The sequence below is a fragment of the Anomalospiza imberbis genome, chromosome 5 (genome assembly GCF_031753505.1).
Source record: "Anomalospiza imberbis isolate Cuckoo-Finch-1a 21T00152 chromosome 5, ASM3175350v1, whole genome shotgun sequence".
NCBI classification, from domain to species: domain Eukaryota; kingdom Metazoa; phylum Chordata; class Aves; order Passeriformes; family Viduidae; genus Anomalospiza; species Anomalospiza imberbis.
The window spans coordinates 53,750,197-53,822,285 of NC_089685.1; the positions used below are offsets into that span (position 1 = coordinate 53,750,197).

Here is a 72,089-nt window from a genome sequence, read left to right on the forward strand (position 1 = left end):
AAGGGTTTGCAACTTTTTAGTCTGAGATTTTATGAAGAGGAGAGAAAGATGGGCAGCAATGCTTAACTCTTTTCTTCTAAATCCTTGGCTGATCAGAGGAGAATTACTTTGACCTGCCTCATCCCTCTGCATGTTCGTTTTGCCTTTTTTTTTTTTTTTTTTTTTTTTTGCAATATAATGAGAATTATCTGCTTCAGAAATATTCAGGCTGCACCAAGGAAAAGCTTTTTTTTTCTTTATGTCTGTTGAAGTCTCTTACCAAAGGCCAAATATGCAGATTGTTGGTGAAATGTGGTTGTCAACATTTTAAACATTTGCAACAAAACCTGCAGTTCCTCTGGCTTATTTAGATTAAATAAAGGTGAGAACAACTAAGGACTTCAAGTTTTAGCCTAGCAAATTTTTTCTGCTGCATCATTTTCTATTTGAACTCAGCAAGAGCAAAATTGCCTATTGATTAGTGGATACCCACTACAGAGGATTCAATAGGTGCTTTTGCATATGCTGAGTCCTAAAGGCAGAAAACTGAGCAAACAAAAAAGAAGTTAACACTGTCTTTCCCTACAGAGCCTTCCCCAGCCTTCCCCAGCTTTCTCCAGAGAAATTGCTTTCTGAATATTGAACAGCTCCGATTTCCATCAGGAAAAAAAAGCACCCAAGATAGGCACATTATAAATTATATGGAATTATTAGCAAAAATTGTGAGATTGTGGGTTGTTTGTCTTGCAACACCTTTTTGTGACCTCAGCTAGTATAAGGCATCTCTGGACTAAGCAATATTTTGGAAAGAAAAAGAGAATTATGGCCTTCAATTACTTTAAACTAAAATAGACAAGACAGGAAAAAAGATGACTAAAAGAACTCTCCTTACCACCCTTTAAAGACAGGGTGCTGAAGTGAAGGGCTAGAGAGCAATTTGGTTAACACCACAGGGAAAAAAATGGAAAATATGAAAAAAACCCAAAATGCTGGTCCTGCACTTAAAAGGAATTTTTTTCACTTCCATTGCAAAGTAAATATCAAGAAATACAGGGAATGCAAGATAAAGCTGTTTCAGACAGTTCCTTAAGAGTCTAAAATAGCATTCATAAATTTAAATAAATATAGTTTATATTGGTTGCATTTAGTGAAAATTTCCACTCTTCAGTTCAGAAATATTCTATATTTGAGAGCTGCATAATAATGTATTTTTCAAAAACTTGCCATGAATCTGTTGATCAACAGTCATTTTGTGAAAAATACACTGAGGATATGAAATTTGAGAAATGAATCCACAAATTTTGTTCAAATCTGTAGTATAGTTTAGTTTTTCCTTCCTTTGACTGTGACATGAAGCATACTTGGATCTTGTGATTTGTGTCCAAAACTATGTCAGCACTTGCTGTTGGAAATACCAACCATGATCCAAACCCTCTGTAGTTTGTTAAACACAAAGCTACTTGTGCTTAAATAACCCCTGACCTAAGCAAGTAGGACATAACTCCAGCAGGACATCCCTTTTCATGGAATTACTCCTTGGGTTTGTGTTCTCCCTTTTTTTCAAACTTTTATTTTTGTTTCAAATGTTTTATCCTGCCAGAAAAGATTTTTTTCCCCATTTTGTTCTCATACAGCAATCAAACTAGACATTTCCAGTGTAGTCACCCGCTTGACTAGGTAAAATACAAACAGGGGATAACAGCCTAGGAAAAATAAAACCGTGGCCACATTCACTATCTCCTTTTATAGGCTTCAGAGGTCCTTCCTTTTTAAATCACAAATGCATTCAGTTTGATGGTGGTGATGGCCTAGGATACCACAGAGATCCTTGGAAACCATGAGCAACAATTAATCTCAGGAAAACAAGGTGAAATGCATACATTATGCAAAATACAAAATGAGAGAGAAAGGGCATGAGGTGAGAGAAATGAGCATGGGGTGGGAAATGAGCTGGGGAAAAAGGAGAAAGGGAAATGAGTGAGAAGTGAGGGAAGCAAACCAAGAGCTTATCCCTGGCAACAAAGAGAAGCAGATGGAGAAGCTGTGTTTTTACTGTCCACATCTCTGTGGGGAGACTACTGAGATGGGTTGGCAAAATGATAACCATATACTAATCAGTTCCAATGAATGAAGAATCTCATTCAATTACACCAATTTCTTTCCACAGCACTGTACTCCTGTAGCTTCAATGTATGGATATCTGTCTCTCTTGTAGAAAATAAAATGTTTATAAAAGAGAGAGCAGGTTGCTGTTAATCCCTTAATGGAGATAGATGCTTTATTTTAATACTTCAGAATTTCTACAGGCCTCATGAGTGTCTTAGAACAAAAAAAAAAAAAAAATTATGTGAAGCATTTCATAACCACTCCCTGTCTACTATTGATAGAAATGAAGGCTTTGGGAGAACTGTCAATGTCTTTAACACAAAATTGCAGTCTTTACACAGGGAAAAGGAAGATAACTATAGCTCAAACCTTCAGACACTAAATTGTTTTACAGCACACCTGAAAGGACATGATAATTTTATTTTATTCTGGTAATTGCATGCAGTGCTTTTCTTTACATTGTTTTATTTTTAGGATCTTTACTAAAACTCCTCCCTTCATGGAGTGGACCCTTTCAAAGGCAGGATTCTTCAGTCTTAAAAATAGTTGAAATCTACCCAGATTTCATTAAAATGATCAACTTCATTTATTTCCTACTCTTTTAAGTAGGCCTTATTCATAGTTCATGGCCTTTCGTTGCTTACATAATGTATCTGCAATGTAGGCAGGAGACTGTAACATCTAGAACACAAGGGATCAATCACCATGGCAGAACCTTGATTGTTCTCAAAACCACAAAAAATGTAATCAGTGCAAGTCTCTACGAGTTTGCTGGGCAAAAGGGATGGAAATGTTTGATGGCACTCATCTTGTAAAGTTGTCTGCCCCAGGCAGCCCATGCAGGAAACCATATATGCACCCAGGTAAGAAACAAAGTAAAGTGGGGAAAGACAACAACTACTGATTGTTACACACTATAAAGGCACAGGGAATTTGTCAATTTGTAGAACATTGCCTGGGAATTACACTTCCTCTACAGGACTGCTAAATTCCAGCCTTAGTGCTTCCTTGTAAGACGTGACAAGAGTGCAGAGAGCAAATATTTCATTTAGTGATAGCAGAAGTCATAAAAACTTCAGGGAGACTGAAACGATAATGGTGACCTGACTCCACAGGGAGGAGACAGGAAAGAAGAACACAGTGTGCACTATGCAGAAGAAATTCTCTCATGAAAAACCCAGAGAGCTGGAAACAGAAGGAGATAAAGTGTATTTCTGAACTCAGAATTGCCTGTGTGTTGGTGCTTTTAGTCAGTCTGCCTTGTTCTCCACACTGACAGACTCAATATTCATTCTCAGAGAACCACTGTAGTGAGTACCCTGGTGACGCTTGCACAGAAAATGTGGACACTTAGTGCACAGCCCATACTGGAACAATAAGATAAGGGGGAAATATAGATGGGTAAGTCATGTTTCCATCTTTATTACTGCTCTGAGGAAAGTTTCTGTGCCTCTTAGATAATGAGGAAGCATCAAATTGGGGAGTGTTTTTCTTTGAGGGAATATTAGCTTCAGTTTGTAGCTAAAATTACATGGGGTATCTAAATAATATCAGGCACTATCTATGCATTGTTCCAGATAACTTCTGTAGAACCCAAAAACCCCTTTTGATGTGTTAACTTCTGATAAGCACAGGTAAATGTGAATCACTCTGCACAGCCTCGACTTACACAAGTTGTAATACAGAGAAATAATTGTTTCTGACTTCCAAATATGGCAAGGGCCATTCCATTTTTCAATTGCCATAAGAACACTGTTGTCCAGGTACCTATGGCCCCTGTAGCTCATCAGGTCTGGTAGCTCTCACATATAATATAGTCAGTTTTCATCTGTGAAAGTCCATTGCAAATGTTAAGAGCGAGTGTTTTTTCCAGTAATCTAGAGAATACATACTATAATATTATTATTAGTAATAATATTACAGCTTCACCCTCATATTCAATATTGAGCATTTAAAAGTAAGCAGAGTTTAGGATTTGGGAAGTTTCTCTATGTTTGCTAAATAAAATCCTGGAAAATTGAAAATCAGAGTTTAAAGTCTCAAGTCCTGTCCTCAGTTTTCTATTTTGCTTTCCTTATGAACCTCTCCTTTAACACAGAAGAATCACTACAGTGAATATTTTAAGGACGTGAAGACAACAATAAGACTCTATCCCAGCACATATCAGTTCATGTTGACATCCAAATTCTTACATAATATTACATTATTTGTTATTTATGTTTGGTTGCCTGTCTCCTTTCCTTAATAATCCAGCACAAGAAGAAATGCAACTTCAGACACAGTGAAGCTCTTCAAGTAATTTGTCTTCAGTGGTGATGTATGAATACTGAGATGCTAATTTACCAATATTTGGTGCACTACAGGACATTTTCCTTGCCTAACCAAGTAGTGTGAACTAACATTTGAATGCTTCTAAGATGTTATAAGGATAGAGATAAGATTTTCTAATGGGGTGAACTGAGAGATCATTAAAGATATGGATGGAAATACAGAGCAAATAAAGAGAAAGGGAAGGGGTAATGAGATAGAAAAGCAATATGGTAAGAACTACCAGGCTGATGAGAGAGTGGAGATTCATGCAGAAGTTATGCTCGGAGGACTACAAGTGGAGATGAACCAAATGAATTTCATGCTAAATTCAGAAGGAAGCAATAGTGTGGAGATACTGTGATATAGCCTAGGAAGGTTTTCCAAAAGATTAGCAGCCACCACGTTGGTGACAGACTGGAAAATACTTCGAAAGAGAGGCTGCTCCATATACTTTAATCTCTTAAAGCACCATTCCACTGAACAGCAGGACACTTCCATCTTTCCCAGACTACTGGTGATGATTTCCATAAACTCCCTAGAGCTTCAGTGTAAAAGCCTATTATTAATATTAATAATAGGGCACCACCTCCACAGACCCAACCCTACCCTTAAGAAGCTCCTGAAAGGTGTTCCTTTCCCTTTTAAACATGGCACCTGGACCTTGTCAGGTATGAAGATCAATTGTTTGGTTCTGGGCTTTTCTCTGTCAAGATTCTAAATTGGTTTTGGTGCTGAGTTAAGTATAAACTGATACAAACAGAAAGTGCTTTGTGGGATTTGCTGTAACTCTTGTCTACTGTGGGAATTAGGAGGACTAGGTAGAAGTAACTGTGATGAAAGATGTATGAGAGAGTATTTTAGTGGGAGCTTCACTTCAGCTATGTTGAAGTGAAAGAACTAGCTGAATATAGTGACTTGATTTATGAGCTATAGCTAAAGTAAGACTCATAGAGAAGAAAAAGAGTTTTTTCAGTCCAGGTAGCAAGGATATGAATGTTGGTACTGACAGCTAAGTGTAAAAAGTTTTAACAAAAATAAGCTCAGTGAATGGCCTTTATGCCTTTCTGGACCTGGACCATTCTCACATAGTGAGTCCTTAAAGTTTTGCTTTAGGTTGTTTGCAATGAATTCATCTGTGCAGAATGATGGAATCTTCTTCAAGTTCCTTCAAACAGAAGCATCTTGAAAGTAATGATTGTATTAATCCCTCAAGTGCTTTCTCTCCCTCTTGCTGTCATTCCATTAAATGAAGAGGCCACATGACATCTCTGTACTTGATGTCTCTGTGGAGCATGTAAATGTTCTGTTAGAGCCAAATCAGTACTTCTCATCTGCAAATTAAGAGCACACTGAAAGTTTCTTAGCTAAGATCCTATTACTCATACTCAAAGCAGCTATTTCTTCAAAATCTGTATTCTTCAGGGGAAAAAAAAAGGGAATGAACTTTTAAATATAGAAATCATTTAGGAGAAGTTTGCTCTGGATTTTTTTAAGCATTGAGACTAAAGGCTCATGGAAAACACTGTGTTCAAGACTCCAGAGAATATTTCTGCTGTTATCAGAGAGATTTGCAATATGGTGACAATAACAGATTTTTATTAAAGACTGCAACTCCATTGCATAGCAAAAGATGATCTCTGACCCCTCTGAATGTATCACCTAAGCAAACAGAGTGAGGCTATACTCCCTTTTAAAAGAGAAGGAACAAACTCGAGGACAGATTTAAGATATAGTTTTTAAAGGGAGCCAACAGAATGTGGATGCCTCGCTCCTAGATGATTTCTGATGACTTGGGTGCAGAACCTGTCCCTCCCATAGCTTGATCTGTGCCTGCAATTGGAGCTTGTCATACCTTTTATGTTGCCCACAATGATCAAAGCGTGCTGCAAAGCATGTGAACACGCTGACAGTCTATTTGGGTCACCATTTGATTTCAACATAACAGAAATCAATGATAAAACACTGGGGTTTATGAGTAGAAAGTGTATGAGAGAAGAACACAAATATCAAGATAGAGTCCCCAACTTCCTTCTTTCAAAGTGGACTGCTGTCTTTGGATGATGGACAGTAGGGGATCTAAAGTGTGCTCTTTGGTTTTAATATTTTTCCTGTGAAATCCCAACCCACCGAAGGTTATATAAGCCTGTGTCTTCTGACCTTAATTAAAAGACACATCAATTTGTCAGCTAATGAAGTTTTTTCACCTTTTTTAGTTCTTAATGTATCAGATAATGTAATGATTTTGACTTGAATGCTAAACTACTTATGTCTTGCTGAAGTATACATACCATGAAGGTCACAGACTGCCCTGGACAACAAAGATGGGAAATTCTTAATGCAGCTGTTCATCATTTCTATTCCTTGTAACACTGTAAGGAATCTTTGGATCTAAACCTACTTTTTGTAATCTGGCTACTCATCTAGAGCATGCTGGTTATCCTAAGGCTGGTATAAATGACACTGAAAAGATATTTACCTAGATGTGGGAGTACCATCTAAGTAAAAATTATTTGGGAGTTTTAAAATGCTAGGTTCCGTATCATCACTGTATATATCCTTTAAAAATGGAAAGCTGATGTTACCTGCTTTTTGTTAATAGTCAGAAACAACTTCTTCTTCAACCAAACTACTTAAAATGTGCTGAAAATATGCATATGACTTGTGTTGCACAGTGGACTTTGGAGACCATATATCTAGTGGTCGGATTTTAGGTTTTTGAGGGGTAATTAAAATCTTCATGTCTTTCTTCTAGTGGCCAAAGCCACTTCACCTTCTCTGTGGAATTTATCATCTTTTGTTGTGTTTTTCTGAGTACTTCATCTACCCATTGACTGAAATAGAGCAGGTTCCAGAACCACAGAGTCATGCTGAAAGAGAGAGAAGATAAGAAGTCTGGGTCCACAGCATTACTATAGAAAGTTGTGAGGATAGAGAGGTTTGGTTCTGTACGAGAACATCTTTTCTTGTGGAAATAATTAAAAGAAAGGAGAGACACTTTTTATAGTTTGAAAAACACTCTGCTGGATGCTTTTAATTCCTCTGTGTTTAGGCTCTTTCTGCTTGCCCCCTAAACTGGAAACTGTATTTTTCCTTCAAGATAGTTATGTTGCAATGCCAGGAATACTAAGAACTAAGATTCTTCTATGTCATTTTTGTTTGGTTTTTTCCCTATTCAAACTCAGGATGAATTTCAACAACTTCCTCCGTCTTCTCAGGTTCCTGGATTTTACATCTGTGGAATTACCTTAACTTCCTGCATCAAGTGCTTTGAGATCTATGCAAGAAAAGCAATGCGTAAGATCTAGTTGTCATGATTGCAAAAATCCAAATACAATTACTTTCAGGGGCTATGAGCTATAACCAAGTAAAAAGAGCTCAAGGGTACTCAAGTTGGGTACTAATCCATCTTGTAAATAGAATAGTCGACAGAGTGAAATACTCTGTGTCCAAGAGAAAAAAAAGCCCAGATCATTGTCCTCTCCAGCACGAGGTCATTATTATTTGTTCTGCAATACAATCACCTTGGACACTCTGGTTTGCTTTCATTGTACAAGACAAGCAATAGAAGAAGAGCTTTGAAGCAAAAGCTGGCAAGTTGTACTGTCCTGTAAGAACCAAGAGGTAATGTCAGAACAGTTACGTGGGACTGGAGTGGGGAAAAGGGACAAGTGAGGATAGTGAGCAAGGGAAAGACCCCAGCCTACCAAATGCCAACAGAAATGGAAAAGTTGCAATAAGCATCTTGAATTGCAAAATTATTTTTGCCAGGATGTTTACTGATATTCTTCCTGTAGAATAATGCAGCCATAATGTTTACAGGGTCTCTGGGTTCAGGTGGGTGAAATAAGTGCCTTCTCTGCCTTTTAATTTTCACTCAACATTAGCAAAATATAGTATGCAAAGATCATGTCTAGCAATGGTGTATTTTGTACACTTTCTTTCTCTTTTAAGACTTTTTAATGGATGCTGGACTGCTGCCTTTGGCCATGGTAAGAATAACCAATACTTTAAAAAGAGATTTTTTTTTACAAGGCTATTGAATTGGCATTGAACACAGGTATATTTCTAGGTGATATATGAAGAAGACGACATTGAAGGTAGAACTGAAGGAGTAGATGACCAGACTTTATTTTTGGGGATGGAGGAGGAAGAGGAATTCCTCTACATCTAGTTCAGAATATGTTTTATAGAAGAATCCATGCTCTTTAATATGGCCCCCTAAAAAAGCCGAGAGAACCTTTCCTGAGGGATAACATAGAAAATATTTTTTAAAAAAATTGAAGACTATTTCCTCAAGAAAGGTTTTACTTCCTCTGTGTTTAAGTACAGTCATTTTCCAGGGTTCACACAATCCCATCCTCTTTGAGCAAAGCCAGTGTGAGCTTTGGGAATGCTTTTGTCTTACAGAGCCTGTAATATTAAGCCATCCTAAGAACTTTGGGACAGCTGGTCAAGCGATCTGAAACAAAAGTTGTGTTCCCTTCTGTCCTGCCAGTTGCAGGGAATGATGGGGCAAGAAACCAGAAAATAATGCAGACGAACATCTGCAGGTTGCAAGCCTGGTATCACAAGGAGATATTTTTGGGTTTTTCATCATGGGATAGTTTATACAACATAAACTCTCATTTCAGTTGGAATACACCATGTTAGAGGAGATAAAATTAGGTCAACAAGGAGTAATCTTTACCAGCTTCACATGTCCTGACCCCCTTCCCAGCTGTGCATGTTTTATGGAGTCCAGGGTTTACAGTGAAGACTGAAAGCTTATGGCAGAATTTCCCTGTGGGATTTCTGAAAAACATCTCTCTAATTTTATCAGTGTGGGGCTGAATAAAGATAAAATTTAGAAACACTTTAAGGGCTGCTCTTTATCCAACCTTACTTGTCAGAAAGTCACCATAGGAAGAAAAAGAAGCCTCCTTAAGGGAATAAATGAGAAAGTAGTTTGGTCTATTAGCAATACCAGAATATGTACAGGCACTTGTGTCCATTGAGATAAGACATTTTAGTAAAGCCTGCTCTAGGAAGTATATTCATAATGAACATATAACAGGCACTTAGAGGCACAGAGTTTCATCTCAGCATGGAAGAGGCCATGAGCTACTGCATAAAAGTGTCTTGGAGGGCATGAATAGTGTAAAACTTGTGAAAGGATTAAACCAGGGAGGTAAGAACCCACTCTTGCCCTGATAGTTCTCTTGTCAATGTCTCCTCTTGCTATACAACTGGATATATGCAGCTGAATTCCCAGTCTTGCTTGGGACCTTCTGATATCACTGTAAGAACACATTAAAATAGGCTCATGCTGAGTCAAATTGTACTGAATAAATAATATACAGGCATGTACAGGCCATGCAGCAGAATTCAGTAGTGTTCAGAGAAAACAGTGAGCACAGATTCAAGCTCAATGTTGCAGTGAGGACGGCGAGTGCGAAAAAACAACACTCAATGAGAAAAGGGGACCTTGCTAAACTTAATTGATGAGACCCATCAGCATGCCAGTTTGAAAGATAAAAGGTTGCTCTATTAGGAGAAGTAGAATCCAGCAGTGAAGAAAAGCAGCTGACTGGAAACAGGTAGGAAGCATAATGCTATTGGCTTCATTTTCTTTTTCAAATGTCCACCCTGCAGAAACTTCTTCTACTGCTTCAGATGAAAAGGGAGAGATAAAAAGTGACAGCAGATTTAATGTTTGATAAATATAAAGATCTACTTAAATACAAGGAATGTTTCTCCTGTTTGGTAGCTCTGTTTAAAGACAAAATTTAGAAACACTTTAAGGGCTGCTCTTTATCCAACCTTACTTGTCAGAAAGTCACCATGGGAAGAAAAATAAGTCTCCTTAAGGGAGTAAATGAGAAAGAAGTTGGGTCCAGTTGGTATACAGTTGAGTTTTTCATCTACCACTTCTATTTATGCCATCACATTTGTCCTGAAGACACAAACGAAGACTCTCTAGGTGCCACTACAGTACTGACTTGAATTCAGCTAATACACTTAGTTCAGTGGCTCATCATTTCTTGTGGATGAACTGGAAGCTACTGCACACGTGGGGCTGAGAGGCACTGATACAAGCAACAAGCACGGCAGATTTGCTGTGCTTTGTTTTCCTTTTTCTCCTCAGCACTGCATCATTGGAAACAGTGGATGTGTACAAACAAGTGAAGCTGGGCAGAAAACAGATGTTTTCTGCACAATCAGTTTACAAAAAATGAGACTGCTCCCATGCATGCTGTTAGCACTCCCCCCTGCTATTTTCTGTGGAGTATAATGAGGGAGACACAATGGAGAAAAGACAAATGTAAACTATTCTGTTTCTGCAAAAGTGCAAAAATTCCACTCCAAGCAAGGAAGTCTTTCTACAAATTCACAAAGTTTCATCACCCAAAGGGGCAGGATGGGTCAAAGGAGCAAAACAGCATGTAAAATATTTTACTCACACCTGCCAAGCAGTTATCACAGCTATAAAGGATCAATATTTTTTTTTTGTTTTTGTGAAGAACAGTTGGTAAACAGAAGATATTGATCAAATATTGAGCAAATATGTACATCCAAACTATTCTCCTCTTTCTCCTCAGGTTGAGTTTCACAACAGATTCTCACTGAGCTCTCCAGCATGACACACATCAGCAGTGCTACAAGCTGTGGTGACATGGTAAGGAACATCTGTTACAAGTCCTGACAAACTCTCCTATTTACTCATAGTTAATTACAGTGTTCATTCCAAAGGAGGTCTTTCTCTTTTACTTTTTTTTTTTAAGATTTTTTTTTTCATGAGATATTACTTATCACCCTCAAGATATACAAACATAAATGGATTCTTAAAAATCTATATTGTCTCATCTCATCATGGGGAGGCTATAAACAACCAAAATACCTTTGACTGGTGTAATTTTCCTGCTGAAGCCTGATGTGTTTCCCCAGTGCAGCTCAGGACTACACAGCAGGCTACAGTCTGCCTTTTCAGGCAAGAAAAAAGTGTTGCCAATGCAAAGTTATTATGCAGATTCCAGGCCCAGACTGGTTTTCTTCTCATGGAAATCAAAATAGTTGACAAGCTCCTGCCACCAAAGACATTTTCATTTACATTCTTCTGGTCATTAGGAAGGTGATAATAGCAATGCTTGCACACATGATTGACATGTTCTTTAGAGGACAGGAGGAGAATTATTTCTCTGCAGGACAGAACTTGGAAAAGTGTGAAGGGCGAGGTCTTAGCAGACTCTTGGTAATTGGATCACTACTAGCGAATTGGCAGATAATTTAAAAGGAAGCAGGACATTTGTATTGGCAAAGAATTGTCCTACTGGAATAGAAAGGGTCGGTGGCATAGACTATCTTAAAAGAGACTAAAATTTTTATACAAATGAGGTAATCTTTCTCTTTCAGAAAATGTGCTAACACCTAGTTCTCAGGAAATGTTTTATCTAGGGCTCCCTTTCTGTACTGCTAGAGACTTTCAGGACAGCCTTCAGTTCTGGAGCCCTCAATTTTAGAAAAGCAAAATGTAGGAGACAAATATTACCTTCTTTAAGGTTTGAAAGAAAGTCAGTGTGTTAATCATTGTGCCAGGCTGACAATTGTTCTGCAACTTTAAAGCCTGAGAAAGAAAAATATCACTTATCTTTGCAGCTGGATATTTCCTTTGGGTGTATTGAAGTGGGAAGAGCATAAGGCTATATTGTTTTTTGTGCAAATTTACTGTCTTTAGAATGTAAATTCATGCTGAAAGTGGATGCCTTTGCTTTTCCTCAAAGACGAAGCAGAGGAAACATGAGCAAAATGAGAATCAAGCTATGCAGATACATGTGACAGCAAAATGCTTTACGATCCTTTCAGAATTTCCATTTACTAAGAATCAGAATTTTTTAAAAATCAGCTTTTGTGTCACAGAAATAATATTTTAAAACCTAGGGTTCAATAATAATCAAACCTAAGACAGTCTTAGGAGTGCATCAATTCTGCAGGGCTTTTGGATTACTCCCACAAGCAGGTCCCTTGCCTTCACAGTGACTTCTCTACAGTCCTTCCTTCCCTAAGATTTGTTAAGCCAACACTGAGTGTAGTTGGTAACAGGGCTTAGGCAGGATTCCTCATTTGCTGCTACTCCACAGCTAAAGGCACCACACAAAGCAACAGGTATCAAACCCCAAACATCACTAAGGACAGACCAAAACCTTGGAACAAGAACAGATCATCAGAAAAACTTGCCATTTCAGTATTGATGAGGCTGAAAAGCAGCACTTTATGCTTGTAAGCAGAGCAAACACAAATTGCTGAATTGCAGCTAGAATGAAGGAGTAATGAGGCTGTGGTTTCATCTGTGGGACAGGGAGCCACGCTCTCCCACGTGCTGGTCACTCACCATGCTCTCATCAGGCCTGTGAGTGGTTTGGGGACCAAAACCAATCTTCATCCTCACAACTGGCTCTGGCTTGTCTCTGGCACCAAATCAAAATGCTCTCATTTCATTGTGGAAAGGGCACTGTGCTTGCCCAAAGAAGGAATGTGTTTTATATATACAGCACCAAAGTTGTGGTTTGACTCTTCGCAATCCAAATGAATCTATTTGAACAGGTTCAAATTAGGACAGTATGAAAGGCTACACTGAAAATATTTTTGTCAGAGATAGCTTTGTCCTTTTAAACAAATCCCTATTTGAAAAACAATATAATTTTTGTTGAGTATTTTCACCAGGAGACGATAAGGACATAATTCTATTTCCAGTTCCTGATAGGGTTGCGTCATAAAGAAATCACAGTGCAGGAAGGAACAAGAAAAGAGGCACAAGAGTTGAGACAAACTTGACTAAAGGGCTGCAGCTTTTCAGCTGGACTAACATCAGTCTTTGCTGCTTGAATGTTCTGTTGCACTTTTAACTTTTGTTTCTATTTGGAGAAGGAAAAAAAAAATCAATGCCAACATGCTGGAATTTTCTTCAGTATTAATAAGTGTACAGGTTCTTGGGACAAAATGAGTAACTTTAAGTGGTTTTGCCTCAGGTTGCCTCCAAATGTACTTTCTCCTCCAGATCTTATTTTCCCAGGCACAGACATCTAAAGACTGTGCAGAGGGCAAAGAATAACATCATGAAGGGAGCACCCCTTTACTTTCTCCATGTACTAGCAGAGAATGCACATAAAAGATTTGTCTCCTTTCCAAAGAGAGCATCATTCTCTTACTCAGCAGAAATGTCACTGGATTTTCTTTCTTTCTCCAGGAGTCCTTTTCCTGAGTCCCAGTTATTTCTACTGGATTTGTGAGGAGTGTCAGAGCCATGCAGTGACCATAAAGGTTAATACAGCAAAGTCTCTGTGGCATCAGCCTCTAAGCACAGACTCATTTCAGAGACCTGTTTACTGTAGAGGTAATGAAAGGTGGACAGATCAGTCAATCCTACCATGTCCACCCTGAGTGAGAACAGGCAAGGCTTGGCTGTGGACAAACAGCACTGATTTTCCCTGTTTCTCAGATGTCCCACAGGAGGAGCAGAGTTTATGCTACAAACTAATCTCACTGTTAAGTTCTGAACCAGATGGAGGGTAGGAGATTGCTGGCTGCCCTGCAGACCTGCATGCCTCTCTTAATCTTTCAGACTCTATTGCTAGCCTTTGTACAATAAAGACTATTTGTTCAGATGACTACATCATCTCTCTACTGGTTAATTGACAAAATCTTAGAAGAATGAGAAATTAATACTTTTGGCAACTAGCTAATATTTGGCTCTGTGTAGAAGGCAGAAACTCCCCAAAAAAATCCCCTTTATACAATTCTTAATGTTCTGAAAAATTCAATACTTAGTCAGCACCTATTAGGGTGTAGATAAATGACCACCCTCTTTTTTTCTCTGAGCCTTGCAATCATATAGAAGTACACAATTTACCTCCATGTATGTTTTTAGAGTGAGTGAATGTGTAGTGAATAAACTAGGAAACAATCACTGCTATTCTTAGTAAGTAATGTAAAGCATTACCAGAGTGTATGCAATCATTCATTAGTGATTCAAATAGCAAGAGTAGAACTGTACTTCATGAGATTTGCAGACAGTGTCACAGTGGGAGGTACCAACATTACTAAAGTTTGGCATATTGTAGAAAATAGTGCTTGGCCTTTATAATAGAAATGAAGTGAAATGCAACATGCAAGGTCACATGCAGAAGGGCTTATACCAAGAGCTTTTGCTGCAAGCTGGGCCTCACCATTGGACCCAAGAGAAGAGAGGAACCTTGGAACTTGGGTTGATGAAAGCCTGACTCTACCCCAGTTTGGGGCAGCACAGAAGAGAGCAAATGCAGCCTGCAAATACTGAAGGTAGAGAGTGTTTGGTGAGCAAGCTTCACAGGGAAAGTGCTGATGACACTGTGTGGAATGAGTTTGGTCACCTGCCCAGAAAGGTTCAGTATGAAATTAGTGGGATAAGCAGAAGAAAAGTTTTATTCTGTCAGAATAATCATGAAAAGCTCAGATTTTAACCTTAGACTGGAAGGTGACAAAGGACATGACTGCTTATTTTAAGTATAGTGTGTCCTAAAAGCAAAAGGAAAAAGGAGGGTCATTTGAACTAAAGAAATAAGCTAGCACAAAACCAGATAAATCACCCACAAGTACATCCAGGTTCCTTTTAAAGGGTTATTAAGTACAAGAGGGATGAGCTTCAGGAACAATATTCCTGCATGAGCAGGGAAAGCAAATACTTTATTCTTTCATAAGTAAAGAGAATAACTCTGGCTCCAGCTGCCTGGCCAGAAGGGACAGGAATTCTAGACCCACTCCAAAATGGATGACGGAGGTTTCACTTGGGCTCCACACCCTTTCACAGCAAGCACTAAGCACTGTCTGTGGCAGCTATGCTACCTCTGGATTCACAGTCCTACTTAGCTGATCAGTGACTGCAGGGTTTCTTCCAATATAGTCTAAAACCAAATAAATGTGTGCATATGACTGAATTCCTCTCCTTTGCAGGAACACATGATATAAAGTTTATACTAATTGCCTTGATGTCAGCTGTGGAAGAAGCTGCTTTACTTGGTATAGCATAACATTAGAGTGTGTGCCTAGTAAAACATCATAATCACAGGTACAAATTAATGAGCAAATTTCAACTACTGGTGCTAATTGACAGCAGTAGAATATTATGTCCTGTCAGTGTCTTTGCCTCAATACCACAAGGAGCCCAATACCACAAGCATTTTCTGCACTGCTTAATTCTGGTCTGACTCTCCATCTGGTCACTGCTGCAACCTGAACAAGCAATGCAAAGATGAATATTCAGCTGTGCTTACCTTTACACTTTCTGATGCCCATGATTCTAGTTCAGAATAACTGGTGGCATTTTTGCCTGGAAAAATCTCTTAATCAGAAGAGCTTTAGTTAATGATTGTTGTGAATGAAGTGCAATAACATCAAAGGGCAAATCATGCCTGACAAATTTGGTGGCTTTCTATGAGAGGGTTACAACACTGATGGATAAGGGAAGAGCAATTGACAGACTTATCTGGACCTAGAGTACATAAATCTTGTGTACCCTAAGTGTCTTTCTATTCACAATCTGTTTTTTGGGGTAATGTAAAAAACAAAAATTACTTTTCTTAGTAAGAATTAAAGGAAGTTGTTCAATAGCAAATAATTGCAAGTTGACTCAGCTTGAGAACAAGGTTTTTATGGTAGCTTGACCCCAAAATAGTACCCTTTCTTTAGCAAGGGGATATAGTCATGCATGAAGCATTTCCGTTTGAAGCAAAATAACAAGAAAATGTACATCTAAAAAGTGTCCTTCAAAAACATTTATTTCTGATCATGAATAACATCTCTGTACTATTTAAATCACTATCAGGATTTCTGATTTGCTTATATTGCACAATTACTGTTTGAAAACTTTTGGGCTTGGATGACATCCAAGTTGTTTATTCACAGCATGGCACTCATTTAGGCAAAGAATTGGACAAAAAGTAGCACTATCTAGTGTATTCCTATTGGACTGTCAGATCCTCTTTTTAAAAATTATCTGGAAATTATATTCTAATCCTTTAAATACTGTGCTTTGTAATGTAAAACTGTGAATTCAGATGGTGTTTCACAATGTCTTCAATGACAAACAGTCATTGACATTCACACAGACTTGCTTTACAGATAAATTCAAGGAGAGAAAATAAGAGAAGAATAATCCCATAAGGTTTTCCTTCCAAAGTCAGTCCTAAACACATCATCATAAGAAGAAATGGGAAAATGTACTGCATTGTATATACTTTGTGACAGCTACTCTTCAAGGAATGCAGCTCTGTAAAAATCTCAACCCCCTGAGCCATTTACCAGTACTATACAGACCTCCTCATACCTATTAAAAGAATTTTGTCTTCTTACATTTAACTTCACAACTTCTATATGGCTTACTGCTTCCCAAAGATCAGGATCATCTATTTGGATGTTTTCTTTAATTTCTTTGCATGTTAAATTCTTGTTCCAGTCTTTGATTCTGAATAGTTGTTGCTTAGTTATTCCAGAGAGATATTTTGCTTTCTTCCAAACTTATTTTAAATATAACTTCACTCTCCAAGGAAGTCAGTGTCATAATATTGCATTTTATTTCTGTATGAATACAGCAACAATTAAGCGTACACCAAAATTGTTACTTAAAATGTGATTATAGCAAGCAGAAGCATTGTAGAAACCAGTATTGTCCTACTCAATATATTGTCTCCCTCTGCAGTTCTTTGAATTTCATTTGGGGCTTTTTTTTTTAGTGATAACTGTAATGATGATTTTACTTCTGTTATCATTGCAGAGCCAACACAGCCATGGAAGGCTGAGCTGGATTCACTTTTGCTTCACACATCATTAATAAACCCGACAGCTCAGATCTGATTGCAAGACTTCTATTTCTGATGATGGAAAAAGAATGCAGTTCAATTTTCCACTGTGGTTTGGATTTTCAACACCAGCATTTAGAAACATTAGGATTAGATATATAAGATCAGCAATGTTGACGTAGAAGACTTTGAGAAAAGAAACAGTTGTGGAGAACAACAGTTTTCAGTTTCTTTTCTCCTTCTTAATCAATTAAGAAAGTTTTTTAAGAAACCTTTGTACAGGTTGGATCACTATTTTTTAGGTAAGAATTGACAGAAGTGATTGGACGTGTCAAAGGCAGGAAGATATAGAGACTACAGCTGACAAAATATGTAATTTCTGGTTTGTGTGGAATCCATGGGAAGCATAGAGTGGAATTACAAGCCACTCTCTTAGATCTTGGATACATTACATTACATACATGGTCTCTTAGATCCATTACTAGTGCTCTTTCATTTTTAGGTATGTGAAAGGGTACTGTGAACCAGGTAAAAAGGCTCACGTTGTATCCTGCTTTAGCTGAGGGACAGGAGGAACATGGCAGGGAAAAATGAAGGGCAAACTACTGCAGAAAGTGAAAGAATTTACAAAATGTAGATTTGTGATCACAGTGGAGGATAGAAAGGGATGAGGAATCAGCACATCAGTAACCCTCTTCATTTAACATGAATTATTACACAGATGAAAGAGCATTCCCACAGCAGTCTCCTGACACTAAGCAGCACCACATGACATAAAGATCATTACACACAGAGCTCCCAAATATTTCAAGGAAATGGAGTTTTTCAGCTATGCTTTGAATCTTTCAGGCAGTGAACACTCTTCAGAGATACCCCATTTGAGACACCATTCATTTTCCCTGACACCTCTAATGAAACAAGTGTTCAAACAATGAGCTAGGCCTAAAAGAAAGGACAGAGTAAGGACACACTGTCCTGGCAGAGTTGAGCTTTGCTGGGATACACCTCTAGCCTAAGGGAGAAATCCTTGCCTCTCAACTGTATTGCAGTGAAGTCATAAACAACATGTTTTATGGTTTTATCTCTTCATAATCCAGTAATTGCTGTAAATAGGTGCTTAACTCTCACCTGAACTAATGACCTCATTTATACCCTCTCAGGTAATAATATTGAACTGAGTAAGAACCTAGCTTAAACAAACCTGACTCTGTGGACAGTGTGTCTGCCTGGGCCACATTGATGTCCTGGGGATTTGGGCTTCAGATGCCTCAGGGAATGAAAGCAGAAATAGGAGATTCCTGTCCTATGCCTTGCTGGAGCCAGGGAAGATGCAGCAGTGCTACAGATCATCCTGCACACCCCTTACCCTGGCAGGCAACACACAGTCCCTCTTTGGCAAGCAGTGTGTGGAGTTGGAAATGGTTGATGGTGTGGGGAGAACATGAGCTATAATAAGCACAAGGTAGAGAGAGATTATGGGAGGAATTTTCCTGGGGAACTAACCATCCATATTCTAAGCCACCTCACTAATTAATTACTCCCATAACCACAAAATGCTTTAATCCTTTCTCTTCTACCCCCAGACTCCATTTCTTTCTGTCAGTCATTTTCCCAAAGCAGCCTTGGCAATGCAATTAATTGGTAACAAATTAAAGCAGCTACAGCACAGAGAAAACCTGAGGACCATACAAAGTACATTCAGCTGAATTTTAAACCAGGCAGCAGAACAACTGTTGTACTTCTCTGTGCTTGTACAACAGACAGCAGTGCAAACTTCAAATGAAAAGTTTAAAAGAAGCTGCTGCAGAATTTGCAATTTCTGGCACTATAAATGCAAAGAACTCAGATTTCAGGTGAGGAACTGATGTTGTGCTTGTCACAGAAGGAATGAATTTCTGAAATAACTTAAGTAGATACAAATATTTTAATAAATTGAAGATAAGCCAGAATTCAGCCACTGCTGCTTAGTATGTGTTTCCCTGCAATGAAACTCACAAATCTCAAATTATCACATTAAGGAAAGTTAGGAATATACTGGTGATACAGCTGCATTTCAAGCTCTAATGTAATGAGCAGAGATAAGCCACAATATCCCAGGTCAATTTTTGGGGTTACTGATGTAGTTTCGAGTAGTCTGGGTCTTAATGAAGAAGTGCAAAACAATGTGAACAGAAAATCATTGGCCTGCAGCATGGAAAATTCTGGGTATAGCACTACAATTTCACAGAAATAGGTGTGCTTAGCTTCTGAATTGGCTGTTTCAGTGAGTCAAGCTTGTCTGTTTTCACCTTGACTTCAATAATATCTGCAGTTATTGTTGGTATTTCTAAAAGACAAGCTTATTTGTCTCCAGCCCTTAGGGGCTGAAGAAGTCCAGACTCACCAATTAAAGGCTTTTAACAGCTGGATGCTTCCTAACTGCTTAGCAGAAACATTAACTACTTAAAAAGAAAAAAATCCTCACCAGTCTGAAGAGGGCTACTTCTCTCCAAAGCAAAGGACGAGAGACCTGTTGAAAGCAAAAGAAAAGAAACAATTTAAATTATACATTGTTCTTCCTTCAGAAAGCCAGAGCACTTAACCTTTTCTAGCAAAAATGCATGGCCCCACTTTTCCCAGTGCTGAATACTCCCAGGAGGAGATGGTGAGATTGTATGCTCATGGCCCATCTCCTTACACTGCTCCATACAGCAGATGCTCTCCAGCACACAGAAGGCCTTGGCTGGTGCTCACCCTGATGTCATGGGTTGCTGTGTGACAGAGGTGCCCATCCTGACAAGGGCAGCTCATGGATGGCACCTGCTTTGTTCCTGCTGCTCCCAGCAGATGTTGCTGTAACAATCCCCAGCCAGCTGAGCTTGTGGCACCTTGCAAGCTGCCTGAAACTCTGTTCTTCACACGTTCTTTATTGCTGATTTCTACCCAGAGCTACTACAGGGCAGTCCCACTACACTGCCTGACAAAACTATGGAGCAGATCCTCCTGGAAACTGTTCTAAGGCACATGAAAAATACACAATTTGTGATAGCCAACATGGCTTCACTAAGGGCAAATTATGCCTGAAAAATGTGGTGGCTTTCTTTGATGAGGTCACAGTGCTGATGGATAAGGGAAGAGCAACTGTCAGACTATCTGGGCTGGGGCAAAAACATCTGACACATCTGGGTCTCTCAGCTGGAGAGACAAAGATTGGATGGATAGACCAGGAATGGATGGTCACACTCAAAGACTTGTGTTCAAGGGCTCCACGTCTGGGTGGAGAGCAGTGGTGAGTGGTGTTCCCCTTGGTACCAGAATAGGTACCACAAATATTGGTTAGCAGAGAAACAGATGCATTTGCAGCCTGATTTACACTGGGAAATAAATTCTAGCTAATCTCTGCTTAACTATTCTGCCTGCATTATTTCTGGTCTGATAATAATGATAAACTCTTTCCTGATTAATATTCTAACATCTTAAATATGTAAAAGCTACCTAATTTTTTGACTGCTGCATACCTAAGCCAATTACCATATGTTAATTAAAGAATTTGTCATCAACTAGCATTTCTAATGTTTCCCTCATAACATGCTTGCAAGTACATGTCATAGGAGGGCTTTTTTCCTCTGCTCCATTTTAAATAAATATTTTAAACTATTCCCTGTTTGCTTTTCAAGCAGAACACTCTGATCTCTGTGATCAAAGTTAAATCATTATATGAAAACTCCATGGTTCCTCTTCAGCTGACTTTTTTTTTCCAGTCGTCTGTGCTCTGATCTCTAAAAGAGTATTTCCATTTTGCTGTAAGCATAAACATCATCATAGGATCAGGTTGTATGAATGTGAATAAATGTCTGAAGTTATGCACCACTGCCTCTAATAAAGTGAATTGTGCACAGAGAATGCAAGTCACATTTTTATCTGATGCTATCAGCACTTAATGTTCATTACACAAAACAGAATAAAGTTGTCCTTAGTTTGTATTTGTCTGTTGCCAAATTATCTTGCAATAGACTTAATGTTAAAGAATTTTGACTATTTAGACCTTATTTCACCATTGATTCTTAATTTCAAAAGCATTAGCCTAAAAATGACCAAGCAAACCCACAATAACCCTTGCAGAAGGTTCTGTTACATATAAAAGTAATAAAAGTACTGAAAAGACATTGGTGTAGGGTCCAAATAACTATGTGCAAGAGGCAAATACGTTACAAATATGTTCATTTTCAGCTGCATATGCTGAATAAATGCTGTGGTCTCTGGTTTCTGGGCTCCACTAAAGGGCTCATCAGCTCCAAGAAGGACAGTGCATGCTCTGCATTTGGTTTCATACCTGCAGGGAAGGACAGAGGGAAAAGGTACATGTGGGCTATAATTAAAGATTTTGGTTAGTGAATGCTGTAGGTAGCCATTGCCACAAGGATAGCACTCAGACTGCCCTCTGGGCCAGCTCTGGTACAGGAAGGAGAGTGACTCTTGCTGAAACTGCAGTGTAGAAAAGATTTTTCCATGCTCTTGAACATATCTCACAGGCATTTCCTTATTCTGATTTATATTATTTAAGATGGGATATCAAGATGCCTCTTACTAAATATTTCATATTTCAAGTGAAGAGTAAAATATGCTCCATGCAAAACCAAACACATTAAACACCTAAAATGAGTTTTTCTCTTTTCAGACCATGAACCATGTACCAGGATAATTGGCTTTTTAACCTCCACCTTTCATATTATAGGCTTCTTGAATGGTCAATTTGTTAAGAGCAAACTTTCTGGAATCAGCTGAAGAATTAATGTGTTTCCACTGGAAACATCAGTATTTGCTGAGCAGTTGCTATCCAGAGAGGCTGGATTTTTATTTGAATTCAGAAATCTAAATAGATTTTTGAATTCAAGTGGCTATAAACCATAGCAAAAAGTGCTTAAAAGGGACTTAATAGTGTACACACTCTCTGTATAAAAGGGAACTTCTGTTCATCAAAAATTATAGAGGGAAATAAATTTTGCAACTAACTCTGCTGAGTCAAGAAGTAAAAGTAAACCATGACATGGCACTTGAAACCTTTGACTGTTGATGTCATGCAACACATCACTGTGTCCAAGAGCAGCAGAGAAAGCAGACTCTGTGCTGACAACAGAGTAACCACCTCAGAGTTGTGCTGTCTTGACAAATATAATTTCTTCCTTCCTTCTAAATCTGAATTAATTAATGTTTCACTACTTTTTGTATTTAGTCTAAGTTCCCAACCACCTGTGTTAATTAAGGAAAGTGACAAGAATAAACATACACGACCTTTCTGAAGGGCAATAAAAATAACTTTTTTTAAACAACCAAATAGCTGTGTGACAATAAATTACAGCATAACGAGAACCATATGTTAAGGGGAAAATATTCTCCTAGCAACAGACTGGAAAAGGTGCCTATTAGGGGATCACTCAACAACAAAAGGGGTCTGGATCTCAATACCATGGATATAAATGGGAGGTGGAAGTATTTTGTGGGCTTCACTTCAGCTGAGGAAGGGGAATGGAAAAATAAAGGATAGCATAAAAAGAGCCACTGAATTTTAAATTTTACTGCTACTCATTCCCCTAAATAGGAAACTTTATGATTTTTCTTTCCAGTTTCCCTTTGCTTCAGACACTTTCAGGACACTTGGGTCCCCTGAGGTCACGGAAATCCTAGAGATGCCCACATCTATCTGGTGAGTAAAGCAATCTCTAGGAACTGACAGTGTGGTAAGCAAACAGAGGAGCAGCTCAGGAAACAGGGTGATTTTGAGAATTGAACACAACCTAGGAGACATTTCTTACTTTTTTTTTTTTTTTTCTTGGTTATGTTTTGGTTTTGTGCAGTCTTCAAATGTACCTCTTTTAAAAGAGAAGAAATATTATCAACCCAAGTTGCACTTATTTTCTCTTCTTGTAATTCTCATAGCAATTTGGCCAGCTGGAGGTAAAAATAAAGAGATTTTTCTAACTGTCAGCTCTACAAACAACCTGGGGTTTAAAAGCCCAGCTGCTTTTTGTCTAGCTTGTTCATTATCACAAGTAATAGTCTGTGTGCCATAAAACTTGTATAATCTCAAACTGTCTGTTTGTTATTGAAGGCAGACTACCCTCATCACTCAAAATTAGTTAAAAATTTTCTTGAAGGCAGGTTTATTAGGAGAAAATTCAGCTCCTTTCCCCGTATTTGGGCTGTGTTTGCTATGTTAACTTTTGCCTCTAAAACACAGCTTAGAATGCACAAAAAGGAATATATTTGTACCATAGCTGTAATTTTGCAGAGCTGAACCATGGCCTTAAGCTAAGTGTAAAGATATATTGCAGTGAGATGATCTTCTCTGTTGTACTAGCATTACACTGCTTTCATTTTCCTTAGAAAATGAAGTAACGTGTCCTGTCAAGCTGTTTTCCAACACAAATCCATTATTATTCTATTCATAACTAATGACAGATGCCAGCAATAGAAGCCTGGTTCATTCATCATGTGTATTTTCTTTCTGGTTGTGCACCTGCACACGGGTTACTGTCAGGGCACTCAAGAACTCCTACTGTGCTTTTGATGCTAAATTATATGTCTCAGCAATGATTCCAGTTTTCAGGGTTCATGGATGTAAAGTATCTCTTAATCCAAAAGGAAAATAGATGGCTGAGAATTGCTGCTCTGCTGCACATGGCATAGAACACTCAACAAGGTAGGCATCACTAACAAGGGACTTAAGCTCTGCAGCACATGGAGTAAAGATTATGCCAGAAAAGTGCATAAAGAGGTTCACAGGAGCAATAGTAAGGCTGCACACATGTGTTAATTAAGGAGAAGTTGTAATTAAAAAAAAAAAAAAAACAACAAAACCCACAACAGAATCTTCAAAATAAAACTCAGTGCATCTCTGTTAAAGTTTTCCCTTCAGTATATCATGTCTACCACTCCAGACTAACTAACTACCTTTTTAAAGAAGAAACAGGGAATGAGTTTCTATAGCAGATGACGATTTTAGGACTTCTGTAGCAGTTAAAGGTCTATAGCTGTTATATGTATTGTCTTAAGTGCTTGAAGGAAGACACCAGGAATTCTAGAGCCAGTCATGTTAAGATGGAAAAGTTCATTTTAAGCCTTTATAGCAAAGACAAGAGTTTTGATTCTAATTCATTTGCAAATGTGTAGAATTTTTTAGTACTTAAGAACAACAGAGAGTCAAGCCAAAGACCTATTTAACACCCTAAAATGTCTCCAGCTATGTCTAGCCATGGATAGTGAAGGAAAATCCTAAGAGCAGAGCAAACATATCATGTTTCTTTTTTATCTGCTGGCCAGAACCAATAACATGTACTTCAAAACCCTCCTAAGGCAGAAGTACTACCTCTGGGTTTAATGACACTTGTGAATTGAAAGGTGAGAAAAAAAATCTTATAATTTAGGTGGAACTTGCCGTCTGATAATTTCACAGATGACCTCTCATCTGTGTGTTATCAAAACCAGTGAATAATGGTTCCCCACTTATCATCTCCTTGCCACTGATAATTTCACAGCCCCATATTCTGCTCTTGTTAATTATCTCTTCTTTTTATGCAGATGAGCCCTAGTTCATTTCATATCCCTCAAATGGAAAGCATTATTAACTTTGATCATTCTTATCACTACTCTCTGCACCTTTTTGAATCTTCTGCATCAATTCTTCAAGATGCTAAAACCAGAAATTCTTTGGCTCTTCTTGGTTTGGTTTCACTGTGGATTAATATTGTGACACAAAAGTTTGCTGCTTTGCTTTCCTGGGTTTTTTGGTAATGACTTAGCTTTACTCATGACTGAGTAAAGAAGAAGTGAAGAGCTGTCATTTTAGTAAAATTATCAGCTATGGCACTGGGAAGATATATATTTTTTTAATATAGACATATTGGTATAAATCAGCATATACTTAGTATTTAGGACAGACTTTCTGAGTCTGCATTATTCTACATCCACCTGCACCAATTTTTTTCCTGCCATTTCTTTGCCCAATCATTTAGTACTCTGTGGTGATTCTGCTACTCCACATGGCACTTTTATCACCCCACTTAATTTTAGGTCATCAGAATTTGCCACCTCATTCTGTACTTGCTTTACCACATAGCTTCAAGTGAGGAGCAGCACTCATTACTGAGGTAACTTAGCTCCCCCTTGTACCACAGACCTCAAGAGAGAATTAGACTGTCACAGGGACTATTTCAGTTCATCTGAAGTGCAGGTGAACTTTTTCTCTGCAGAAAATGAAGGATGGGAGAGATACACCTAATCTACAGATCTCCTCAATTAGCTAACCGGAACTACTAGCTGTAGCTGATTACAGTGTTTCATATTTGCATCATAATTTTTATAAACAGTGCTAATTTGCTGCCTAATGAGTCTGCAAGATTTTTGCTGGATGATGTTGATGATGTGAGGTTCAGTGCATTTGTTTCCTTCCTTTTTGTGAGTTTTGGAATTGTGCTGCTGTTGTTAAATGTCATAGTGATCAGAGGGAACTGAGTGGTTACAGCCATTAATTTCTGCAGAGAATTTTAGAGCAATTCTGATGTGCCCCATAACCATTCCTGGCATGTGTTCAGTACTGCAATACTAATGGAGTGATGCCATTTTACTCTAAGTACTGGACATAAATATTATTTGCATCATGGTCAGAATTTGACAGAGCAATATGACTAGCTGAGGCTGGCCTTCCAAGTGATTCTCACTTGTCCACATTGTTTATTTTCACTGTGATCCCTCATCCTGCAGGGCTGCTTTCAGAGGAGTGGTCAAGGAACTTGATTCCATCAGCTGATCGATTGTACTCAGAGGAGACACTGCAGACCTTGGCAGAGTCAAGAGTAGGTTGAAGACAGCAGGACCACAGCTGGTACCTGGTTTCCAATTTAGGAATCACCATCTGTCAATGCCCCTAAAGTCAAAAAGCAGTTCTTTCATAGAAGCAGCAGCTCACAAAGAATATCTTCATTTTTTTTTCTTTTGTTTTAATAGAAAAAAGGTAATTATTTTCATTTAGCAGGTGAAATTTCCTGTCATTTCTAGCTATAATGTCAAAGGCATATAGCTACTTTGTGGGAATTCTGAGAATTTTTGGATAATTTCAAATATTTGGAATATATTTCTTCTTTGGGTCAAAAAATCTTGACAGGTACATAATTTTTGGAAGAAAGTCTGACTATGCATTCCATTTTTATTTGTTATAGTCACATGAAATAGCTCTGTATTATGTTGAGCTGAGCTGTAAGGCAGTAGCCATCAAGGACTTGTCCATACTGTTTGACTGCCTTTGTATCCTACCAAATATCAACTCAACAGTGCAAAAACCAAGTATACAAACATATTCTGGCCTCCTCTTTGCACTGCTGTGAGGACTACAACACACTACTGTATGCAAATGCAGTTATTCCATCTACCTCAAAACCTCTCTTCAGCTACAATTGGATTAAATATTATTTTTCAGGCTAAGTAATCTCCTGACTTTTTGTTGTATCCAGTGACAGAGGCTGGGGACAGTTGCAGAGAATGAAATAATCTTACTATTTGTTCTTGGCAGGATTTTGCTGTCATAAAACAATGTTGATTCTTCTAATAGTTACCTCTATTGTGCTCACACCTTACTGGCTTAAGTTTTGTAGGGTCAAATTAGAAAATTCAATTTTTGAAGAATTTACAATTAAAAAAAAAAAGGAAAAACCAAGGGCAGGGAGAAAAAGGCAAGATGAAAAGATTAACAGCACATCCTTACTATTGCTTCTTATTACACACCTATGCATTTATATACAAACAGTAGATTATTTAACAGGGACAGAATGGGGCCATATTTCCTGAACATTTCAGTTTGAAACCACTCCTTCTCAGCCCCCTCACCTCAATCAAAAGCAAATAAAAACTAAACCAACCAGTGTGATTCCTGGACTGAGAGTGAGGTTACATGGGAATCAACTCTATCCTGAACAGAAAGCTTAGGGAAGATGTAAAAGCAATCTTCTGCCTTGGAGTAAATTACCAAGAAGAGGGATATGTGTCCTCCACTCTCTAAGGTGTATAGACAAAAAGGTAAAACAGGGCTCCTTATATTGAACCAGGACAGACTGATGCTGTCTGTAGCCAAGGTTTTCATTATGCAGATAATTTACTATTCTAAAATCGTGAACACAGTTTGCAGACTTTTCATCCTTGAAAGTTTGAGATCTAACTCAATCAAGACTTGAACAAATTGCTCTGACCACTAAGCTCAACAAGAAGCAACCTCACATCCCCTCCCATCTGAATTGTCCTGTGGAAAGCTACACAAAAAATTTCTAAGTTGCAGTTGCACAGATTTGCCATCTGACTTAAGCACTCGTGATCAAAATTTGCAGAAACATTTTGAGTAATTTCTGTTCTGCATGGTTAAGAGTCCCAACCTTAAGACACTAAAAAACCCAACAAATAAACCCTCACCAAAACCCAAACAAAAAATCAAGTGTTAAACTCCTATTCAAAGCTCAGGTCTAGAAACTGAGAGTGCTCTTAATCATCTGCAAATATTTAGCCTAGTGAAACGATAAATAGTTGTAGTTGCACATTAAAGGCATTTTCTAGTTGTATCACAGAGATTACAACAGAAAAGTATACAGCAATAAGCAGATATCAGTTACTACTGTTGGAAATGCTTCCTGGTTTTTATACCAACATTAAAATATTTCCAGACTGATGAAGAGAGAAGGATTAGCTGTTTGTTTTAGGTAGAGGTCTTCTGTGAAAATAAGCCCCACTTTTGCATTGTCTGAAAACATGGCAAGCCTTTCAGCTTCTTGAAGGAAAAAGAGCAACTATATTTGGCTTCTTCTATTAGATCTTGCTCACATACATTATCATCCCCAAAATTTATCCCTATTTAATAAAACAATAGCTTGAAGCTTTGCTAAATAGGAAAGACCATTACTTTTTGGGGAGCAGTAAAAAAAGCTTGCCATCACTAGTAACTCCTTAAAATTATCTCCTCCCAAATTTACTGATGCAAACCATTTGAGGTAATAGCCTTGGCAAAAATCTGTCCAACAAAACCAGCTGACTGTTGCTGCCTTCTGTCTCTAAAGCATAAGTCATTTATAAGCCATTTTAAATAGGAAATAGCAAGAAGAAACCCACCCGATATGAAAAGCAGCAGCCCAAATCTTCAGAGGGTATCCACTACACTCAGTTAAAACCATTGATTTTTTTTTTTTCCCGGATTTATATCAGTTGCAAATCTGGTTCAGCCCCTGTGAACAGCTGCTTCTAATCTGCTTTAATACCATCCACATTGAACTGCTTATTGTTATGGGTTTAGGGCAATACAAAGAAAGAGAGGGTTTGGATATAGACATGGCTGTTGTTTATTGCCTGGTTATTAAATTGTGCTGATTTTGGCTGGGGATATTTAGTTACCAGCTGGGGTTAGACCACAACATAAGTTTATAGGGTTTTTCACAGGATTTTTGAGAAGTGGGGGTACATAAGCTAGCAATGATCTTTTAACTAGGAAGATTAACCATATGATAAACAAAGTAAATAATGTTAAATCTCAGGGACCAGTTAAGAATAGCAGCTGTTGTTCTGATAGGACATAAAAATTTTATTAGGGCTACCAAACTATCAGTAAGGCTATCTACTGGCAGAAACCCAGGTGTATTACACATGCACCCACACATATCCCTTTGGGACAGAGGGCAAGGGTATGAAGTTTTTCTCATGTTTCGGGAGAACAGTCTTGGGTTTACAATACCGAATGTTATGATGGCACTGTAGGCAGAAGACACAAAAATTGCTATATGATCAGCTTCTCTGCACAGGAAGGAGACTCAAGACTGTTTTCTGAGAAACTTGGATGAGTTATCTTTTGAAAGCTATCAGGGAAAGTGAGAAGGAAATAAATGACTGTATGGCCAAAAATTCAGATAGTAGTATCTTTTCTTCTACCACGTTAAAAAAAATGTAGCCCAAAACTCCAAGTGTCTAATCAAGCTGTTTGACATGTTTTTCAGATGATGGTAGGGGTAAGCAGGTAGACTCAGTAGCTAACATTTTAAAAGTGTTTAGCTTTGCTTAGAAACTGTGGCTACAAATCCCAGGACCACTCACAATCAGCACAGACTTCCCTCTTTGCAGTCATGTATAAATATGTATATGAAGTTTCATCCCTCTCTTCCTTAACCCGGTGTCAAATTTTCCTTGTAAATATGGCTTGTTCTGGGAGTGTTTACTTATTACAGATTATAAACTGCTGGCTTTGCCTGAGTGTTTTTGCCCACATTATTGAATGACAATTAGAATTTTCTTTCTCTTTGTAAATCAAAAACAAAATGCCCAGGGTTTATGTGGAAGAACTGCTGCTCTTTCAGCACATTTGTAGAGGAAAGTACTTCTAGAAGCCCAGAGGATGGAAATCTGCTGACTTCACAGCCCATCAGACAGGACTCACTGCAGTAACTCCACCACCACACCTTGGTGTTTCTCCCACACAGCTCCACAGCAGCAGCTGCTGCAGACTCAGCCAGATAACACAGGGAGAGTTCCACACAGCTCAGTGAGCAGGAGCTCCAAAACGTTAAAGACTACAGCTTGGGTTTTGATTTTTAAACTGAGGTTTTGTCGTCATTGTATGGCACCACAAGCTGCAAGTCAAAACAAAAGGCCAGATCTGTCCAGATCTGCTTGCATAAAGCCTGAGAAGGGAACAAGATTTGCATGAAATTAAACTAAATAGCAGGGAGATGGATTCTTTTTCTGCTGATGGCAGGTCTCTTTCAAAATTGTGAATTGCCAGCTTAAAGGGAGGCATAACTTTATTACTGCTTCTCTTTTGCAAACAAATGTCATCTACAGAGGAGAAGATGGACTGAAGGAGCAGACAAGGCATATATGAATAATATTGCAGCGTGGGAAGATCTAAACAGTTCAGAGTCCTCCTGTGAAGTACATTCCAAAGAATAAGAACTTTTCACTAATAAAGAGTACATTTTAAGATTACATATGATTTTTCCATTTATGGCATTGGGACATTTCATTTCTTTATCCATTGCTCTGAACCATTATCACACCAAAGAAGCAAAATCCTTAGATTTCAATTTCTGCATAGGCTGGAAAATTAAAAAAAATATTTTGCACATCTAGTTTCCATAAATTTAGGGTGACAGCCTAAAAAAGCAGTTAAGTGGTCTGAGTCAGTAGAAATTGCTACCATCTAAATAAAACAGATGCATTCACTTGTACCCACAGCCAGGAAACATTACCCATATTTTTTTGCTGTTCATACCCAAGCAATGTCTTTTTGTTTTGTTGTTCAAGCAGCTTTGATCATCTCTTTTCCACCACAGAAAAAGGCAGAGGTTCCTGTGTGCTGGTAGCAATGCCTAGAGAGACCCAGACAGAGAAGAATTCACCCAAAAGTTATATTTATCCAGGTTCCACCTGCAGCCAAGCTAGGAGTGTAGGTATATCCTGAAGACAGTGGGTTGTCAGCCCATGATTCTTATCTCCCTCCATTGGTTATATGTGGGGAATTTGTGGGGAATTTTGAAAGAATTTGAGATAGGACCTCTGAGTTGCTTTAGATGATGTGATTTATTTTTCTTATCTTCTGCATAGGTAGGAAGGGTGAGTTTGGCTCACATCTTTACTGCATGGCTCACAGGGTCACTAGACCTCTAGTTACAAGACCTTTTAAGGATTTATTGATCAATAAAACACAGTCAACAAGGATATTTATGCTTTTGACACAATCCTTAAATATTTTGTCTTATAGACTCATGCTACAGCGTAAACTTTCTTAGCCAATCATGTTATGACACACAAACCTCCAGCCCTGCATTCTAAACTCCTTGTTTGCTTTCATAACTACTTATATTTTTATGTCTTAAACTCTAAAACTCTTAATTTTGCTCTACTTAGCTTAATGTGTCTCTGCTTTAAACTATAAATCCACATTCTTGCTTCTAGTACCTAAGTTTGGAAGACATCAAAGGTCTCAGATCAAATCCTGTGTTTAATTCTAAGCTTTGACTTACAGGCCCAAAGTTCTGAGAGTTCACTGTGTTTTGGATTCCAACAGTTATAGAAAGAATTAAACCACCTCAGATAATTTTCAAATATCTGAAAGAAAGTGAGATGAATCCTCATCTCAGATATGCCTTGGATCCATTAGTTCATTTATGATATTAAGATGCTTCCTGGTATGCACAAAAGCCTCTTTTTAATTTTTGTCCCCTCTTCCTTTTATCCTGAAAAAGCACTTTTCCTCACAGAAGAGCCATTCTGTATGCAAGGAACAACTGGAGTAGCCCTTGGCTTAAAATTCGAGTTGAATTTTCTGGAGAAATCTTGAGGAAGCCATTAAAAAAGTCTCATTTGCCTACTCTCACACACACAAAAGCTTTCAGGAAGAATAATTGTTCTCTTTTGAAAAGTTTAGGGCAATTTTTCATTCCATCAGGTTTTTTTTTTATAACCTTTACCTGCAGATTTTCTCAGAGAACATTATTAAGAAATCAAGTCTAATGGTTATGGATATTTTCCCTCCTGCTAATCACTTTCAATAATCATTTTAAGAATCTTAATTTTTAATGGAGTAACACTTTTCATAAGGCTTAAAAAATAATAGGAATACATTCAACTTTTTGCTAAATATTTAATTGGAAAAATCAGCGTGCCTTTCAAGATAAAAGTGCTTTGTTACAAAGATCCAGCTAACTCTAGTAAATTATTTTTCTTAAGTTTCATGCCTGCAACACTCAGAATAAATGAGATGTCTTACAGCTTTTTTAATAAAGGAGATGGAATTATTCTTGTTAATTTACTGATTTTATTAAGAAGCAGATGAACTTTTATAACTGGAGAGAAAATGGTTTTGCAGGAAAACTGAGAGATAAATACACTCCTGGGTATGTAGTGATACTTTTCCTCCATCACTCCCTACTTCACCATACCCACTGAATTACATCACTGTGGCTTCTACAGCTATTTTGTGCATTAAAATTCACTTGATCAGCAAATGCCATTTCTTCTGAACACAGTTTGGACTCTAAGAGGACCTTAAAAACTGTAGAGTTAGATTAAATCTTACCTTTTGGCTTCTTCAGTGGAAGGCCTAAGTGACCTTTATTTTAATTATTTTTCAATTGTTTAAGTTGACTAATTGCTTTGGGCCAAGTTTACAAAGGTTTTGTGTTTTTTTTTTTTTTTTTTTTTTTTTTTTTTTTTTTTTTTGGTCCTGAGAGGTGTTTCTTGAGTTTGCAGTAAGATTGTTCTGTCACCATTTTAGTAAAAAGTCCGCAGAATTGTGGGGATAATATTTTCTATTCTATCTATATGCTACAGCCTTCCTGGAGCAGGAATGGTCTCCTCCAGCAGAGGATGAGATGCAGTGGCCATGGACCCTCTTCTGCTGTCACCAGCAATAATAGCAGCTGAAATTAATAGCAACAATAACAATAACACATCACTTCTGTGTAGAAAGTGCAGGCAGACTGGGTTTTCTTGTACTGCTGTTAATATAAAAATATTTAGATAGATTTGTTTTAGAAACATGGATTTAAATTTCACAGTCCAAACAAAGTTGTTTGGAACTTGTGTGGGAAGAACACGATGTACTGGCCCTCTTTAGAAGCAAGCAAACAATAAGCCTCTTGCTGTGCTGCCACAAGATATATTTATTATTTATTCCATTTCTTTGCCTAGATTATTTTTCAACACCAATTAAAAGCTTATTCCTGCATCCGAGTCCAAAATACCTTGGGCTTCAGCCATTCTGGGTATTCATCGTGTTTTGTCTGCCTCTTTGTTCTGCAACAAGTACTACCAGCCCAGGCTGTTCACTGCAAATACTGAATCAAGACATCATCAGGTTATTTATTTTTTCAATTGTTTCCTTTTTCTGAGAAGGTGAACAAAAGCACCCAGCATTATAAACAGGGAGGTCTTTTTGTCTAATAAAATAAGTCTCTATATATTACGAAAAAATGAAATGAAGACAGAAGGTTGTCAATTTTCTGATTCACTATGTTGCTCCAACAATTTTTTGTCAATATACTGTCCTATAATTGCATTTCAGATGCTGGAAATTTGTGACCGGCTTTCTTTCTCCAGCCACTGTTAATTCTGCTTGGCACTGATGGTTTTATCTTCATCTGGGTATCAGTCTGTCTGTCTCTAGAAAACACAAATTGAGACCTACTCTAGGCATTTCAGTAGTCCACAAAACATTCATGTCCCTCCAAGCCATAGCTAAACTTGTCAATGACCAGCAAGTCAACATGGCACTGAGTTAACACAGTCCTCATTAAGCCATGAAGGTGCCACTGCAGGGACACCACATGGCACCAGGTGCAAAATGGTGTGCTCTGTGTGGGACACCTGGACAAATCTACCAAAGCACCTAAATTGCCTAATTCTGACACATCTCCCATGAAGGCAACCTTCAGGGAACAGGCTGAAATGGCTGCAGAGACATTCCTGTAGAGCTCTGCAGATCTGTTTTGTCACACCTGTGAAGAGCTCGCAACATTTCTTAGCATGTTGGGACATGCAGGGGGCCCATCTGGAAATGAGTGAGCCCTGAGCTCCGTGCGTACTTTCAGCGCTCATCCTCTTGCAGCTGGCAATAACTCAGAGATTTGGGAGAAACAAGTTCAGATCTCTTCCTTGCAATGAATTTTCTCTGTGACTTTAGCAAGCAGGTACTCACTGCCACAGGGGAGCAGCTGCACTGGTCCTAACTCCCCATGCTGCTGTGCAAGTCCTGGACATTGCAGACTGTCTGTCCCACCGGCTCCTTCCTCCTGCATGTCACATTCCCCAGGAAAACCTGCTGAGCTCTGCAGGACTTTTGAAGCAATATGGTGGGTACTTCTGTGAGGCTGTGGAATAGGGACACAGTCCTGTGACCTCAGGTGAATTGACCCTGGCAGAAGTCCAGAGAAAGGGGATAGAGGGTGAAAGAAAGGCCATCAAGAGGTCTGTCAAAAGGTCCATTAATATGTCACGTCACTTAATGTGGGCAGTGTTCCAGCCTGACATGACATGACCACCACTAGGCTCTCTTCTAGAGCAAATTCTACAACTTTGTCTTTGAGCTCACAAGAACACTGAGATGATCACTAGCCAAGATTGAAACACTTCTCTGCAGAAACAGCAGGAACTATTGACATATTTTAATACAGACACAAAGACAAATAAAAATAAAATAAACAAAATCTGGATCAAAACAGACTGATTATCTTCCTAAGGGGCAAAACTCAGCCCACAGACTAGATAGTGAAGAGTAGAGCTCCAAAGCTGAATTGTCAGAGGGCTAAAACCTTGGCAGAGTGTCCTGCAGAAACACAACAGCTCCTATATTCATTGTAGAATTACAATTACTGATTAATACTCATCCAAGGCCCAGCTGCTTCTTCCACAACTGCTATAGGAGTGCTCTCTCTGGAGAGAGAGCCCTCTTGATGCCAAGGTGAGTTCCTTGTATAAATAAAGCAGAAAGCAAAGATTGATGCTGAGAGTGGAACAAAGAAACCTGACAGAGGATTTTCTCTCCATCAAATACAGCATGCAAAAAGCTATTTTTTTCTGTGGCTCCAACTGACTGACAATGCTGGCAGGAGGTACCAAATGAACCCAGGCAAGAACAGAAAGGGATTTACTTGTGCCACTGGAAGGCTTTCTGTGCTTTTCTAGGGAAGTTATTCTGGATCTGAGCTATGACATCAGTATCTCTCTATCTAAGGGCAAGACAGAAACTTGCTTTTGGCCATTAACCTCAACAGTTCCCTTCAGCTGCCCAGCTTGTGAGGCTCCAGCTACTCCAGCATAATAATCATGGGTCTGCACTCATCCTCCTGCAAGAGAGCACTTATGTAGGGAAAGTCAAGGCAGGGGGAGCTGACACAGAGTAAGAGGTATGTAGCTCAAATCTCTATCCTTTGCTGAATTCTTATTCTAACTTTTAACTTTCAGTTTTGTACTTGAATACTGGAAGCCAATCAATTGTATGGCATTTCTCTATGACACTTTAACTTGGGGGTAATGGAGTGGAATTGACTTTGAAAAGCAGTAGATGATTTTGAGAATGCAAACATTTACCAACTCTGCTGAGGAAGAACAAGGCAATAAAACAAAAAAGAGGGAAGGACTACATATAGACATGAATGTAAAATTAAGATTCTATTTGATTTCCTAGCATTTCTAGAAGAAAGGGCATATTGAATGCCACTTGGTTTAAATCCTGTTGTCTATGAGAGCATACAGAATGGAGAAAGATTTGTCATGCATTCTTCAAGCTCTCCATTTTCTGCCTAGCAAATATGTAGCACACATCTGGATGTAGCCTTTTCTGCATCTCCTTTACTTTGAAATTGAGTATTTATGAGATTGGAAGGAGACCAGTACAGTGAAAAGGGCAAGAGGACACAGTAAATGGGAAATGGAACTTTGCAGTTAGAATTGTGCTTTGTGAATCATTACCTTTTGGAACCTCCCCTGATTTCAGGATAGATATTTGTTAATAAGTTCTTCTTAACAAGGGTTGCAGATACTTATAGATTTGCAAACTGGCTGCCATGGAAATAATCTCATTAAGCTCCCCTAGCAAAATTCTGTCCCCTTTTACACTGTTGGTACTGAGGATGACAGATTCTACATCCTGACTTGTTTTCTTCAGTCAGGTTTGTGTGTCTCTCAGGGTGTCAGGACTGTTTACCATTGGAGTTTACAAAGAACCATCTCCTTCTTCCTCACTCCCTTTCAGTCAACATTTGGGCAGCACAAATGAAGTTCCCAGGAGCCCCTAGAATACTGAAAACACAGGGCACCAGGAAAATTGTAAACTGGTGTGACAAGACCACAGGTAAAATCTGAGACAAATTAAAGAGACATGAAGACTTTTGAAGGAAAAAAATACAGCAAGCAAACCCGAACACTGTGATTACTTACACTTGCCTGGAAAAAATGTTACATTGTAATTTCTAAGACTGCAAATCTTCATTTTTTTGTGTATTTTCAGCAAGAAGATCATTTTTTCCTCACACAGAGAAGTGGTAGGGGAAAGATTATTTATGAAATCTTGTGACCCTTAAAGAAACTTACCCTCAGTCACAGTAGGGGTGCTGTCAACACTCAGACTCTCTTTGAGAATCTCTAGGTAAACAGGATACCCAGAGGCTCTTCTCACACTCTCTTTAATTTGCTGCTCTGTGTATCCTGGGCTTGCCTGCCCCCATCCCCAGCACAGTCCTACTGTAGGCACATCAACACAAATCCAACCCAGGAGCACTGATAGCCATCACAAGACCTCATCGTTGCACTCAGGAAGAACAGGAAGTCTTATTTCACCACAAAATCCGACTTCTCTTACAGGTGTGCTGGCATAGAAGAGTTGGCTTTGCAGTAGTAGGCTCCACTCTTCCTTTTTGCTGGAAGGAATCACTCAGCCAACATCAGCATGCCTGGCAGTGTCTCCTGTTAAAATGCTCTGCTCTGTAATTTCTGTGAAACCTTGTATGGCACTAGGGTCACCCAGAGCAACTGGAATCCATGACAGCAAAGATACCAGACACAGGTCAGGAACTCAGTTTTCCACTTGGGAGTTCCTTCATAGATTTTTGTTTGCTACTGTCTTAAGATAAATCTCTCTGAAAGCTCTTCAGTGTCAAAGCAAACTGGGAAAAAGGTCAAGAAGAGCTTTGATGCTACTACTCTCTCCATTCAAGTTTGCTTTCCTCACAGCCCTGATTAGTCTATCATTTTCATTCTCCATATCCTTCTTTCCCTTGAAAAAGCCCTTCTTGATTGTCCCCAGACAAGGTGTTTGTATGACTGATCTGTGAGCTCTGAATTAGAGATTCACAACTATTTGCAAGCAGGCTGGTGCATTCACACAGAGGACAAAGCTCAGTTCTGGACTTTGCTTAGCTGGTTCAAGTCCAGAGTTTGGTGCACTTCACCATTCCAAAGTTTTCTTCCAAACAGAAACCTTTCTTAAGCTCATGAAGGACTGTCAAGCTTTTGGCATCACTTGCTCTACTATTCCTGTCATCTTCCCCATACAGGTGAAATCCAGTAATTCTGGTTCACGGAAGAAATAAGGAATTGGATTTTGGCTATTTGTGGGTCAGGACCTGAGCAATGTCTGCAATATCCTCCACAAAATTTCTGGGAAGTGAGAGTGTTAACCTGCGATAAATCTGTCAGTGTTTTGGCAAATTAAAATCTCAGTCATGTGATAATTAAAATTTTTTCTTTGCCCATATGGCAAATAGGGACACCAAGAACAATGATCCACCAGTCCTAAGGTATTAGTTGCCACTGTCAGTCCTCCAGACTTGAGCAAATAAATGGGAAGAAATCACCTAAAAGACCTGACCAGGACTCCATTGTGATCTGTTAATGGTCTGTCCCTTTAATTCACTCTCCAACATTGCTTAGGTTTCAGGAACTTTGCAGGGTCTTATTTGCCTTGCCCACTGCCTCTATCCTCTCTTCCCCAGCTAAAGTGGGACCACCCTTTGCCATGAAGACACCATGGTAAAAATGAAGGTGCCTGGACTCTCCACAGATTTGTGTTAGCATCACCCCATAGATTTCAGGAAAACTTAAATGATTTTTATGGGCCCAAGAAATTTAAATCATTAAAGAATGATAGCTGCCACCTAATACCCAGATTTAATACCAAAACCATATTTTGCTGGCATTATTAGTTATTGGAGCACATATTTTTAATTTAAAGCTTAAAAGATAATGGAGGAATAGGTCAACAAGAGGAACCTAGAGATAGTAACAAAAAGAGACCATTGATGCAGTTAATGTCATCAGGACAAGTCAAGTATCAGCTGTCTGTGCATGAAGATAATCAGGGTTTATAGTGCAGAAGTGAGTCTGTGTGGGATTAAGTTTGGACTATTTCATCAATTACATAGCCGTAAGCTATAATAAAAACTAATAATACTTTGCACTTGCACAGTGCTTTCATCATCAGATCTCATCTAGAAGTACTTCATAAACATTAATTAAGCTACCTGCCCCTGTGAAGTATATATTAGATTATTATTGTTACTATTATTATCAGTTTTTTAAACAAAAAAAGCAGACAAGTTACTCACCCAAGGTCATCTCCATCATGTTTATGAGGTCTGTCACCTGACAGTCAACTGAGATGCTGTTTCCAGGCTGAAATGAGGGATGGGGTGATCTGGGGATGATAAAGTGATACTGCTTGTCTCATATTTGTACTATAACTCCATAATTTTAAGACTGGTGTATCCATATCATGATGTAGATTCATTAATGCCTAATTTGAGCTGTCTCAAATAATTTTTTTTTTCATTCACAAAACCTACAGAAACTGAATATCTGTGAGCTCGCTACTGTCTTATTAAATTTATTTTGAAACTGGCCAGTGTACTCAAACATCATAGGAAGGAGCAAGAAGTATCATAACGTTACCACAGGTTTGTTTTCCTCTGTCTTTCACTTTTGTACATATCACCTGAAGATGATTGGACTATAAAAAGCTTACATTTTAGGTAAGAGATAAGTGTTTTTTTTTCTTAAGTGGACTTTCAAGGACTAAGGTTATACAGCAAAGTGATTGTCGTTTGACAAACCATGAATTCCCTGACTCACGCTCTGCTTTCAAGGCAGCCCATGTCATTACAGGCTTTCCTTAGAGGTTAAAGATACCTGCTTTTATAGAAGTCAAAACACCTAAGGGACATAGGTTACAAAGATATCACTGACACAGGGAGTAACAGAGAACAGCATTGTGTCACAACAGGGTGACCACTGACATCCTTGGCAAACCCAGTCATTTTAAAGCATTTGTTACCAGGAGATCTCAAAGTGACATGAAAAAGGAGTAAGTTTGGTTCTTTTGTCCATGTATGGGGAGTGGGAAAGCCAAGACACGGAGCAGTGAGGTGAGCTGCCTTTCACTGCTCAGAAGTGGGGTCTCCAGACATCAAGGTGTATTGCACAAGGTGTAAATTCCAGTGTATTTCCCTGTAAAAATGAGTCTTTTTCACTGTGCTTCTGAACTTGCTAGAACGTGTGAATGTGCCTTTCCAAATACAGATTTGGAGGAGCTCTTGAATTGTAGCAGAATTAAAGTGAATGAAAGTGATATGACACTTGTAAAACCCATATCCTATCTTATTTATCTGTTGTCCCTGCATGCCAAGAACAATCATCTTAAGCTCCCTATTTTGGGGATACAATGCTCTGTAATGTTAGGCTCTCTCTTCTGGAAAGTTCCTCTATGGATTACACCTGCAGGAGATTTAAAAGCCCACAGAAGCTTTGGGGTTTGTGATCTCTCTGCTGGGTCTTTGATGGAGGGATGGATTCAATATGTTTTCAAAAGAGCAATAGCTTGCTAAGTGGCTATGGCATACATAGCAGTATTGGATATAGGTAAAATGACACTGCATCTCTTCACCTCCTTGAGTTTTGTCAGATAAAGCTGCTTGCATTAGGTCTGTACATAGCTACTTCTCGTCACTCTGTGAATTTGGAAATTGAAGATAAGGCCTGGCATAAGTGAGAACAGATCTAAATATTTTATCGGTCCTGATGGGTTCTTAAGCATGCACAACACCTGTTCCACAGTACAAAGTGACCTAAAGTCTGCAGACAGTGATGAAGAACAAAGACACCTTCTCTCACTGCTTCAGGAGAATGGCAAATATGGTTAAGATGGGCAAAAGCAGAGAAATACCACCTTGACCACTGCAGCCAACCTGGACTTTGGGCCTGGGCTGACTCCAGACTAGGAGACATTCTCTTTCCTTATCATCTGGCCTAGTTTAGAGCTTATTTGCTCAAGATTCACTATACTGACCTGTGAAACTATTTTCTCCCTTTTCCCTCTCTCTTGCAACAAATGGATTGCAGCAAAGAGTGAGGAAAAAGCCCACAACACCTTGCTTTTTGCAGGAGCCATCAACTCCAAGCAATCTCTGTCCATTTCCTCTGGCCACAGACCTATCACCCTCAGTTTCCAGTCCCGCTGCTGGGGAAAGAATGATTGTAGAATTAGTTTCCTCAGTAGCATTAAAGCTGGTAGTTCACACAGGAACACAACAGGAAGGGATAAACAGGCTCACAGTCACAAACTGATTGATGGGAGACTTTTAGTGGCCCACACTGAAGAGATTTAAGGCCTCATTTAAAGTTTGAATGCCACTTAAAGTTTTCTATCAATGTCACTGGGGGGTTTGTATTAGCTCTCTGACAAGTGAGATATGTGTAGGGTTTTACAGGAAAACAATTGGGTTTTTCCCTCAAATTGAGAAAGTTACTGTTTTCTTCTTGGCCATACAAAATATCTGTTAGCTGCTTGTTTGTGTGTGCCCAGCCAGTTGTTTGTTTTTTTTTTTTTTTTTGTTTTTTTTTTTTTGTTTTTTTTTTTTGACCTCTGTGATTGTTGTTCATCCAGATCTGCCTGACACAAAGCACATTTTCTTTTTTTTTATTTTCTCTTCAAATTTCATTAACTTATAACTGTAATGAGTATTTGCTTTAATAAAAGAAAGATTAAATATATTTGCTAAATGTGGTTAGTACCCTTGGATGCCAAAATTAATTATGTGTTGAAAATGTAGCTATCTGTTTGAAATTGCATGAATAATAGATATGAGGTATTCCTAATAAACTGAAACCCCTTGGGCTTTGAACTCTCCACCTCTGCAATAAAAGACAGAGAATTTAGCTAAAAACTTACACAGCCAAGAACCTATTCAGAAAGACCACTTTAGATTAAATAGAGACAGACTTTCCTGATTCCCTGGGTGTAATGAAAAATACACATGCATGTGTTTTTACAGATGTTTGAAATGCAGGATAGAGTCCAAGGGGGTTTCGATTAGACCTCTCTGACAGGCACATCACAACTACTCAGTATCCCTTGCCCCTGTCTCTGGCTCCCCACTGTTCTGCAACTGGGTCAATCCATTTCAGTGATAAAGTAACTCCTGAATATAAAGCACTTGGGATCCAGAGGATGAAATAGCCTCTGATATAATTTTTTTAAATTGTTCTCTTACTACACAAAGCCACTTCTATTCATTTTAATCGACAATAGCTAAGACACAAGAGAACAAAAATAGAATAGCACAGAATTTTCTATAAAATAGCAGGAACAGTTATTTACTTTCAGGAGATTCTATCTTAATGATATCATAAAAGCCACAAAAATACTCTGGTTAGTATTAAAAAAGATATAAAGAAGAAACTGTTTCATAAACATTTTTCTCACTCTTAAACTATTAGATTAATATTCCCATTTAAGGAAATATAACCACTAAAATATATTAGGTAAGATACATTGTCTTGCTTTTCTCCCTTTATATTCCTTTACTATGCTATGCCAAAAAGCAGAAATTTGACTTATTTAATTTTCCACGTAAATTTAAACAATTCACATGAGATTCAACCAGCACAGTCCCTGCAAGGAAATATTCTGCTTAGAAAATGCCTCTGGCACAATTACTTCCAGTAGGAAAGGGGATGAAAAGGAACCTGTGTGGTGGCAAAAGAAATGTTTTGGACCCTTCTGTGCCTGTGGGGGTGGGCTGCATTTTGTGGACTGAAAGTGGAGCTTCTGGATGTGATCAATTCAAACCAGGCAGTTTGCTTCAAACACACTCCACTACTCCAAAGAAGAAAAATAATAGATGAAGCTGTGCTGGATTATCTGAAAATGAGGAGAGAGAACTGCTTCTGGATACAGCTCCTTAAATCTCTCTGAGCTACATGGATATCACACTTATATGCAGTTAAATGTCCTTTTGGTGTTAAAGAGCATCTTCCCATCAGGTACTTTTAGCTCAACACCCAACCTGTTGTACTTCTCTTCTTTATCCCTCTTGGATAAAAATCTGGGGTGAATTTTCCTGAGGAGTTTAAATAAAACCCTGACAGGAGCTGCTGAATAGCTGTGGGATATAGAAGCCAGGTCTTTTCAGAAATTCCAGGTAGGACTGAAAGCATTTCGGTGAAGGCATTATTTCTCATTATGTGTTTGCACAGTGCCTGACATACAGAGAACAGCCCCCCACAAACCATGTATTAAAAGTTTTTAAAATACAGTTTAAGAAAATTGCTGCAAAAATAGGAAAAAATAACTCAAACCAATCTTACAGATTATTCAAAAATAGCTTTTTTATAATCTAGTACTTCAAATTCAGCACTATTTTTCTATCCCAAATTACCTGCTTGCTTGTTTTGTAAAAAAAAATAATTGTTATTTTCAGCTGCAGAGGAATGACTTCTGAAGAGTTGCAATTCTATGGTTTCCTATAAATTAAAACAGCATAAGTATAATTTACAAGGAATACAGTCCCTCTGCAGGTTGTTGTTATTCTATAGTCTTCCTTAGGCAAGCTGTCAGTTATTAAACAGTGACCTAATATTTTGCTCTCACTTTTGCTGCAAAACTGGAATTTGTGCTATTCTACCAGGAAGTAGTAGTAGTAATAATAATAATAATAATAATATGCCTCAAAATTTAGGCCATTATTAATTATTGCTCTCTTTTTGAAATAGCAAAAGAAATGGAAGCATTTTCAATTTTTCCTGCAGAAATTAACCCATTCCTAGTGAGTGCATGAGTTGGTGAGTGTTTGAATATGCACATGTACTTGCATACACATTGTTCACATCCATCTGCCCTGTCATGCATGCATAGGTAAATACTTATATCAGAGCTCTGTACATGAAATTATAATTTCTGTACAGTTATGATGATTGAAAAGGAAAAAATTAGGGATTCCTGGAAAAAGCTTTCACATCTCATTATGGTGGAAGAACTGTCTCTAAATACTAAATCCAAGAGTCCTGCAATATCAGGCAGTGTTATAAAAACCCCAGGTGATTTGAAAAGAAAGATGGCTGATAATTCTTACTACTAAAAATTCTTACATCTGAGTTACTTCTTCCAGTCTCACTAATTACTATGAAAGAAAGTCACATGGGCACACCAAATTCCTATTGATAGGTATGAAATGCTTTCGTGTTAAGACAAAACTAGTCTGAATTTCCTTAAACATATCTTATTATCTAGGTCTCAGATAAAACTGACGTGAAATTCACAGATTCTGAACCTGTCCTCAGGAGCTTAAACTTAGGGCAATACCTTCAGCTTTCATACAGTTGTTTCAAAAAACCTCAAAGCAGCTCCCTCCTCTCTATCAAAAAAAAGCTGTTATCTTTGGAATTAATCTCACTGCCTGTATAGAATTAATCCTATCTAGTTTCAGTAAGCCTTTGTATATGTATTTACATGATCATACCCTTCTTTTTTCAGGCATCAGAGGATTGCTTGTGGAATTAATTCCCTGGCAGACTTTACAGCAGTGTATAATTTAAAATTGTTTACTAAGCTACAGTGTGATATTCATTTACTGGAGGCTCAAACACAGCGATGCTATGTTACAGAAATGCAATACTGCTATGCTAGAAAAATGACATTGCTCTTACCCATACTCTGCATTCTGCTTCCAATTCTTGCAAGCTCCCAAATAAGCTAGTAAGTGAAAATGGTGGCTTGAAGGTATTACGGAAAATGAAATTGGAAAAAAAAAGAAAAAACAAAATGAAACCTTTCTCAGATGAAATAGGATAACATTTTTATGACATTCGTTGGTAGTTCTTGAGCCAGAATATACTCAAGCATATTGGGTTGCTTGCCCAGAATCTAGTTGTTAACAAACACATTTGGGAGATAATGACTATGAATCTACCATTGTGCATATGCTGTGTGATTGTCTCATACCTTTTGGGAGAAAAGTTATTAGAGGAATTATACTGACTCTGGGCTCTCAATTTTAGGAGGTTTTGTCTTGCACAGTATTTGCATTTACATCTATAAGAGCAAATAGAAATAGCTCCAGAGGGTAAAAATTACAGCCAAAAATATATATACATATAAACAGGAAAAATAAACCAACCATTGAATTGTACATGAACTCAGTGCTTTGTTGGGTATCATCAAATGTTATAAACCAAACCAAATCAAAAGACACAGACAAACAAAAGCATCCTCTTTTATTAGAAAAGTGAATGCCATGGTTTTATAGGCCTTATTTCTAATTCCCTGTTGTGATTCATTATCTCTGGTGGAGGATAGGGACTGTAGTAGCTTTGTTGACCATTTGTCATTTAGACAGTCCTGTGTATTACATAGGAGAGAACCAAAGTCAGACAGAGTTATTTAAATCTTGTGGGGTTGTCTATCTTTAGACAAGTTGTGTTTGTGCTTTGTAGCCTCTTTGTGATGTGTCACCTGACCTTTTATTCTGAAATAACTTTTCATGGGTATTTATTTAACAGAATCATTTTACCATTGCCATTTCTTTTTCCACTGAGCTACAATCTGAGTGCCACACAGTCAATAACGTCCACTGGGAAAGTTCCAAAACAGGAGGCTGGAGCACATCACCAGGCAGGACTGAAATGCCTTGGAGGTGCTACTTTGTGGTGAACTTGGAAAAGTAATTACTGCAGTATTTAATTCTACTTGAAGTCAATGTCATGCAGGTGAGGACTTAAGACTCTCTGAGTGCTAAAGCTTTTAGTCAGACTTCACAAAAGTGTCTGAATTTTTGACCCTTGGGCAAGTTCTTTCCTAGTCCCTTTCCTCTTGCAGAAACATGCAGAACGTACCTCTCAATCAATTTTTCTGTCTTTCAAAAATGCCTCATCCTCATCACTCTTTTTTTGGTTCTGGAGTATGCTCCTACTGAAATCTCTCCAGGAATTAGATATACCTGGGCAGAATCATCAGCTGAAGATGAAGCATGATGTGTTTAGAACAGAAATTGCACTTTACATGTACCTTCCCACTCTGTTGTAAAATCTTGAACTACAGTTGATTGTAAACTTTTGTGACTCTCTATAGCTTCAATGGAAGATAGTGCCTTCTGTATAACTAAATAAATATCCCAAATGTATCAATCTGGTCTATAAAGCCTGACCTGAAATCTCACTAATCTGCTTGAAGCTGCCTGGCATTTCTGGTTTTGATCTGAACTGGGAATACGAAGAGAATTCATTTTATCATCGTGAGAAGACTACAAGGCTGTGAGTGTGCATTTATAAATGAGTATACATATTTATGAATGCATGTAAAAAATAGGATTAAAAGGAAAAAAAAAGTCAGTTACATGTCGCACTAGCAGTGTGTATAAAAGTTTTAGGACAGAGTCCAAGTTTATCCAAAGAAATTCAGTAGTGCTGCATTCAAACCCATTTTAAACTTGAACTTTTCTGCTCTTTACCATGGAGACATGCATGGGTAATAGCTTCTCAGATAATCAAATTCAAACTATCATAATAAATTAACCAAAAATTAATAACCAGAAGGCCCCAGAAGTGAATTATAAGGAGCAATGTATTAAGAACACTGAAATAAAGGGTAGACTGAGCAGAATTAAGGAATAAAGAGAAGATGAGTAAAAGAAATGACAATGTGGTGTTTTTTATGCAAAGCTCACAGCCATCTCTATCTTGTGGTTTAAGGCTGAAATCAATTTATCTGTATTTGGACATGCCTCACAGTGCCAAGGGGAGCAGGGAGCACAGGGAATCTATAAACACTTGCACAAGAATTAACACCAGCCTTGCTAGCACAGCCCAGGCAGCCCTGGTTCAGCATCAGCCCTGGGAAAGATTTGAGACATTAGGGAGAGCACACTGTGATGTGTGAGTCTGCTTGGCAGAGCTGCATCTTTTTCCTTCTGGGCTGTGTAGTCTCCCAAGCAAAGTTGGTGTGCTGCTGCAGAAGCTTAAAGGAGGTCCCACCCAAGTGCCTGGAAGAGGCCAAATAAAGACTAGGCAATGAGAAAATAAATAAGTTGTGTGCTTAAATCCATGCATTTTTAAAGCAGTATTGCTGCCATGAGCTGGATAAGCAAGAGGTTTGAAATGGCAAAGCTCTGTGGGTTTCTGGCTCCATGATTTAATGGTCTGCTAAGCATCACTAAGGCTCATTGAAAGCCAAAAAACCATTAACTGAGTCTTGAGTGGGATATATTCCCAGGTTCCCAGCAGGACTAGGGAAGAGGTCATTCCTCTGCTCTTGGCACTTGTGAGGCTGCACCCCTGTATTAAGTTTTGGGGCCCTAACTACAAGGAAAAGATTGAGGTGCTGGAGCTTGTCTAGAGAATGGCAACGGTGCTGGTGAAGGACCTGGAGAACAAACAACATGTGAGGAGTGGCTGAGGGAGCTGGGAGTGTTTAGCTTGGAGAAAAGAACACTCAGGGGACACCTTATCACTCTCTACAACCACCTGAGAGGAGGGTTTAGTGAGGTGGAGGTCAGTCTCTTCCCTCAACTAACAAGAGACAGGACAACTAAGGACTGAAAAAATCTCCAAAAGGAGATTTTTCCCATGTTAGAAAAAAACATTTATGATGACAAAGTTAGCTGAGATAAAAACCCTCATTCAGGAAAGCATCTGGTGACATGCTCTTGTTCTATTGAAAGCAGTAGGGCTTAAGTTAATGTGGAATAATAATTATATGTTTAAATGTTGAAATAAAGACATGCTTAAATATTGAAAAGAATATGCATTCCAGGATTATGGACTTTGATGATTGAGTGGATATTTGTATAAGTAACATAACAGCTTAACATAAGGACAAGAGCTTTCTTGATAGAAAAGTCTTACATTCACCTGTTTATGCCATGGAAATTTAACTGCCAACAGTAGAACACCAGATTTCAAGCAGGTAGTGAGCTGAATCCCATTCTCCCAAGGGAAAAAAAATGTCAAACCACAGCTTTCTACTTGTCAGGGACACAAGTTACTATGTTTTCAAACAGCATTTGACTGTCACTCTCTTACAATTTACAAGCCACTTGGGCTAAACTAACACAGATCACCCTTATGACTGAGTACATGCACTAAATATGGATGTGTCAAGACAGCTGTTCTTCAGTAACTTAGTAATTTCTTTTTGGCACCCAGAGCATAAATACACATCTCTTTATGGGAGGTAATAATTTGTCTCAGACTAAGTTTCAAATGATTCTCTGATGGAAAACCTCTTTCCTACTCGTTCTGCTGTTCGAAGAATAGATCCCTGTTTTCTAGACAGATACTTAGAAATTTGCAGCAGACAAAATTCCAATTAGTATATTACTTTGAAAGCTCTACCATCGCTTTTCTTGTACTGGAAGAGACATCAATGATGCATTCTGTCATATTTGGTTTTTTTAAATTTGTTTGGCTTTTTAAGCAAGTTATTTGAAAAATCCTAACATGGAATATATTTAAAAGCATCTTCACAAATTTTGAATGCATTTTGAAGGAAAATTACCAAATGTATCTTCTTACATGGCAAAGAGGGGAATATTTGACACATTTACCACAAAAACACTTCTAAAAAGTGCTTAGTCTCACTAACTTTAAGTAGATTTCTATTAACACAAAAGTATGGAGTCATATTCAAGAGGATTAGGATTTTAAGTAAAAATTATTATTATCAGAATACTTTCAGTAAAATTAAAAATTCATATATTACTGTTATTAAAAAGTAACAGCCAGAAAATAGTATCAAAATGTTGCAAACAAAACCAGCTGCCTCCTATACCATTCAAAGAGTGAGTCAAATAGGGAATAGAGCTGTTAACCCCAGTGAGAATATCTATCCCACTGGTCTGTTAAATATATTTCCTGGAAATGCATGTACTTATTTCATGCTTGGAAAGATACATAAAATCTCATAAAAGTGCAATGAGGGGATAAATAACCAAAAAGGTGTTGTGACAGGAAGTCTCTAGATAAATGATTAACCAAGCAAGATATTTGCTTGTGTAGCAAGGGGAAGAATAGGAAGGGTTGTTTTGTTCAAGGGGTGTTTTGAGAAAGCAAGGGTGGAAAAGGAGCTTATGGTGAGGAAAAAATCACTGACAGGCAAAAAAGGGAAAGTAAGGGAACAAGGAGTGGTATTCCCAGTACTGCTCCTCTGAAGAGCACTTTAGGAAATGTCACTCTTGTCCACAGCCAATTCCAGATGTTCAAAGCAGAGAGAGAAAGAAAATGCAAGCTAGCTAAGCAAAAACTAAGCTCGGGTGGTCTTTTACATTAGCTTTCTTTAGCACAAAGATGCTTCATGATTCAGTTATGTAAATGAGGTTCATGCAGAAAGGATGTATAATATAATCATTTTGGAACTGTAAGCATCCAGCTTACCTCCATTACAGAGAATCACTGGCTGGTGCTGCCAGTCCCTCCTTCACTTGCCATGATCATCACAGATGTGGATGATCTATTCAGTATCACTTCAAAAATAGGGTAGTTGGAAAAGTTATGGGTTGTTTTCCTTAAAAGTAAAACTCACACAATTTTCCTTTCAAGCATAGACACACGTCTGGCACTATCCTTAGGGGGAAGAAGGGGTGATCATTGTTTGACAATGATCTATCAAAAACAGATTTACAGAGTCTACCAGACATTATTTTTTCCAGTTTTAGGCTGGATTTTTAATCCCAGACCTCTAGGGTCAAATGGGATCTGGAAAGAGGAGAAAGTCCATTTCTTATCTGCTTCAGGACCAAAAGTTACTGCTGTGGCAATAGGAAAGGCTTTTTTTATACTCTAGTTCCTGAGGGGGACCCACAGTCAAGGAACATTACCTTAGCCCTTGTGAAGCTCATATAGCTCATTTCATCCATAAAGAGCTTTACAAACATAACTCATCCTAACCAGAAGCTGGCAATGAAATGCAATCACTTCTGCACTGCCTACAGGAAACCCTGATGCTAAATGTGAGTTTAGTGAGACTATCCAGATCTCCCCTGTAAATCTGTGCTAAAACTGAGACAAGGGTCAGAGACCTGATGTGCCACCTAAAGTTGCACCAAACTTGTGATAGGTCAGGTACCTCTAATTTCCACTGCTTTTAAAACGGGGAGAGAAAACCTCAAAACTCAAAACCTATAATCAAGCTAACTTTGATAGTTGGATAGTTGTACTCTAGGCATGATTTGGTCAAAGTGAAGCTACTTCAATATATTTAATAGGAATGAACAATTAACTACTTAAATTAAATTTAATAGTATTAAGGAAAAAAAAAAAGTCTATGGAACTCATAGATCATACCCTGAGGGTACAGAAGACTGATTTTTAGGAGAAGATTTGATTATGCCACCTTCACTTTATTTGTCCCCTGCCTCTCTGGGTAATGGTGCAACTGCTTTCTAGCAATTAAACATTTTAAAAACTTATAATACCTGTGGCAAAGTGATTTCTTCCTTTGATGTTTTAGGTTCTTTCTGTAGTGGATAATTAAATATATCTGAAGTACATTTGGGACACTTGTGGGTTCCTTGATCCAGATAACTCAGAAAAGACCAAGAGGATGCAGCTGCCATCCAGAAACAACAACGCTCCATTCAGTAAACATCGGTCCATCTCTGTGGGAATTCTTTAATTCTAGGAGACTCAAGACCACTAACTCCCAGCTATTTAATACATTTCTACCTCATGATGGAACTTTGTGACACAGAGCAAGTGGCTCAATGAAATTCAGAATGCTGTCACAGGGCTGTAAGGTACAAAGAGAGGTTTAGTCAATTGAAGAGCACAGTAGGCTCAAAAGTCATACCTCCCATTCACACACCCTGGGACAGTGGGTATTTTGTTATTTATCTACACCAAAAGATTGCTATATATTGATTACATATTTTTTTGTATGTCCAGTCTCTCCCTTTGTCTAACAAAATCCTGTGGGTGAATGTCCATGTACATTGCAAAGATACATACACCTTTAATCAGATTCCTGGACTTCGCAAGTGGGGGAAGCTTTCTCAAAGTTAGTCTTTGAAATAAATATTCAGTCACTATAATTTCTGTGGTCAGACCAAGTTTGTGGATCTGAGATCTGCTTTCATAAAGCAGGAAGGAATAAGAGGTAGCATCCCTTTATTCCTTCCTTGAGAAGTCTATTACAACCATGATATTTTCCTACAGCACATCAGTCTCTCTTTTTATTCTGACTTGTCTTTGCCTCCTTTTGTACTTTATATTGATCATGTCATTAAGCCCTCAGATTTTCCACAACAAGGAGTATATTCCACTAAAGGCAATAGTAGATCATCTGCTTACTGTAATTGTGCAGATTCTCTCCTTATATACCAGACCGTCACTGCCTTTTCTAAATGATTGAATAATTTCCCTTTATTTTGTTCCTATGCTGTGGGACCATGCCTGCCATCATGTTTCATGCTGAGGATTTTACACTGGGGGTGAGTGCTGAGATTCAGTTCCAGAAAAGGTGTGACAATGAGAATCTAAATATACAACACAGAATAACTGTTCCCAAGGTGACTGTAAATCTGGGCCAGGGAGCATAGTCTACTATTCGCATTTATGGAATAGCAGCTGTAAATAATCATAGTCTCTTTCACTTTGGAAAAGCTATGACAATTCATACCAGCTCTAGGAGTATCCCTGAATTCATGAAGAAAATTCAGTACTCATACTTCAACATATTTAATGAAACAAGAGAGTTAGCACATTTATACAGGAGTGCAATTCAGAAACTCATGTTAAAAGAGAATTGTCTAATGTATTTAAAAAGGCATGACTGTATACATTTGAATAGAAATATAAATCTGAATATAAATCTTCCCCCTAGGATTTCATGAGCAAATACATTGTACAAGGCATTTAAATTTGCTGTTTAAAATGTAATGGATGGGTAACCTGAGCTGTATACATCCTGGCTTGTCTGGGGTGAAAACAGAAAGTTTTAAAATTGGGTGCAGGTTTTGTTCAACCTGGCATACTCTGCTTCAATCTACTTAATTCCACCAGCTTTAATAAAAATTGCTCAGTTCATAGCAGCAGCATGGAGAAACTGGCTGATTAGCTTTGAATTGATATGGTAAACCAAATAAATCTGCCAGACTTTTTTCTTCTTCCCTTTAGCTTCTGAATGCCCAGCTCAGGCTGAGGCAGGCACACACATACAGTGCAGACTGTGGTGTGCTGCACGATGCAGGGCTGTGAAGCACGGAAAGGTTGATTGCAGTGAAAGCTCCCATAATCACGCTTTCATCTAAACACCCTAGCAGGCCTGGAGAGGAAGGAGGGCTGTGTGCAGAAGGTCAAGAGTGGTTAATGTTAGGACGGGCTAAATGACACCTCTTAAACAGCTGCTGTTGTGCTTCAGAAAGTGATGCTGCAGACATGTCAGCGGTGGCAGACACGCAGAGCATATCTTGGAAAACAGGATTTTAGTGCTGTAGTAAGTGAAGACAGATGAATAGCCAACAGAGCCAAACTTTGAAAGCCATACTCAGCCTCAAAAATCTGCTTTGGTTTTTCAGGAAAACCATCTAGTAGGGATTATAAGATAAATGCTCAATTAATTTAAGTCAACAAAATTTGTTCTCTGTAAAAATGGAAATGTCACGGTTATGACTTGAAAGAAAGACTGAAACTGGCTGAATCCTGGATCAAGTTTACACAACATTTAGCATGAGAGTTTTCTGATAGCTACAAGCTTTGTTTCAATTTTCTTCAGATTTCTACAAGACAGTTTATCCTGATTATGTCCACTTAAGACAGAATATGTTAAAATTCAATATAGTTTATCTATGGATAAAAATATTATTTGAATATGTGATAACCAACTGGATGTGTTTTATTTGCCTGTTAATCCCAAAGCAACAAATATGTTTTAATAAATACAGAAGGAAAAAGAGTGAAAACAATCAGCATCTTTTGTTTGACAGGAACAAAGGAAATGACAGGCCAAAGAATTAGTCTTTTCCAGAAATTTATAAGCATCTGAAAAGAAGAGCTTATAATGAATGTGCTTCTTCAACCAGAACAAGCACACTGTGACTGCAAAGCTATCATAATGCAACACAGTGTACCAGTGGGAAATAAACACACATCAAGAAATCTTATTATTTCTATGTGTGCTTCAACATGAGCAATTCTAATGAGTACAACACCAACTGCCTCCCTCCAGTTACTCTGCAGGTGTTCTTCCCACACAGAGGTACTGGGACCCAAGCTCTGTCAAACTTCTTTGGGCCCAGAAGATATCTGAAGGAGAAATTTCCTCTGAAATTTCTGTTGTTAGCTCACAAATCTACAGGTCACTTCTGCCACACCCTTTCATCCCCTCCAATAAGGATATACATGGAGCTACAGTATTAACAATGCTTTTGCATCTCTGCCACGCATTTTGGGTTTTGGGTAAAGTGCATTGCTTTCTTTTGCTCTTTATTTCCTTGAATGCTGCCAGTAACTCTAGCTTCCCATCCAGCAGTGTAAATCCCATCTAATTCTAATGAAGTCAGTGGTTAGGATTACTACTAAGATAGCCAAATTTTTCTTTCTGGGCCAGTCCAATGTTTTAAAGAGTTCCATGTCATTTCTTATGCAATGGGAACAATTTAGACAATCCTGAGGAGAAACGGTTATTTCTAGGGATACTTTGGCTGCATCTTTCAGACAAGAAACTTCCAAACTCATAAAACTATACCAAGATGCAACCTACCGTTTCATTTTTTTTCATAAACTATACTTAGCTCACTGAAAGAAGTATTAGGAACAGATTGTCAGTTGCAGTAAATAATTATAGTTCAGTTACAACCAAAGAAGTTTCTGTGATTTATGTTCCAAATGATCAGACCTACAGCAGAGTACAGTGGTTATCTCTCCAATGTAAGAAGAGAACTCTTCTCATATCTCATGTATTTTATGTCTTCTAAAGAGTTTTATTTCCACATAGTCAGTATCCTGCTTCCCTGATACTGATGACTTTATTCATTAAGTATTTTCATATTAATACCTTGCTTTATTTAATTAACTTTTATGGATATTTTCTTTCAACTTCTATGCTTTTCAATTATGAAAAGTGCCGAGTGCTTTAATGTTCTGTAATTTAGAATGGCTACATATTGCTCTGCAGGTCAAAATTCAAGGAGTGCAGCGTAAAATTAAAAATTGTCTCAAAGCTGTTCAAAAGCTATCTCCATCATTTAGGAGAGAGACAATAAAACCTTTGACATTCCAAATATACAGTAGATTCTTACTTAAAAGTCACCCATGAAACCAATGGATTTTAGGAGGATCATAGTTCAAGATCCTTCACAACTTCCTCTGCCATTTGCTCTCCCAAACAAGCCAGTCTTTTGAACTGAGCCCTGAGATGACTCTCACTTGCCTTTATGCCTTGATGCCTGCACCACAGAATGCAAGTGTGCTGTCACAAATACTGAAATAAACAACTTATTTCCTCATAAAGAAGGGTCAAGATCATCTTCTTTCAGTTTTGAGATTTTAACATCTTTTGGACAGGTGCCCTGAAATAAAATCAATAGAAAATTAAGCCACCTGGCTTGTACTCAGCACCTGCAGTTGAAACATGTTGTAAGTGGCTCTCAAATACCTGCCACCACTTCAGCTGTGAGGGAGTGTTGGGGACAGGACAGGCTGGAGAGTGCAGCTGTGCTTATGGAGGATATCACTGCTCTCAAATCACAATCACAGAAAGATGGATGACATCAGTATGTCTGCAAAACTCTTGGTTCAGCCTGAAAACTTCTCTGTGCTCCAGAGATATTTTGATTTGGCTTTGAGTTGGGTGTCAGTCTGCTCAGAATTAAGCTAAGCATTGTGATGGAGTTGAGAGACCGTGTAACCTACACTGTTCCAGGTAATAAAAAAAAGAAAAAAAAAGATGGATTAGTGCACTTCAGGTACTGTGCAAGTATTACCACAAGCTTTGTAAAGTAATGAGTTTGATGCTTGAATAGGCCAGTGGCTCTGAAGGTAAATCATTGTTTGGTTGATCTTCCACTCTTTTAAAAACTTGTCTTGGAATCTTTAATTTCCATGTAGGCAACAAAACAGATCCTTAATTTAATATGTCCTCTGAACAACTTGCCTACTTACAGTGCAGCAGCTACCCCTGCCACCCCCAGCACAGCACCGCACTGTCAGCACCAGGCACAGACCCTTTCACCTCATCTGGGATGGTTTTAGCCAAGAGCAAAAGTGGGAGCACCACAAATCACAGTGTACTGACCTAGTGCTATTCTGGTTTCATCTCCATTAGCACTAACAGCAGTACTTGCTCTTTGTAAATTTTCAGTTCAAAAAGAATTGTAGATTAAAACTTTTTGTTCTCAAATTTTTGGTAGTGACAGCTCAGAAGGGCTTCACAACCATTGTTTGGCAGCTAATGGTCTTAAGCTCTTCCTCAATATTCAACACAACCTGCTGATTCATCTTTCATCTAGCAATTCTGGTATCAACTTTATCACAGCCCTACTCATACTTTTAATAATATGTATTCAGTTTTATTCGAATTTACTGCATAAAATTTATAATCCCAGGAATAGGAAAGGAAGGGATTCTGTTTTGACCAGGAGAGCTGAAAATGCATTTGTACTGATCCCTGCATACTCTCTCAGAGAATCAAGATATTGAGTCACATTTCACTTTGAAAAAGGTCTAGAGTAAGCTTCTTAAATACACAGTTCAAGGGATCTGTGAGAAGTTGTAAAGTTCCTCAGTTTCCAGAGCTTTGTCCCAGAAGAAGCACAATAGGGATTTGGAGCAATTTCTCTGAGGTAATTATACATCTAAATATCCTTAACTTTTTACTCATATATTGCTGCAAAAATCTCTGTCCTTTTGCACTGTTGTTTAGCTCTGCAACCTCACCAGAGTTGGCTGCTGACACACAGAGAGTCTCTAGCACTTGGCAAGACCCAGATTTACCAGCATTTTCCTATATTTCCACATAAGGGGTCTTACCAGTGGTCACTGTTTCTCTGCGTCATTCAAGCTGGGTTTTGTACACAAAAGTCACACAAGGACCCTGCAACGATTTGGGGATTTGGTCATCAAGTATAAGCTTTATGCTAACAGCAAAGGTAAAACAAGTGCTGGTTTTCCTGAGGTTACATCCTAACTTTATTTGCCATGCATCACCTAGAGTTCAAGATAGCTGTACATGATAAGATGGCTAAAGAAAAGGATTTCTTGAAAAACACCCAGTACCTTTGAGGAAAATTAAGAAGCAAAATAAGAAGCATGATGAAAAATGACAGTTGCAGTGATAACAGTAATGTCAGAAAGAAATAAAAGAGCCAATCTTGACTAAAGATGAATTTGTGTGACTGACAGGTGGACTAACTTATTGGTGTTTATTTGTTCATTCCCTTTCAAACTTGCACTTGGAACCAAACAGTGACAATAAACACAGAGTTCCTGTGGTGCCAGAGACCAGAATCACATTTAAACCAATTAACTCTAGATGTGAAAAGTAATATGCATATCAAAAGAAAATTTTGAAAAATTAAATTATTACTCCTCTTTTTCCTCTCGAAGGGCAATTGAGCCTCTGCTGAAACAAGACTGTGAATGTTCCTTAAGTGGAATTTTCCCTTTTCCCCAACTTTATCAATTATATATTTTGGAAAAGCCCAAGTAGCCTATTATGCAGAGCAGGCAGATTCAGAGGGTTCTCAGTCCTCCTTCCAAGACCTGCTAATTGTTGAAAGCATCCAAGTTAGCTACCTTTGTCACTTCAATCAATTAGAACAGCAATGCTATTCAGACTCTAAGCATTTCCACACTTATTTTTCCATTTTCTGTACCTGAAAATGCATAGAGTGACTCAACTGATGCCTTACAGGCACCCAAAGAAGGAATATCTCAGGTGGCTTGTAACATCTATTCCTTTTTACATGTTTCTTTCAGTACTTGCCCTTTTTGCAACTCTGTTGACTGGCATTAAGGTTGAGTTCTCAAGTTAATTAAATATCATTTTCCAATCACTCATTCCCCACTCTGTGTTTTGGCAGACAATTACTCCTAAGTGGAGGCAGTTGTATTTGTCTCTCATGAATCACAATTTTTCTCCAATTAACCAAAAACATTCTGAATTTTACCTTGTCCTCTGTGCTCACAGGTCTCCCTAATTTGTTGTCCTCCTCCAATTCACATGCTCCATGCCATCACTCTGCATGTGAAGAGAGACAGGGATCAGAATCAGGTTCAGGAGGGATTTCTGCAGACACTTACTTGGTAATTGCTCTGCAAGTACAATTCCACATGAACTTTCAAGCTTGCCTGCACTCTGACTCTGCCTGAAATCCCTACCTGACAGAGAGGTACCTCTTCTCGCTCCTTTAAACAAAACCCTGTACCTTGTCATATTAAGTTATGGCTCATTTTCTCCTCACCACTCACTCCTGACAGACATGTGGGCCATCAGCCTTGTTTCTTATGACCTAAATGCTTTTGAATCCAAGGGCACTTAAATGCAAATGACTTCTCCAAGGTCACAGAGAGAGCCAGAGTCACTACTGGAGAGAAATTTAGGAAAGCCCAGATATTATTCTGCTCTCAGACCACAGCTGTCTCTATGCCTTGATTAAAGAGAGAGCTTTCAGGAGTTACATGAGGGACTGAAGACTGCTTGTTAGGTGGTGCTAGGCTGAACACAGACTGTATAATGAGCAAAGAGAGAAGAACAAATTTACTGAGCTTGGGCATTCAGCCCAGTGCTGAAGGATTGAACTCCAAATTTTGATTTTTTTTATAAATATATCCCAAATGAATCAAAGCAAAAACTAACTACACCTGGAAAAAGAGTTTTGTCTTGCAGAATCAAGGTGTAGAAGTAATTGGCAAAGGCTTGTACAAGTCAAAAAATAAATCCAGAGAGACCTCTCACAGAAAACTCCTTGAGATCAGGAATGATGTGAAAATTCTGTAGGCCAAGACCAGATGTCATAAAAACATCAGAATGTATTGATCAAGCAAGGTGGAGAGGAAAAAACGAAACATGACAACCCCTACCCTGGAGGGGATTTTAGTGACAGTTCCTGTCTGGACACCTTGAGAAGTATTCTGGTGGCCAGACACAGGCCTCTCATTCCACCTTGGACATGGCATGCTGTTGGAGACATGTTCACAGACTGCCAAAACCTGTGTGAAACTTGCTTTCAAGTGGTAGCTGGAGCCCAGAGAGCCTGCTCAGGCACCAAGATCCCCTTCTCTGCTTCAGAAGGGATTGTAGCCTGACTTGTTCTGATTAATGCTGGAACACATGAGACTGTTTGCCCAAACCTTGTGAATAAGCAAAACTTGGTAGGTTTGCAAAATACAAGATGGTTATGAAATTTTGCTTAAACTAACTTTTTGATTTATTGTCTTTGCAGAGGGATTTAAAAGTCCTTGCATTCCTTCATCAGGAATCTGTAACATGAGGAAAAACAACCAGTAACAAAAGTTCAAAGAAGAATTTGTCTTAACACAGACAAACTTGAATGTTTTATGTTAATAAAAATTAATTGTGAGGACTTTCTTTTTGGTGAATTTTTACAAGATTCAAATCTCATGTATTTTAGCTTTCATCAAAATCAGATTCAGGTTTGGTTTGTTATGACATAGAAGTCAGCCTGTTCTCTATTTTTTTTTCAAGCCAGTCCTTCTATCTGCAATAAAGAAGCAGACATTGCACTCCAGATTTGAATTTGCTGTAACTACAACAATCTGTAAGAGCAGTTCTCAGAGCAACTGTCAGTACAAAGTATATCTTGCCTTTTGTTGTATAATAGAGGATAAAAAAAAGAAAAAAAAAGGAAGCGTGGATATACTTGTACACTGAAGTTGACATGAAAAAGGGAAAGTCAATAGCAATAAAACCATACCCTGTGGAAAAAATGTTGGTCCCTTTCTAGTTGAGCCATATTTTCACTTAGGATGAAAGTGGCCTCATTTCAAGATTTGGCATCTTTGGAATGAGTGGGATTTTTTGTTCTGCAGCTGCTTTACCTGCCCTCCACTCAATCTGTGCTGAAGATGCCCATGTGAGAAAGAGGGAAGAAGTGGCAGTAATTTGTTAATCAGAATTTGCTTGCAGAGCAGTTTCTTATGCCTGCATTTGCTACAGAGAGCTGTTAAATTTTTCTCTTTTACTCCAAGTTGCCAGGACTAACTTGAGCAAAAAACAAGTACTGCATGCACCAGTGAACTGCATTATGTCATTAGTGAGCATTTGATTTAATATTGCACAAAATAACCAATCTATTCTCTCAGAAGAAAGTATGCAATTGGATTATTACTTTGAAATAGGAACCCCACCACAAAACATCCAAGAAAAAAGGAGAAGTCACCACATTTTAGTATAAGCAATTAATAGCTGTATGCATTCTTTTAGTGCAATGGGAAATACAAACAAGGGGGTATGATTTGTGGGCTTCCACCTACAGAATGCCCTTCAGTGCATCAGTCCTCACTTCTGTAACTGGGACATCATTTACAGCAAGCAGCTATTCACATGATTAAAGAACTATTCACTGCTAGGAATATGTGTGTGCTCCTAATAAGCTTGAATACTCTCCTCATTGGAGGTTCCTCTTTGTATTTTAAACAGTGAGTCTACATACAAAGCATAAAAAAAGAAAAAATTACATACCCTTTCTAATCACCCTTGCTCATACACTCATTACTTCCCAGTGATAATTACTAGCTGCAGCATCAAGAAAGGATTGTGATCATACCTGTGAATTAATGTCAAAAGGCAGGTATTAATTAAAAAGCATGATGGTAAGTCTATTTATACATAGTTGCTGGGACTGGACAGTTAGCGATGATGGGAGAGGGAATCATAAACCTATAAAACTAGCAAGCCTAGTTTCTTTCAGATAGTCAAAATTTTATTGTTACTAAAATGTAAAGATAAGATTCTCAGCTGTTGGAAGTCAATGGAATTACTGCAATTTACACTAGTCAAGCATATGGATCTATATATACACTGAAATACACCCTTCCTGAATAACAATAGTAATTTCCCTGCAAACTCTGCAACGTCTGGCAATTAGAGCAAGAGACCATGAGTCAGACCTCCTGAGAGCTATTCTGAGCTGAGCTAGTGCTGCAATCCCTGGCCTGTGAATTTGGGAGGATGGATTTCAGAAGCTCTCAACACCCACAACCCTAACTGAAGCCAAAAAGAGTTTGGGTGTGAGCACCTGTGGGAAAATCAGGTTTTCAGTCACCTACAATTTGTTGCTGTCTGTAAGTCCTATCTCCACTGTTTTCTGCCCCCTGGGGTTCACAGGTTGTCTGATTAGGCATTTTACATGTAATTAATTCAAACTTAATGGCTTATTCTAAGCAACAACAGAAAACAGAAAATAGAACAAATTGCCCAGAGAGGTTGCAGAATCCTCTTCACTGAGACCAAAGAACCATCTGGACACAAATCTATGCAATGTGTTCTAGAATGAGTGAATTACACAGAGTAGATATTACTGCAGGAAGAGTTCCCTTAACGGAAGACAACTATTGTGTTCCTGTAAAGGGCAGTAGGAATTTACGCTCATCATTTTTTAACAGAGCTTCAGCACTAAATGTTATTTCAAAAATGGCAGTCAAGACTGTGCTTCTTAGAACTGGTTTTGAGAAAGTAATTTCCCCCCAAAAAAGCTTCCACCAAAGCAATTCTGAGCAAATACATAGATGGATCTGTTGGAAAATCACTATATCTTGTCAGTGAGATTCTGTGTTGACATTTCAAGCGGCTTAAATCTGTAGTTGGGCTTCATTTCAGAAGCAGTATATAGCAAGCACTGATTTGCTTAGATAATTATTAAACATTTGTCAAGTAGCTCTAAAATGGACTTGTTCAGAGACAGTTTTTTGTGTCTACCTTTGAGGGTCTGCAATGCTGCATCTGGGTCACAAGCTGTTGAGTACCGGTAGATGGAGGAAAATAGTGTGTCTGGCAATTTCAAGAATCTGCTGCAGAAATAATCATAATAAAAAAGTCCTAAACATATTCTGTGACAAAATTTACTCTCTGACCTATTCCCTAATAGCCTAATAACTTTCTCTGCAAGAGCTTTCTTGTTTAAATTGCTAGCTGATGAATATAGTGCAATTGAAGAAATTCCAGAGATGCCTTTGAGGGGAATGTTTTTCAGCATGTGAAAATGTAGTGAGATCAAGTAAGGGGGGCAGCAAGACTTCCCACACTTGATTTCTACCCCAGGCTCTGACAACAAGTTATTTTCTGTCTAGCTCAGGATATTTATATTTGTCACCTTATCCAGCTTCTGAAGAGAAAATCCATAGCCCTAATGCTCCAAGAGGTACTTTGTGGGGTTTAGAGAATGTCAGTAAAAGTCAGAGATGCTGATAGTGAAAGACAGATCTTGCAGTTTGTATGCACTCAAATGTGGGGCCTGGGCAGTGGCCAGTGTCCAGAGGAAGGCAGTGTGCCAGCACTACCAGGTGTCACCTTCTCACAGGATAAACATTGTGAAAGTGTGAACACGAGCATTAAGTCCAGGTTGGCTCATAGGTTTTTAATTTTCAATATCCAGGAGGTTGAAGATAGGTCACTGGAATTTTTATTCTCAGTTGCACCAAATTTCAGCTCAGCCCAAGTTTCTGTACCTCCCAGGGTGCTGTTCCTTTTCCTTTCATCCCCATATGCTGCTGAATTACAGTGGGTTAATAAATTGCCATGTGTCAGCTAAAGCAAAGGTCCTGATTTTCCACACAGTCTTAGCCTGGGGCAAATATAAAGTAATCCAATTTACTCTCTAAAAGTAAAGCTATTTTTTTACCAAAATTTGCTACTTTTCTTCATAGCTTACTTCAGTTTCCTGGAAAGAATGAGCTGTAAGCATGATTTTTTTTTTTTTTTTTTTTTTTTTTTTACCATGTAAAAGACACAGGTAACAAGAAAAGCTCTTTGCTGCATAGGGGTTTAGGAAACCTATCTTCCCTTTGCTGTGGAAATGAGCAGGGTCTTTTCCTGTTCCAGGTACTAGGGAAAGGGTGAAACCACAGAGCCAGTATGTCCCTTTCCCTTTCATCTGCTTGGAGACAGTGCGCTCCCACAAAAAAAAAAAAATACAAAGATGAGGTTTAACATGTTTTTTACTTTACTGACAACCAAATCATTATGACTTTGCAGCCCTTCGATCAGAACAAGTAGTTAGTAAAAGCAAAAAAGATACAAGAACAGATTTAGAGAAGTATGTGGTATCTGACCTTTAAGTGACATCTTTGTAAAACACTGTCTGGTAAAAATCTCTTGGGGAATAATCTTCCAGATTAGCTGCTTTGACTCTGGGCTTGTAGTTCAGGTACAAGCATAAAATATGTTTCAGACAATGGTGGTGGTAGATGGAGTGCTATTTTGTGCACTGCACTCACTGTTCTCAGGTTATAGAGAAACAAAAGGAGCAATCCTACATCAGGCAGTCTGGAGGAAGGCTTGAAAATGTGCTGCAAATGCAGAGTTAACTCATAGATATAAAGCAAGTGACCAGGCAATTTCCACTAATCCTTTCTATAATAGTTTCTGAAAAATGATACAAATCCCCAAAAATCTATGAGGTAGATAGGTCAGTGTCAGGAGTGGTTTTAGTAGTTCTATTTACATTAAGCACACCCAGCACACAGCCTGCTCAGTCCCTTTGCTCTGTCAAGCTGGGCCTTTCTCACCACCTAACTCAGTGACTAGATTTCTTCCAGAAACACAGTTTTGCCAATGAAACAAAGTCTTTCGTTTATATTTAAGGGAAAAATCAAAAGGTTGTTACCTTATCCCCATAGCCTGTACACCATGAACAGCTCTGCAACAGCAGCTCCCACATTTTCCTACCTTTCTGATCATGTGGGATGTGCCAGCCACACTTAGTAGCACTTATAAGAAAACACGTCGGGATTGATACAGTCAGCAGGTGCAGGAGTGGAGTTTTAAAAACAGTTGCATCATGTAGTAGATTTTGGCACAAGGGGACATAGGTCACTCCTTTGTAATTTTTTTGAAGCTATAAAGCACCTGATGTACCCACAGCTGTTGCTCTGAACACTATCAATATTTAAAGCAGTGCTCACAGCTGCAGCCATGAGCTCTCCCATTACAGAGACACCTTTCCCTTATTTGCCTGTGAGTTTTAACACAGCTCTCCAAGATAACCAAGATCCACACTAGGTACCAACAGCAGCTCTTTTCCTTTCAGTATGTCAAATCTCAGCTTTCTTCACATCCCTGCACTCCCCCAGCAGCAGCCCAAGCAGGCAGCATTAATGAGTTAGTCAATTGTACAAAGGTGACCATACCTGTCTGCAAATCCTACCAGCAATTGCCTCCTGGAACTGAAGAACAGCAGTTGGCAGAGTTACGAAAAAAAAAAAGGAAAAAAAAAAAAATTCCCCAGAGCTAGTCATGATATGAAGGATGGAGCTGAATGATGAGAGACCCACAATCATTGAAGGGATTTTCTCCATGCAGTGAGTGGTTATGCAGTTCAGCTGCTGCTCATTGTATTGGAAACAGCTGTCATAATATTATGTTCACTTCAAAAGTACATAATAATTAAAACATTTTGGCAATTAGGAGATTCAGCTAGAGGCAGTAAACCAGGTGATCTGCACTGCAATTAGAACTGAAAAAGGTAGTGTTCTCTGCTCTTTTTATGCAAAGCAATTATCAGAAATTACTCAGTATTTTGCTTTCCCAGCTAAACAGATTGGGCAATAAAATTACCTACTGGTGCAAGGGGGTTCTAGCCCAATCAAGAGGGATTTAGATGTTATTTTTCAAAACTTAAAGGAAATGGGATGGGAATACTCAGCCAATTTAAAACAGAGGATTTTTCCTGCTGAAGCTAATAAAGCATTATAAATATTCCCCAGAAAATGATTTTTTCAGTGGGTTCAAGCTGAAAGTTTGCTGGATTAGAATGGGCACATGTAATTTGCAAAGATGTAGAGGACTGCAAAAGTGAGGAGCAGTGTAGAATAGACACTTAGTCTAAGGGAAAATTGAAAATAATGCTCTAATATGGCTTATATCTGTCCACTGCAAAATTATTTACCTGTAACCATTTTTAGAGGTCTTAAATACAACTTTAAGACAATTTCTAAAACCCATTGGAAGCAAATCCTCTGAGACACTGACCAATAACAAGACATATCTTAAAATCTTTTCCAAACAGTAACTTTTTAACTGCTTGATCTCAGAGCATAGGAGTATTAGAGATAACAGAAGCTGCAAAAAATGTTACCTTTATCCTAAAGTTGAATTATAAAATGTTCCTAGAAATGAAGCTCCAGGAAAATCTCATATTGATGTATTAGATAATGAAAAATAGTAGACGAATACTTACATTAAAAAATGTAGAAGTCATTTCTAAAGAAAATAAAACACCTCTAAATGCTGTTTCTATGTCAACATTCTAGAGAATATAGAATGGTTTATCAGATGGACACAGACAATTTGAAAAGTCTTCTCAGTATTAGAGCTATCATAAGTGCTTTACAACAAGCTGGGAAGGCTTGTTACCTGTGAGTTGAAAGGTCATGTTTAAAACTGAATTCCATATTTTTATGACGCTGCATGACCAAACAGACATCAGGATTCCAAAACTGGAGGTGAATGACAAGTTGGAAGAGGTTGCTAACATCTGGGAATGGAACTCGAATTCAGAATTAGCTGGAGATATTAGTTTAAAATTAGCATAAATATTCAAGATGTACTAATGCATGAGTGGAAATGAAGAAAGTCTGTTTAGACAGAAAAAAACCAAAACAAAACAAAACAATACAGGGCTTATATGGAAGCCTGGAATCAACAAAATGATGCTGTGCTAGAGAAAGGAATCATCATCCTGAGATGTACAAATAAAAAGTAAATTATGAGCTCCTGGCAGTGCTGCAGAGATTTCACCAAGAATATGATGCTCTCTTTGGGGTATTGTAACTACAAAAGCTGTAGACAAACTGGGGGGAGATTGACAGATCTTAAAAGGAGTTCAGCAGCCATAGCCTGTGAGAAAAACCAGAAGGATCCTGTGTGTTTGACTCAGGAAACAGCAGAATTCTGAGGCTGGTGGGAAAGAAAATTTTCTTTAAATCCATAAAGGTTGCTATAAAGATGTGTATGATTGATTTGTTGCCTTTATCCACTTGGAAATGTATTTGTTGTAGAGAAGAAAACCTGGAAACAAACCCTTGATTAAAACAGATTCTTCTTCCATTAGGAAGATTTTATGGCAGAAAAGTTGAGATAGAGCAAACAGAGAAAGCATTATTAAAAGAATTGCAAAGCAGAGAAACATTATTAAAGTATTTGATCTGCATTTCTCTTATTCCTTGGTATATTTCAGTGAGAATTTTCACTAAAAATCAAAATGTGAAATAGAAATTTAGCCCCTCAACTGCCTTTTTTCTCTATTAGAGCTCTATGAAGTCAGAATAAAACTAAAAAGATTAACCAGAAGTCAAAGTATTTATTGGTCAAAAGACTTTGCAGTGTTGCCCTGTCACACTAAAAATTATAATTTCCCTCCAGTCTCACTGAAGCAGGTAAAAATAGAAAGTGTGAAGGTAGGAGGAGCATAAGGGAATACAACTTTTGCCTCTAGGTTTTGAAAATAAATGAGAGAAGTAGCTCGTTTCTATTATTAGCCACTCAAGGCTGCCAAAGGCAAAATTTTAGCAGACTTTGTATCAGTGGAAAATCCATTTATAACTTGCTTTGATTTCTGTTCCATTTCCACACTAGGACAAGAAAATGATACGGTATGGCTACATCATAAAATCAAAAATTGGTGGGAATTCCTGTAACAAATTGCTACATATTTGAAGATATGCTGTTTTGCTCATTTGGGCTTCTCAGACTTTCAAATACAGTTATGGAATAAATAGAAAACCATTTCTCCAGCCCTTTATTTAAATATCTTAAGACACACACGGAGTTGGGGAAGGCAAACTTTAATCTTGCATCCCATTTATGCAAGTAATTGAGGCTTTGCTCTGACATATTTCCCACCCTGGACTGCTCTGATGTTTCTCTGTGTAAGTGCTTCAGATGAGGGTGGTTATAGGCATGATACAGGATTGGAACCCAGAGTCAGACAGGGAGCAGACAGGCAGAATTTACAGGGAGAAAACCTGTTTTGAAGTCTACACCACTGCATTTCTTCCCCTTTTTTTTACTTGTATAGGGAAGGAACATTCCTCTGTTTTGTTACATTCTCCAGAAGAAAGAGAATATCTTTTCAGGGATAATGTTTCTTTCAACAAAATTGTATTTTCCAGTGAAAATAATTTTTATGCAGAAGTCTAAACACACAATTATAATAATATTTAGACTGTAAAAAGCATTTTTATCTTGTCAAAACACTATGCAAACATAAGTAATTAACCTCACCACATGTCTTTAAAACAGGCAAGTATTGTGAGTTTTGTTTAATGGACAGCACAGTGAAAACACAATATAAGTTGCTTGCTGAAACTTATACAGTGAAATAGTGGCAGCAATAGGGTTACATAGGAAGACTTCTTCTTTTTTCCATTGAGTAACTCACTAGGCAGCAGATCTTCAAAAGGAAACAGTGTGTTTAACCCTTAGTAACACCATTCAGGCTCAGCAGTCCCTGCAGTATTCTGCAACAAAAAATCTTTACTTTTGGGGCTGCTGAGAAGTATGAGGCCCCTCTGCCTGGAAAAGTGGGACATAAGAGTGGAGAGGTTGCTGTAGGAATAGCATGGGCAATTCCAGCCTGTCATCTCTTGTGTTTAAGCACAGAAAGTCACATTTCCTGTGAGCACCCCCCAAACACTGAGCAATGGGTGCATTGTGAGAGGAGCTGCTGCTACGTTGGTGGCAAAGAGAAGCTCTCCCACGTCCTATTGTGCATGGATGATGTGGCAGTGTTTGAATAAATTATTTATAGGCTATATGATAAACTCAGAGCTTTCTCCAGCATCTGGGCTGAATTCCAGTTCTGCTGTGATGGTAAAGAATTACTTCTGACAGCCCCTGAACCAAACTGCAGGCAGTGCTGGGCCAATCCATGCAAGACATGCCCATTGTACAATATCTACTGTTGGCCTCAGGGATGCACGAGCATCTGCATGGAGGGGGGTGGATGATGAGCAAATATTTTCCCTTTTCTAATGTTCATGTGAAATAACACAGCTATATGGTTGAGAGCAAAGATACCTTTAACAGCATATTTACTAATGATTTGCACAGAATCACCAATACTGTGAAGACCATAATATATTTTCACAGGTTTTATAGAAACTGGCATTTCTGTTCTGCAGTAATTTCTGAAATGTGACTTCTACATAGGATAGAAATACCCTGCTGGAATGAGCAGCCTAGCTATTTATCCTGTCAGGACAGAACTCAGATCTGAAAACCAGTGGCTTCAGAGCAGCTCCCTAGAAAGATTTCTGAAGGACATAATCATGAGAGCTCTGTGGCTGCAGGCTCCTCAGGTGTAAGGGGCTGAAGAGCAGAGTCTTAACGGAGCTATAACAATGAGTACACTTACAAGCAATAGCTGTCATTAGAAATCTTCCAGACAAATCTGGTAAAGTTTTAAAGTTACTTTGTAATTCTTTGTTCGCTTAACAGTCTTTTCTTGTGTAGAAAATAGTTTTAGTGCAGCATAATGGAAGCAGAGGATCATTTTAGAAAACAGACCTTATAGGTTTCTTTAAAGCTAGCAATATTCTCAATTCACCTGATTTCCACTAGAAATTTATTTTCTAGCAGGTTCCTCTTGACAGAAAAGGCTTAAATATCAAACCTAAAGAGTAAATAGTCTCAGTAAAAATGGGTCAGCATTTCCTGTCAGACTGCTTCTTGTCAGAAAACTCTGGTATGATTCAATTAAAATCCTGTGTAAGAATGTGATAATTTCAATGAAAGTGTCCCCAGGAAAGGATTGCTCTGTTGAAGATAATGTTTCTAGTAACAAACCAAAGAGTGAGAGACTTGAGATATAACTGCCAACATTCTACTGTTTAGACTGTTCTCAAATTTTGGTGATTAATTTTCAAGGCCTGCAATTCTCCTCCCTCCCCTGACAAAACAAGAATGCATAGTCCCCCTTTTGGTCACTTTTGAGGGAGCACTTATGTTTTAACAAATAATTTAACATTCCTTTATTTGGAGAAAGACTGGATTTATGTCTGAGACAATGGGGCTCCCAGCAGGACTACCGTGGATCTGGTTTCCTGGTCTGATTCATGGCAGTGAACCTAAAGTTTTCCTTTTATTTTTTTTTTTAATTTATTTAATTCAGGGGAAAAAAAATCTTCCTGCTGCCAGCACTATCAAGGGAGCTGCATGATGAACTGAGGTGCAGCTTACCTGATGCACCAACCAGGAGAAAAGGTGACATTTTTCTGAATTCCATTTCTTTTTTGCCTTTTCATGCCTAAGTATCTTTCTAGCCATCTGCCTGTGATGATACCAGTAAGTGGACATAAATGAGGAATGACTACTGAGAGTGGGAACTCTTAATGAAGCACTAGCACTCATACAATTCATTTTGAGACATTAGTTGAGTGTCCCTTGCATAACACTAATAAGCCAGAGAGAGCTGCTTTTCCACAACTCCATAGCTGAATTTAGCTTCTGAACAGAGTTGGTTTTGCTAGATAGCCTCTGGACTTCTGGGTGATAAAGCACATCAGTGCATATATCTTCCTCAGCTAGGCAATTTTCCCTGCTCCTAGTATCACATGTCACAAAATCTTAGCAGCAGCTATCACTTATGAGATTAAAAGATGCAGCACATATGGATATAACTTCTGCTGACTACAGGAACTTGTATACGGTGTTAAAGCTTCTCGAATTTAATGATTTTGTAGGTGAACAACCCCTACTGGCAGTGCCTAAATAATGACACAAATGGCCTTCAATTCTCTGGAAAAAGCTTGTATAGCATTATCTCTTTATCCTGCAGACTTTTAACAGACATCTTCCTACAGCTTCCTAACAGAAGGCAGAATAAAGCCTTATTGTAAAAGATAGAAATGAGTGGTGGGTTTTTTTGGTACCCTCAGTAAAAGGCACTCAACACAAGCAGAAACCCATGTCTCTGCCGGATGCATTAGCACAATATCTGCTTGCTCTCTGAATGCCTTGCCAGTCTGCTGGGTGTGAGGCAGGTTGGCATCACATCTTTAGTGTGAAGGGAGAGAACTGAAGAAGCCATAAGCATAGCAAACCATTTAAGAGCTGAAGCAAAAGCCCTCTTCTCTGGAAAGCTTATGACTCCAGGACAACTTTCACACTTCTTAAATTTGGTCAGTCTGTGCCTACACTGTGCCTGGCAAAGAGGTGGTTGTTGCCTCCTTCCCTAGAGAGAGGAGGCAGGCAGGGTAGAAGGGGCTGTTGAGCCTGCAGGGAGAGCTTGGGACCAGTGACACACAGGGATCCAAACAGAGGGAATATTTTATCCTTGTTCCTCAGCGACAGAGGGCAGGAAGTTCTGCAGGGCAGCACTAGCTGTCAGTGCCAGGCACATGCAAACTTCTCTCTCGTCCTGGTTGTACAGTTACCAACATTTCTGAAGGCCTTGCCCAAGTCTCAAAGCAAATCATCAGAGCCAGTGATGCAGGCTGTCATCACTTACACCATACAAATGCTTTTACTACTTTTCTTCCTGTAGCATAATTGTTGATGCTGAACCTTTTATCAAGAAGAATCTGCCATTTCAAAGTTTATATGTGTGTTGGTCTTACCCTGAGTTTTGGGTATATGTGGCTCTAACAAAGTGAGATGTAATCCTTAAGAAACTCTGACACATACATGGACCACTGGGGCCCGTCTGAGCATGAAGCCCATGCTGCATCTCAGACTGGTCCTGAATGTCAGCACTTCTTTACTTACCCAGGTCTGAGAAATAGCTTTGCTTTAAAACATTTTTTTTAATGTTTAAAATTATTTGAGAGATACAAGGACACTGCTCTATTTTATTATTTACTTCTCTATAAGATTTTTGCTGGAATTTCTTAGTCTATAGCATGATACATGTATTGCACACTCACACAGCCACATCATCTGAGTTCTTTAAGCAGCAAGGACTTAGTGGCAATGTCAAGTTTTTTCCAGAGTATATGCTTATGTGGGTTTAATAGATGTCAGGGCCAGGAAAGCAAATCACAATCTGCAAATGTGACCTCCTCCTGACACAGGTTGTTGGATTGCTCTTTATTAATTCCCACTTCACATCCACTAGCTGTCCTTGAGCTAGACTATCTCTTTGAGAGAAAAATCAAATGCTCCTATATACATTTTCTGTGGTGTAGAATGTATTACCTGCCTGGATACATAGCTACAGTGACTGAATGATTCTGTTGTTAAAAATTCCACTTTTGCTCTTGCCTGCATCTTTCTTGTTACACTGTAGAGGAAGAAGATATTCCTTGCTTTTGAATGAAGCATAACAAGAAAGAAAAGTAATAGAAATCCCAAATTGCTACTGATTTTGATCTCTTCCCCAAGTATATAGATTGTAAACAACTCACCCATAGCTGGTGTTTTTTGTGATCAAAATAGATTAAACTCTCAAAGACATGCATCTAACTCATTATTTCTCTCAATCTTTTCTGACCTTTCTCCAGCTGCTTAAATTCCCATTTTAAGGGACAGGTTATAAGATGTGGTAGTCCAATACCAGGCACTTCAGTACTGATTACAAGTGAGAATGTAAATCCTCCTATGCACTTTCTCAGTTGCATATTTAAAAATTATGGTAACCATTTTGACCAGTCTCATTACATTGGGAACTATAATTTCTCCACCACAAACCTCTTTATCAGTGTTTCCTACAATAAGATCTATTCTTCTGCAATTATGTTTTGTATCCTGCTTTTATGACATGCATGATTTTATAATCAGACATTCTAAGAAATTCTTTCAAGGTTATGACAGAAGATTATCTTATTTAAATATGAGCAAAAAATTTAAATGTGCTCAGCTATGAGCCAAGCCCTATGGGATCACAGTAGAGACAGAAGCTCAGCAAGATTTCCTGTTTCTAATAATATTTTAGAACTACTATTTAAGCGGTTTTGGTTCATTTACAATCTAGCCAGTTGATTTCATTTTATTTCAATTATTAACCAGGAAGTCATCAGATACCAAGGTAAAAGTTTTCCTTCTTCTTGGGTGTGTACATCAACAATTTTGATTTTTCTGTCTAACTTCATAGCATTGTCCAAAAATATTCAGTCAGTTTGAGTATTTTCTTCTGTAAACTCTTTAATTTCTTTATCAATCAGGATTCCTTTTCTAGACATTCCATTATTTATTCTATTGATTCCTATCAGACCAAGGAGATCTATAATTATTATGTCACACCTCTTCTTTTTCAATAATTGCACGCTATCATCCCACTGCCACACCAATGAAAATTCTTCTGTGCTGTAAGGGCTGCTGGAAACCCCTGGCAATGCTGATGACACTGGATCAACACTGGGAACAACAGAAATTATGGCCATGCATGAGGATATGTGAGATACAGTAAAGTGTGGAAAACTCCTTTTTTTGCAGTTTTTCAATGACTCCCTAATGTTTTCTGTTAATTTATGTGTTGTATCTTCTTTCTTTCTCTTGGTGAGGCAATGGTACAATTTTGTTGTCCCAACAGCATTTTATTCTTTTTTATTTTGCAGGACCTTCAATCTAGAGCCTTTTTTCTTTTGTAGGGCCTTCATTCTAGAGCATATACTCCCTTGGATTTTTTCCTCTCTATTTGCTGCATCAATTTCTGTTTTCTTTCTATATTCTTCCCTTCTTTGGTGGTTTTATACAAAAGACTGTCTGTCTCTAATCCCTTTATTTTCTTGTCCACATTCCATGCTTTTCTGCCTTGTTCAGTTTTTCATTATCCTTCCAAATAAACAGCTCATTCTGAGGCTTCTGTTCAAGGAAAGCTAATAAATTCATTGTCTGATTCTTTCCCTTCCTGATCATTACAATTCTAAGTAGTACATTTTCATGCTTTTTTCACCCCTTTTCAATAATTTTTTTGCACATTGCCTTTCTCTGAGACACTGGTTTGAACTATGCTGGATTTGAAGAGACCCATCAGGATCACTGAGTCCAACAACCGGCCCTGCACAGCACACCCCAAGAAAATCCTGCCATGTATCTGAGACAATTGTCCAAACATTTGCTGAACTCTGTCACTCTTGGTGCTGTGATGACCTCCCTGAGGAGCCTGTTCCAGTGTCCAACCACACTCTGGGTGAAGAACCTTTCCTTGATATCCAACATGAACCACCTCCAACTCAGCTGGATGCTGTTTCTGAGTTGTGACACAGATCAGGAGAGTGAAGAGGTTGGTTCCTGCCTCTTCTCTCCTCTTCCCCTCACGAGGATGTTGCAGGCCATGATGAGGCCTCCCCTCCATCTCCTCAAGGCTGAACACAGCAAGTGACCTCCCCAGCTCCACATACGGCTTCCTCTGCAGACCCTTCAGCATCCTGATGCCCTCCTCTGGACACTCTCTAACAGTTTTATGTCTTTCTCATTTTGTGGCACCCAGAACTGCCCCCAGCACTGGAGATGACGGTGTTCCAGAGCAGAGCAGGACAATCCTCTCCTTTGTCCATCTGGCCATGCTGTGCTGTGTCTGTTGCAATAATAAGACTTCGTGTCCTGGGTTGTAAGATATGTGTGTGTTCAATTTGCTATCTGTTAAATGTGGGGCAGTTATCTTCTGTTCATTGGGCAGTTTACTTTTTCTCTTCCACAACCAATCCTCCCTCTGGGAAATATCTTCTGTTAATGGGCCATTGAGTGTCACAGCTGTGCCACTGAGTGGCATGGCTGATAAAATGACATCATCTCGTTGTGAGATGCTGCACTCAGGGGGAGGAGCCAAACATTCCTACCTGGATGTAATCTGACAATTGGAACAACAGAGACAGTCTTTTCCCACTGGATTCCCAGAGGAAGAGCAGGCCCATCTACACCACCACTGGACCTTCAGAGGAAAACTCCACCCTTCTACAGGATCACTGCTCCAAGAGAACCACATCTGTCACTTCAGGAGGACTGCAGCCACCATT

At 38.5% G+C, this 72,089-nt stretch overlaps 2 long non-coding RNA genes across 3 annotated transcripts; both read right to left on the reverse strand.

The window, feature by feature from the left end:
• Window positions 1-18,563: 18,563 nt before the first annotated feature.
• LOC137475018 (uncharacterized) lies at window positions 18,564-28,374 on the reverse strand. The gene is made up of 3 exons (XR_010999635.1): window positions 28,326-28,374; window positions 19,666-19,710; window positions 18,564-18,647 (listed from the first exon to the last, which is right to left on the reverse strand). It is a non-coding gene; the product is annotated as an uncharacterized lncRNA (long non-coding RNA).
• A 29,524-nt stretch (window positions 28,375-57,898) lies between these two features.
• Window positions 57,899-62,399, reverse strand: LOC137475019 (uncharacterized). Of its 2 annotated transcripts, XR_010999637.1 has the most exons (4): window positions 62,325-62,383; window positions 61,802-61,904; window positions 58,660-58,744; window positions 57,899-58,037 (listed from the first exon to the last, which is right to left on the reverse strand). It is a non-coding gene; the product is annotated as an uncharacterized lncRNA (long non-coding RNA). The 2 variants fall into 2 exon arrangements; XR_010999636.1 differs by lacking the exon at window positions 61,802-61,904 and having other exon boundaries at window positions 62,325-62,399.
• Between the last annotated feature and the right edge of the window lie 9,690 nt (window positions 62,400-72,089).